At 51.0% G+C, this 70,862-nt stretch overlaps 1 protein-coding gene across 1 annotated transcript; it reads left to right on the top strand.

Annotated features, from left to right (window-relative positions):
• Positions 1 to 16,088: 16,088 nt before the first annotated feature.
• Positions 16,089 to 70,133, top strand: STUM (stum, mechanosensory transduction mediator homolog). Its single transcript, XM_058533918.1, has 3 exons — positions 16,089 to 16,421; positions 63,984 to 64,163; positions 68,809 to 70,133. Exons 1-3 carry the CDS (start codon positions 16,220 to 16,222, stop codon positions 68,841 to 68,843), a joined length of 417 nt encoding a protein of 138 aa, XP_058389901.1. The 5' UTR covers positions 16,089 to 16,219; the 3' UTR covers positions 68,844 to 70,133.
• The last annotated feature ends 729 nt before the right edge of the window (positions 70,134 to 70,862 follow it).

The following is a 70,862-nucleotide window of genomic DNA, read 5'->3' as shown; positions in this document are numbered from 1 at the left end:
CCCACTGCTTTCCTGGACCGACTCCCTTGAGGGGTATTCAGAGTCCACAAACTGCCAAACTTGATGGCTTTACCCAGTTCTCATCCTTCCCATGAAGATGGCATCTTGTTTTCATCACTTGACACTGTGTAACACAGCTTGTTGGACTCTGGGAAAACGTCCAAATGCTTTCTGGAATATTCTTGCTGCTCTCCCATCCCAAACACACCCCATTCTTTTCTGCTTGTGGTTTTCTGCAGGACGTTTCCACCGGAGGACCATACCCTAGGACACCCTGCCTGCTCCGGCCCCGGGGGACACCTCCCCCTGACCACTCAGGGCCAGAGCGAGGACGTCTTCTCCTCCGTGCACCTGTAAAAAGCTGCCGCTTTTCCCGTTTCCGTGACTTTAGGGTCATTACTGGCTAAACTCCTCCTCCTCCTCCTCTCTTTTTCTCTAACGTCTTGGGATATATTTACTCAGAACGGAGTGCTTTCTCTCTATCCTTGTCTCTTGCTTGATTTTTTTCATCTGTCAGTTTTCAAAATAATGAATTAATGTATCAGCATCCTCAACTGATAAGCAGTTAATTTCTTTTATTAAAAGTATCATTACAGACTCACGGATTTAAATATATTCGACCTGTTTCAATCTGTTGAAGTTGCTGTCCTTACGGATACCCGCTGCCACGTCTCTGGCCAGGCAGAGCCTCTTCACCCTGGCTCCCGAGTCCTGGTGACCTGACCCTACTTGCCTTTGAGTGCTTCCTCGCTATCTGGGGTGACAAGTTGCCCCAGGCTGCATTGTCATCAGGGGCCTCCTGTGTCAGTGGTGGTGGGAGACGCCTAAGTGAGTTTTTAAAAGAGCTCCTTACAACGTCCCTTTCCCAATGGCGGGGAGAAGAGATGGGAAGGTGGGAGGTAAATCTCTTTGGTGGTTCAGGCTCATTCAGGAGTTTTGAGCTGAATTCCTTTGGGTTGGGGGAGGGGCCAGGGCTGGTGCTGGGAGGGGCCAATCCAGAAAGAGATGAGGAATTTTCCCCAAGAAAGGTAAAGGGCTGGGTTTGGGTTTTCTGAGAGTGGCAGAGAGCAAGCGATGGCCCCTTGGAGCCTGGGAGCTGTCAGACCTCTGCCGGTGGGGCGCCCCTGGATGCAGGAGGCCACTTACAGTGAGCCGTGGGCCTGCGCTCCTCCAGAGGGATCCCTGTTCCCAGGCATCGCTGGGCAGAACCAGAGCTGCCCATGGACCACGCCAGCCTGGACAATGGGCATCTCAGAAACGATCCCATGACGGAAGGCTGGGGACCTCCCCTGGTTTTCAGCAAGTTCTGCTCTCTAGTCTTGCACAGCCCCCCGAGGGAGAGGCTGAATTTGACACCACCCTGGGAAAGGGCTCAGAGCTAGATTTAATTTAGTTTACGAACAGTCACAAGGCGGTTCTCACATCTGAGGGCAGGTCCCCAATTCTGAGACACACTCTTTGACGTAGGATATTTTGTTCCCTAAAACTAAGTCTCCGGGGGAACGGGAGGTTGTCCTTTCTCCAGATGTGGAGAAGAGAAAGGGGACAACCAGTTCTTTAAAACCCTTCATCAATGCCAGCAACTACGATTCCCCTCTGTGCCCCATTATCCCCCAAAACACGGCCTCACCCCTGCTTTCCTTTCCAGCCCCTGTGGCCATGCCCTCTTCCACCACACACTCTATTGAACTCCCGCCAGCTGGCACCTCTTGCAGATTGAAGAATATGCCATGTGCTCTTTCACCCCTGGGCCTTAGCACATGAAGGTGTGTCTGTTGGGATTAGTCCATAGTTGGGGATCCAGGCTCCGTTTAACTTTCTGCTCCACTGTTCTTAGCAGTTGGCTTCCACCCTCGAGTTTGCTTGGTGGTACAAAATGGCTGCTGGAATTCCAGACCTCAGGTTCACACACTAGGAAGGAAAACAAAGGAACTAGGCTGTAGCTCCTAGGCGAGACAGAACTCCTTCCAAGAAACCCTATAAACTTCCATTTATATCTCATTATTCCTTTCTAGCTACAAGGGAGTCTGGCAAATGTAGTCTTTTAGCTGCACACATTGCCCACCAGGATAAAATGATATCCTAATTGTAAGGAAAAAGAGATGGATGGATATTGGGCAAGAACTAGTCATCTTTGCCACTCAGTGTCCTCTCTCTTTTTTCAGCTTGCTCTGTTGACCCTTTAGCTCTCAGCTTAGATATAGCTTCTTTTAGGAGTCAGGCTTCTTCTGGGTGCTTCCCTAGCCCCAGACTCACCTGTTATTCCACGTGTTGGTTCACCTGTCAGACTCTTCTCTTGAGCAGTGAGCTCCAGGAAGACAGGGACTGTAGGCGCTCAAAAGTGCTTACGGAGTGAACGAATGCATGGAGGCTGGGGCAGCATTCATTCTAGAACATTTTGCACTAATTCTCCCTGTTCAGGATGCTGTTATAACCCCCAGTTGATCTTACTGCTTTTTTTTGACTTCTGAGTCATTACCACAAACATGTACCCAAACCTCTTTTTTTGAAAGAAAAAGCATCTCTTTCTAGACCACTGGGGATGGCACGTGATCTGCAACTTCACAGCTTTGGAGAACAACTGGCATATCCAGAACAGCACTCAAGACTGTCTGAATGGTGGTTTGTATGGTAATAAAATAAAAAGTAATTTATAAGTGGCAAGGAATTGGAACTGAAGCATAATTCCATTTTGTGCAGAAAGCCAAGCTGTTCTGCATAATTTGTCACCCAGCCAGGGCTCACTGACTTGCTCAAGCCAAAGGCTCCTGCCTCCTCTCCATCTCTGACTGGCTCCTTTTAGTTTAATTCTAAGTGGCAGGGCTCCCAGTAGCCCCAGTAAAGATGTTTTCTCTCTCTCAGCCGAACCAGCTGGTCTATTCTCTTTGCAAGTGGCTGAGCTGGGATAAAAAATCTTGGCCAGACTATCCCAGAAACTTGCTCCCAGAAAAAGTCTATCAGAGGTTTTCCGTTATCTATCACTCCATAAGAGCCCCCTCCAAAAGCAGTGGCTTAAATAACAATTGATTATTTCTCATGATTCTGCGAGTTGGCTGGGCTCAGCCAGGCCATTCTTCTGCTCCTTGTATATCGTCTAGGTCACTCACGTGGCCGCATTCAGCTGGGAGCCCACCTGTGGTTGAAACATCCAAAATGGCCTCTCATCCTCCACAGCCCCTCTTGATGGGGCCTTGCATCATTCAGTGGCCTAACTCAGGCTTCCTTCAGCACGCCAGTTTGCTTTCAAGGGGGAACTGTCTAAGAGAGCAAGCCTCAATTTGCAAGAGCTTATCAGGCCTCATGCTTGCTAATATCCCATTGGCCAATCTGAAAGTCCATGAGAGAGGGGAATACACAGGCCACAGATTCTGGGAGGCATGGTTCCTTGGGCCACAAATGTAGCAGTCTACACAAGTGGCCTCTGAGGAGAGTAGCACGGGGGGGAGTGGACTGGCCTGGGTGAGCTGTGTTCCTCTTAGCGTGGATTACACACGACTTATTCTTTGAGGCAGAGCCAGTGGGTGAGGGTTACAGGAAGACACGTCAGAGTTTTAACAGGAGCTGCCCAACAGGGAGACGCCTGCTTTGTGAGATAGTCATGGGACGTGTCCAAAGAGAGCCTGGACCACCTCTGAGGGGGATGTGTAGGGAATTCCTGCCTGAGTTGGGAGCTGGACTAAATAACCATAAGTTTCCTTTCAACTCTGAGTCTATTTAAAGCTCTCCTTGGCAGGCCAAGCACATTCGTCTCACAGATAGCAAGAGCACATGTCAGGCCACTCACTAGGCAGGTGGGGACGATGGATCATAGTCTTCCGGGTGGAAAATATCTCAATGACTGAATCTTAGGAACTCAGTCTCTACGGACTAGGAACATTCTTTGTGCCTTAATTGATTGACAACCATGTTGGGGATGAGAGGGCGGAACTTCCTGTCCAGAGGAAAACAAACAGGAAGTCCTGACTGGCCTCGGGCAGAAGTGTCCGAACAACCTTCAGAGAAGCACGGCCCCTCAGGGGCTGCCCTGGGAAGGGGAGGCAGAACTGGTGGGGGGCACTTACCTCCCCCCACTCAGTCAGAGCAGCCCCACTTTTCTGTCCTCGCAGACTGACTTTTCTTGTACAATTTTAGTCTGAAAAAAGGGTTCTGGGGCTGAAAGAATAAAAGCTTAAAAATCACCCAGAGAGATTCTACCCTTAAGAAACGTTAAGTCAGCTCAAGGGCCCTGCTGCGTCTGGGGACACAGAGGAAGAGGGTGGTCACACGGGTCAGGGGAGGGACAGGTCCCACAGCCTTTGCCGTTGAGGGAGGGGGCACTGAGGGGAGCAGGGCAGGCAGCTGCCCGCCCCGGGGTGGTGGGGCGGGGTCCAGGGTCAGCCCCAGCACCGAGACTCAGGTCTGCACCCTTTGGTCGGAGCGTCAGTCTTGGGGGGCTTGGCCTACTTCCCCAGGGTGGCCCCAGCTCTGCCTAAAGGGGGTGTGAGGCCTGCAGATGGTGGAGCGAGGGCCAGAGAGCGAGGATGACCACTCCCTGGCAGCCCTGAGGGAGGGAGCGGGCACCTGTCCCGGACCAGATCAGACTGGACAACCTGTAGCTTCCCCTACAGCTCCCAGCAGCCTCCTCTCTGAGGAGCCTGGGAGCCCGGGCACTTGGCTCTCCCTCAGGGTGAGGCATCTTGGCAATGTGACTCGGGGAGCCCACCCTCCTCATAGCAGCTTCAGGCAAGGGTTCTTAGGGTCACGGGTCCCGCAAACGTGGCCCCTTTCCACCTCAAGACAAAAATAGAGTGGGGCCCGCGAGGGGGGCAGGAGTGAATATTTTGGCCAGAGCCAGTGCCTCCTGGATGAGAAGCAGGCAAACGTGTTACAGTGGGACCCCGTCTCCAGGATGCTAGCCCTCTGTTATATTCATTTTCTGTTGCTGTCACAGATCACCACAAGTGTAGCCACACAAAACAACATGTGTTACTCTACCACAGAGTTTGTGTCAGGAGTCTGGGCACGGCCTCACTGGGTCATTTGCTCAGGGTCTCACCAGGCTGCAATCCAGGTGTTAGCTGGTTTCATTCTCCTCTGGAGGCTCAACTGGGGAAGAACTCACTTCCAAACTCACTCTGGTTGTTGACAGGGTTTATCTCCTTGCAGCCATATGACTGAGGGTTCCTGCTTCCTGCTGGCTTTTGACTGGCGGCCGCGCTTAGGAACTAGGCTGGCAGCCCCCTGCCACGTGGGCCTCCTCAACATGGCTGCTGACTTCATCAACTGTAAGGAGAGCTTCTCACCTCAGGGAGGGCCCAGTCCCCCTTTATGGGCTTTCACCTGATTAAGTCAGGCCCACTCAGGACAATCTCACTTTAGATGACCTCAAAATCAACTGATTTGGGACCTTAATGACATCTGCAAAATCTTTTTGCGTTTGCCATATTCCGTTGGCTAGAATCAGTCACAGGTCCCACCCAGGCTCAAAAGGAGGGGATTACACAGGGTGTGAACAGCAGGGGATGGGAATGATGGAGGGATGTGTCCACCACACTCCTCTTTTGGAGACCCCAGGCTCCAGTACCCTAACCCCTCCCCTTGCTTGCTAGGACCCGTACTCGCCTCTCCCACGACTTCCTGTGCACAACCCCTCCAGACCAGCTCTTCTCAGCTGGTAGTGGAAGACTCCGCTTCCCAGCTTCCCCCAACACAACTTTTCTCCCAGCTGTCTGACAAGGTAGAAATGATGAGATCAAAGAAACTAGTCCCCCAAAGGGGCTAAATGCATCATCTCTGTCTGGGGCCTCTGCCTTATCCCAAAGGAGTGACCAGTGGTGGACACTGTAGGGACATGACTAGTTGGTGGTAAATTGGTTCATCTGGATGCTGAGAAGGTCACTCTTCATCACTCTGCTTAGCTGACCACATACTTTGCTACTCTACAGGGTCATCTCTTACAGGGTTCTAGAGTCGCACCTCCTTCTTCCCACCACCCCAGTGGACCAGGGGCCTGATAAATCACCTATACTCTGTGTGTTTGTGTTTTGCAAATGGCAGGACTAGAGTTCCCTTGTACCAAGGGAATTGTCCCAGTCTCCTCTATAAAGTGTTAACAGTGAGAATGGTAATATGTGCACTTATTGAGCACTTACTGTGTGCCAGGCATTGTGCTAAGCACTCTCTGTGCAGTCCTCATGCCAACTTTATGAGGCGGGGACTATTATTGCCCCCCATTTTACATGTGTGGAAACTGAGAGGCTGAGTCTGTTGCCCAAGGTCACGTAATTGGTGAGGGGCAGAAGTAGGATTGGCCCTCCTGGAATGTCAGACTCCAAAGCCTGTGTGGCAGTGCCTCTCGTGGGCCGGAGCACTTCCCATCCTGCAGCCATGCGGGCTCTCTGAGGCAGCCCCCAAGGGTGGGAGGGTGAGGGGTGGGGATGGGGCGGAGGCACAGGTCTGAGGCCTCCTGGGGGGCCCTGTGCAGCACGGCGGCTCCAGCAGCCCCCCTGAAGCCGCGGAGGTACTGCCAGAAGTGCTGAGTGGTTTCGAGAGAAACGAACCAACCCACGCCTGGGGAACTAGGTGCCGAGAGACCAGCCTGTGGTGCCGCCAGAACAGCAAAGCTTCACGTCCCTGTGTGTCATCACGGGAAACACGAGGCCACACACGCAGCTGGCCCTGCCTGCTGCCCCGTGCAGGGAGGGGGCTGAGCAGCCCGGAGCCAGGCGCCGGGCTGCTGGAGAGGGGCTGCCAGGCTGGGAACTGGAGGCAGATCAGTAAGAAGACACTGGGTCTCTGCTGTGACCCCCCGTTGGTGATTTGAGGATGTCCGGGACCCACAGCCCCTGCCTGCCAGGCTGGCTGGGCTTGGTGATGCTTTTCTTTGTTTTGTTATCTGGTACGTTACTTTCTTGGTTAAATGCCAGAGTCATGAGTATCATGGCACACGACCCACCCTCGTGTCCTGGTGCAGGTTACCTTTAAGGAAAAAGGCAAGCTCGCACTCTCTCTTTCTCTTTTTCCTTCCCCTTCCCAAACCCACCTCTCCCCTTCCTGTCTCCTTTCTTCCCTCCTTCTCTCTTGATTCCTTCTGGCTCGTCCCATCCTCTGGCAAGTCATCAGTCCTAGGACTCCCACTGCTTCCGAAAAGACATCGGTGCACTGGGGGATGTCTGGGACAGCTGAGTAATAGAAATTGCGTGTGGAAATATATGAATTGATTGTTGCCCGAACGAGTAGGCGAATCCAATTCACATTGATCGATCACCAGGTTGTGGCAGCCTCTGTGCTCAGCCTGGGTGTGGGAGTGTGTTGCAGGGAAGAGGAGCTGGGGTGGGGGGAGAAGGCTGCGGAAGCCCCAGCTTGACGGTGTGGAAGCTCATAGGGGGGCGGCGGGAATGGTCCACGTCCACCCGCCTTGACCAAGTGCCTTTGCTCCACCTCCCCGTGGGTCTCTGGAGGGGGAGAGGGAGAGGGCGGTTGATTTCGGTTTCCAAGGCATCTTCCTCATCTGTCCTTCTCAGCTATCCCTCCCTCATCTTTGGTCCCCACCATCAGGCCCACTGCTGCCTTTAGTCCCCTCTGTTTCTGTCACAAACAGCTCAAGTCAAATGCAGAGTTTCCAGACTAGCTGGGGGACTGACTGATACCTCTCAGAAAGTTTTGTCCTCTCCCGCCTCTGTATCCAAGTGGAGGGGGAGAAACTCCAGGAAACTGAAGGAGGGAGAATTATTACCCGAGACCTGGAGGAGCAGGGGTTTCTGTGAGAGGGAGGATGAGAGCTCGGGAGGACTCTTGCCCACCTTGGAGACCCTTTCTCTGTGACTGTCGGGACCTCGACCCCTGGCCCAAGGTCAGAGGTCTGCTCTGGCCCCCGCACCCTCAGCCTCGGGGGCGGCGGAGGAGGGAGACAGCAGGGAGCCAGGTCATCTGTGGTCAGGGCCTGGCCAGACACACCACAGGAGAGAGGAAGTAAGGTGCTTTGAGGTGACCCCATTTTTTCTGTCATCAGTTTGATTTATTGTTGACGTCTTCAGCTATAATTACAGGAAACTCAAACCTAATCCCCACCAGGTTTAATCAGGAGAGCTGATTTATAGATTGATTACAACTTAATAGATTTATTAGGGGCTGAGTGGAACTGGTGAGTAACAGGCTGAGCGAAGCTGGCGTTTTGCATTGGAAGATGGAAACGAAGAATGAAAGCCAAAAGCTGGGGGAGAAAGGGAGGGAGGTTAGGATGTGAGGAGAGAGAGGCAGCAGAGAGAATCCAAGGAGAAGGAGAGATGGGCCTGGGACAGGTAGAAAGGAATAAGCAAGTGGAATTAAGTGAAGATGGGAGAAAGGTTCTGGGGCCAATCTAGTCCAGCTCATCATTGAACTTTTCTGAGCCACAGTCTTCATCTGTAAAATGGGTGTAATTTATACCTCCCTCACAGGGTGACTGTGAAGGTAAAATGAGATTGTGCGTTTGAGCTGGGCGTGGTGCCTGATACATAGGAGGGAGGTGCAGTGGGGAGTGGGATGAAAGGATGAGTGGGGAATAGGAAAGTAGAGGGAGAGAGAGAGGAGAGAGAGACAGGTGACAAGAAAGAGCGTCCTGGCAGACGCTGATTCCAGGGCTACAAGTAACTGCCGTGTAAGAGACTGCTACACGCCTGCACCATCCATGCTGGCCTTCTTCCATAGTAATAATTCTATCTTTGACCAGAATAAAGTTTCTCAGGCTCTCTTGTAGTTAGGCGAGGCCATGTGACGAAATTTGGGCAATGGATGTAAGTGGAAGTGATGGATGCGGGTCTAGGGGATGCCTTGAAAAGGGCAAGGTACGCTCTCTCCTTCTCCCATCCCCCAGCTGGTGCACCATCCTGGACCGTGTAGACAAGGAGGCACCCTAGGTATGGCAGAGTGTCAAGATGGAAGGAACCTGGGCTCTGGGGACACCATATGAGCCTAACCAGTCCTGATGACCTTGGGGAACTGAGCAACGTTACTGACCTGGAATTGTACGACAGAGAGAAATAAACCAGTACCTTGGTGAAGCCACTCTGATGTCGCATCTTTTTAATATGCAGCCCAAGCGTATTCTAACTCAGTGCTGTCCAATCAAACTCTCTGAGATGGTGGAAATGTTCTCTAGCTGCTCTGTCCAATATGGTAGCCACTAGCCACATGTGGCCACTGAGCACTTGAAATGTGGCTAGAGCAACTGAGGAACTGAATTTTCATTAACCGTAAGTAGGCACAGGTGGCTCACGGCTACCATATTGAGCGGCATAAAAGTGACTAGTGTCCCAGTGTGCTCCAGGCTGCCCAGTCCTCTCGGGGGACAACACTTTTGCCCTTTAAGCTACTTCCCCATGTAGGGAAGAGGCTCCTGGGGCGGGCTCCTCTTTGCCTCCCAGTGTGGTTCATAGTTTGGCCCATGTGTCAGCGTGCAGGGGACTAGGAGTCCTTGGTTCTTAAGAGAGCGCAAATCTGCCTGATTAAATCAGAAAGGCCTTTGCTGGCTCTCCTGTTCTCTCTCTTAAGAGCATTCCACATTTTTCTTGGTAACCTGGTCTGCAGCTGCAGCCTTACCAACTTTAGAAAAATGCAAAACTGTTTGCATAAGAAGTGGGACTTGCCAAGGTAAAGACAGCTCTGAGTGTCCGCTGCAGGACTCTTAAAGAAATAGTGGTCTCCTTCTCTCTGGCCCCACCACAGCACCTCTTAACACGCTTTTCTAAGAGCATTGAGACTCTAAATTCTGTGTGGTAATAATTCTTCCTTTGGTCCTTAAAGACGGTATAGGGCAAGGAGCAAGATTGTTGACCAGTAACCTGGCGCTCACTCTGGGTCCCAGGTTCTTCATCCCCCACTGGGAATGCTGTGCCCAAGCTCATCTTCCTGCAGGATGGATAGCTTCTGCGACCTGTCACTCCTCCCTGTAGGCGGGACTTCCTGTGAGCACTAAGGTTTCCAAATAACTTCTGCAAACAGCTAGTGTCCAACTCTAGGCAGCCTGATTATTGCCTCTAGGCCTGATTATTCCTCCACTGACAGGTTGTTATCATACTTACCCTTTTAGACAAAGAAAAGAAGACCCACAGAGGGGAGTGCCCCTCTGCTGGAACAGAGACCCACCCTGAGTCAGCACAGCACCCTGGCTCCAGCATGCCTCCCGAAGGGAAGATGGGAGAGTGGGGGACCCATGCCTTCACTCCTCTGTTTGATCTTGGTCTTAAAAGTTTTCCTTTTTCTTCATGTTCCTCTGTAAACATTACACACATTATGGCTTCAGGGAGGAGGGGGGAGGGCAAATCTCACTTTAGGCAGGAGGGTGAGAAGTTCTATCCACAGAGGGAGCAGGGAAATGAAATGATCCAAAGACCTGAAATAATATGACTATTCTAATTAATAATCTAAGTCCACACTCCTGGTCTTTTAGAGTGGAGGGGTGGGCATGGAAATTCTGACCAAATAAATGGGTAAATGGGGGCACAGAGAAGTGAGTTGCTCTGACCAAGATCACACAGCTGAGTAGAAGTGGAGATGTGAGTAGAAACCAGGCTGGGCTCTGTCTTTAAGATCACATTTCACATGAGAATGTATGTTGCATCCGGGAAAGGCAACCAGAAGATGTGTCACTGGTAGTCAGCACATGGAGGGAAATCAAAACACGTGGCTTATGGAGGTCAAGGTCAGCGACTTTGAAGGTTAATTACCAAGAGCCCAGTAACTGTCTTTGTAGTAGACTGGCCACTACACTTCCGTTTGTCTGGCATGCATCCCCAGATCCTAGTCCTGGGTACAGTACCACATGCTTCTTGGGGGATACTTCCACCCACTCCTTGAGGTTTGATGAGGGCTGTTAATCACAGAACCCCACTCCTGACAAGCCCGGTTGAACTTAGTACCCAACCGTAGTACCCTGGCAAGAGTGACCCATCCAAGAGGTGGGCCATTCAGAACCCCTTCCCTGTGGGAGATAAAGAAGCGTTTTTCTGCTGGGCTTGCTTGGGAAGACGTGAATCTGGGGTTTCAGGGGCCATCTTCCTCACCCCATGGGGAGAACTAGTCTGCAGAATAAAGCCATACACAGGAGGAAGCAAAGCTGATAGATGGAGAGACAGAGAGAGACAGAGACAGACAGACAGAGAGAGATAAAGAGAGAGATAGAGACAGAGAAAAATTAATTGATGACATTGACATAATTTGAGCCCATCTCTGGATCTCTCAGCCATGTGAGCCTGTGTATCAGTTAGGGTTCAACCGGAGAAGTAGATAGATAGATAGATAGATAGATAGATAGATAGATAAATAGATAGATAGATAGATAGATAGATGGATACAGATATGGATTTATTACAAGGAGTTGGCTTACACAACTGCGGGGTCTGGCTAAGCAAGTCTGAAGTCCATAGGACAGGGAGAGAAGATCAGAAGGAGGCTGGAACCCCCTGGGAAGGGCTGAAACTTGATGTTCACAGGTTGCAGTCAGGAAGGAAGATCTAGAAGCAAGGGAGAGCAATTGTTGACCCAGCAGCTACTTGGAGTCTCTACCTCAGAGAAGGCCTAAGCCTGCTTTTAAAGCACTTCTAACTGATTAAGTGAGGCCCACCCAGGATAATCTCCTATTGATTAACACAAAGTCAACTGATGACGGACTTAATCACATCTGCAGAATTCCTTCACCACAGCACCTAGACCGGTATTTGATTAAATATCTCGAAGAAGGTGCACGTATGCTACAAGATGGCTTCCGCCTCCCTTCCATCCTCCAACTCTTGAGAGAGTTTGTCACCTGTAGCCCCCTCTAAATGGAAACTAATTAGAAGGGGAATTCGGGGGACTGTAACTCAGCCTTGCCAAGTTGATACATCAAAAAGCTATCACATCCGTAAATTCATTTTTTTCCCCCACAAGCTAAATTTGGATTGGGTTTCCACCACTTGGGGTGAAAAGGCTCATGATTCGGTTGCCATTTATTGAGTGCCTTACACATATTATCTCACTTAATCCTTCCACATACCCAAACGAGATAGGTATAATTTACAACTTTGGCAACTGAGGCTCAGAGAGGTTAAGAAATTGTTCAAAGACACAGAGCTCCCAACAAAGTCTGTCTTTCTACTGCCAAGGCTACATGCCACTTGTTGCCTAAAGGAGCCATCCTGGTTGGTATCTGAATTCCTTGTACAGTTTGGAAGCTGACTTCAGCAAAATCATTTTTTTCAGCTAAAAAGAGGTCCAAAGCTGGGTACTTTATTCAACTGATGACAGAATAAGGTCAAGAAACAGATTTTATCTTCACGACCCAAGGCCTGGCCTAGATGTGTTATTCAGCTGATGTAATCAACTATTTGATCTGTTTCCCCCATTCATTTGTGTCCGATTTTGGGGGGGGATTATTTTTTAAGGTTTTAACTTTTCTTTGGAGGCCTCTTCCTACCTGAAATAGCACAGATCTTAAACTTTCCTTCAAACATCGGCCAGCGTCACAATGTCAGACAGACGTGGTATAAACCCACTCGAGAGTGATCAAGAATAAGGAGAGAACCCAAATGAACAACATCAGGTCTGAAAGAGGAGGCATCATTACAGATTTTACAGACATTCAAAAGATAGTGGGAGGACATTAGGAATAATTTTACACCAACAAGTTCAACAACTTAGAAGAAATGGACACATTCCTTGAAAATGGACACAGTGAGAAAGACGTTGAGTTGGATCTCCAGTGAGCTGAACCTCCTAAATGCCAGATCCAGTGGGCACGTTCAAGGTCTTACCTGACCCCTCTGGGGCATTTGACACTGCTGACCACTCCACCTTAAAATCTTCCTCTTTTGGCTTCCATGAAACACTCTTAGTGCTTCTTCTTTTTTACCTCCCTCTCCCTCCTCCTTCCTTTCTGCTTAATTACAGGACCCTCTAGTGACTCTCCTGGGTCTTCTCCACTCATTCCATATTTGCATACAGGGCTTTCACTACCATTTGTATGCTGACATCTCCCAAATCTGAGCCCAAATTGCTTTTCTGAGCTTCAAATTGACTAACAATCCAACTTGTGTCTAGACAATTGTCTATGCTGGTCATTTAATCAACAAGCGCCCCCACCCCTTGGATGTCCTCAGATCTCTCAAACTCCACTTTTCCTCTTTGTCTGCTAATGATATCCAGTTTTCATTGGAAACTATCCCTCTGCCATTCCCAATCCGTGTGGTCAGGAAGAGCCCCTCTCTCACGAGACCCCATTTACCCCCTCCAATCCACTCTCCATGCTGTTGACTGAGTGCTCTTCCCCCAAAACATATCTCATTAGGGTGGTTTTAAAGCTGGGGCCCAAGTCCTTTGACATTGCTCCATTGAGAGGTAGGGTGTTCTCCATTTGAATCTAAGCAGGTTTGTGACTGCTTCTACCAATAGAGCCCACAGAAGTGACACTGTGAGACTTTCAAGGTTAGGGCAGAAGGTCCATGCAGCTTCCAATGGTCCTGCAATGCTCATTGCCTAGAGGTCCCCTCTCGGGAAATTCCCTCTCAGAACCCAGCCACCATATTGTGAAAAGTCCAAGTCACGTGGAGAGGCCACGTGTAGACGCTCAGTCCCAGTTGAACCAGATTTCAGGTTATCCCGGTCCAGGTACCAGAACTCAGAATCATTTTGCAAGTGGGTCCTCCAGCCACAGCTGTTCCAGCTGCCACCATTTGAGTCTTCCCAGCTGAGGCTTCAGACGTACTGGAGCAAAGAAGAGCAGTCTCAGCTGTGCTTTGTCCAATTTCCTGACCTGCAGAATTTATGATCATAACAAAATGGTTGAGTCAAGTCACTAAATTTGGGGGTAGTTCATTACATAGTAATAGTAACTGCAACACTCATGCCACACCTGTGCTTGAAATGTTCCAGTGATTCCTCATTGCCACCAGGATAAAATCCAAATTCTTTTGCCCTTCATTACCAGGTTCCTGCACACCCCCAGAGCCATCTCCTGTCCCTGTCACATGAGCTCTACTCCCAGCCATACTGCAGTTCCCAGAATGTTGCCTACTTTTCTAGGCTTCCACGCCTTTGTACACGCTATTGCTCTGCCTGGATGTCTTTCTGACATCCAGATATTAAGTAAATCATCTGGAAAACTGGGGAATATAAATCCACTTCCTTCCCTGAAATACTTTCTTCCAGGAATAATAGTGTTTGAGTGGCCCTAAAATAGTTCAGGTGCTCTGTGAAACAATATTCAAAGAATGTGTGTTAGGTCTCTGAATAAAATAACAGTTATACATATGGATTCTGGAGCCAGATTGCCTGTGTTCAAATCCCAGCTCTGTTTTACTAGTGGGGGACTTGGTGCAAGTTATTTAACCTCTCTGTGCTCCCATTCCCCATCTGTAGAGTAATAAATAATACTTACTTTACAGAGCTATGGTTAAGATTAAAAGAGTTAAAATGTGTAAAGTGCTTAGTGCCTGGCAGACTGTGCTTGGATAAATAAGCGTTTAATGTAAAATAAATCTCCTGCAAGTAGTTGACCTGAATCGTTGCTCAAGTCTCATTCCCAAGCGGCTTTTTCGGGGGGCCTCCCCTGATGCCTCCCCGACTCTAGCCGGCTTCACAGATAGATCCATGTTTTCTCAGCACCTTCAGTTTATCGCAGCTACAGCATTTATCACCGTCTGCAATTCTGTCATTGCCATTGTTAGTAACCCTCAGTTCATCTATCAGATCCTTGAAGGCAGGGGCTGGCTTTTCTCCTTTCTCTCTCCCCAGAATGTGAGTCATATTAGGACTTCAATAAACGTGTATTAAATTGAATTTTGCTCTGATTTTATACTCACAGTAACTCAAGCCCAGAAAGGCTAAATGAATTCTTCTAAGTCATAGAGGTAATCAGTGGCTGAATAGAGACTAAAACTTTCAGTCCTGTTCACTTCTGACTGCCAGGCCTCAGCTAGTTAGCATGTGTGTGTGTGTGTGTGAGTGAGTGTGTGTTCACCAGTATCACCACTAAGCCCTGCTGACTGCCTGCTTTTTAAATTATTTTATTCAGATACCCATAAAATAATGCATGGTCTTTTAGCATCCTTCCTCTGAGCCCCTGGGCTGTTTTAGGGTCTTTTAATCACTATTGTTCCTGGTGCAAGAGGGTTGCTGGGAAGGAAGTGGATTTGTATCTTTCCAATTATTCAGACGATTTGCTGGATAATTCCGAAGCCTTGAACTCCTCCCTAAGGTATGAGGCGGTTGCTTTTATCCGTTCACTTTTTCCAGCTGTAGAGGTGAGGGCGACATTATTCAGAAAATCTAATTCACTTTGGGGCCTCCTGCTGCCGGCTTGGACGCAGATGGCCGAATCCACTTGTTTCTACCAAACTGCCACATTATCAACACCAGACGGCGCTGTGTCCTCGCTGGCTTTCTAACCACCACGTCGAGCACACGCACAAAGCCCAGGTTTTCCTCCGGGACAGTTCAGGGGATGATTCCTAACATCTCCCCTTCGCGGTGGCAGGAGCATTTCGCGGCAGTGTGTGTGTGTATAAGGGGGGTCCCATTTTAACCAGTCTTGCGGAGACCTGTTTGTAAGCTGTCTCCAGCTTTCAGCTCTATTATCTAAGACCTCTTTTTCTCCGTGACTTGAAACAAATCCATTTAAATCAGAACGAATTGAAGGCCTACTAGGCACCAGGCGCTGTGCGTTGCTGGCTCCCATCTCCCTCACGTTAAATGCATCCTCCAGATTAAAGGGCTCGACCTGAATCTTTCCCGACCTTGCCAGAGGAGCACACAGGCGCAACTCGCGGTGTCCTCGGCCGAGGTTCCCGCTCGGTTCATCCGTCTGGGGAGAGTGAGATGTGTCCATCTCCCCCAGTGTCTGGACAACGAGCCCCCTCTGCCCTCCTCTTCTACTTTCTTCCCTTCGCCCCGATTTGTAAGTGGTATTTTTGGGGGGTGGGGGAGGGCGGAGAGAAGGGCGGGGAAGGGGCCAGCGGGGAGGGGCGTCGGAGCGCTGTCACCGGGTGTCACGCCGCCCTCCCCGCCCCTCCGCCCGGGGTGTGGGAGCGCGGCGGAGCGCGCGGCAGAGGCGGGCGCGTGGGGACGCGGGAGTGCGGGGTCTCAGCGAGCCGCGCGGCACCCGGAGCGCGCTGGCCGCCTGAGCTGGGCGCGGAGCCCGGAGCCCGGAGCCGGCGCCACCCGCCCCCTGTGCGCCGGGCAGCAACCCCGGCCGCGGCAGCCCGGCTCCCGGGGAGCGCGCCCCGCCATGGAGCCTTCGCACAAAGACGCTGAGACGGCGGCGGCGGCGGCGGCGGTGGCGGCGGCAGACCCCCGGGGGGCGTCCTCGTCCAGCGGGGTGGTGGTGCAGGTCCGCGAGAAGAAGGGTCCTCTGCGCGCCGCCATCCCCTACATGCCCTTCCCAGTGGCGGTCATCTGCCTCTTCCTCAACACTTTCGTGCCGGGACTGGGTAAGTGGCGGCGGCCACGACCCCTGCGCCCTGGGCCCCGCCGTGGGAGGGCGGGCAGGGGAGGGGCCGGGGAGGGACCCTCGGGCGGCGCCCACGGGCGGCAAGTGCTGCGCCCGCGCGCCGGCCCGCGCTCCCAGCGCCCCCTGGCAGGAGGCAGGAGCGCGTGGAGCGGGCGTCCGGGAGGGAGGCGCCGCGCGGGGCTCTGGGACCCGCATGTCACCTTCTCCCACCCGTGGGCGAGGCTGTGCGGCCCGGAAGAGCCGGAAACTTTGCCGGGAATGTTGGAGCCCGCGGGCGGCTGCCCGGACGGCTCCCCTGGCCCCGGCGAGGCTCCCCTCCAGGCGCCCCGAAATCCTGCCCTTCTCTTCGCCGCGCCCCTTTCTCCTAGGGGCGCGGGGCTCCAGCAGGAGGAGCAGTGGGGCCGCCGGGCGTTGGACAAGCGGGCCGAGCGAGGGGAAGGGGGGACCAGCCGAGCTTAGGAGACACCCCTCAGCCCCGCCTGCGTGCGCAGGGTGCGGACCGTGTGGGGGCGAGCGCTCTTTAGCCAGTCTCCTCCACCTCCTTCCGGAGTGCCTGCGATTCCGCCATCACCCCCGCGGGGCGCCAAGGGGATGGGGGATGATTTTATTAGTTTGGATGCCTGTGGGTTTGAGCCGACTTGGCCAGAGGTGACCCCATAACTCCCTCCCATTCCTTCCGTTCCTGAGAAAGTGGAGAGTGCGCCGATGTAATTCTGTGTCGGTCGGGCTGCCTGGAGGGGCCCTGATGGCATCAGTATCCCACATTTTAAAACAGAGACCTATCACAGAGATAAGGGTGCCGGGGGGTGCGAAGAGGAAGGGAACGAGAAGTTTTCCTGACCCCCCTTCTCCTATCCCCACCCCCAAATCTCTCTCTGCACGCTCTCCCCCCACTCCCAGCTTGCTGGCTTGGCACCGGCCCGTCTTTCGTGCAGGGACTGGAGAGGCAGGCACCTCTGTGTCCCCTCCAGGAGAAAGCCTGCCCCAGTTGCCAGCGTATGGCTCCCAGTTCCCAAGCGGTCAGCTGGAAGTGGTTTTCTGTTTTCCTTTGGCTTTTCTCACGGCCCCACTCTCGGCCAGCTTAGCAGGGTCCTCTGCAGCGGTGATAGCGAAGGTCACACCCACTCCCGCAGGACGTGCTCACTTTCCCCTGGTGCTCTTTCTGCCCCAGGGTGGGGGGCTGCTGTGGCCAGAGCAGCCTATCTGTCTGAGCAGGAGGTTAGGTGGGCTTCAGTGTGCTTGCCCCTTCCAGGATGCCTCCAGCAGCCGACTTCCCTAGACGGAGTCGTGAGGCCGGCCCTCTTTGCACATTCAGACAGTGTGAGGAGGCCAGCCGATGTTAATTTTATTGTCTCAGAAATTCCCACCTGCTGGAGTACAAACACACTGCCTGCCCATCTCTCTGGGGATGTGAAAATCATGTGCAAGGATTCTACTTTTTTAAAAGTGGCGAAGTAAATGCCATCCTATGGGCTTCTGAGGAAACAAACACATTGGTGCCAGGTGGGAGGGGCTGCACCAAGTTGCAGCCAGGTGAGGGAACCACCCCTGTGGGCCAGCACCCCCCCCCCAGGCAGTAGCTGCCCATCTGTGCACCTGTGCATGCCCCCCTGGCGCTCACCTCACCAGGCACCTTTCCCCCCCTTAGCCCTGCTGCCACTCCCCCTGGTCCCCTGCCCTCCGCCCCCTGCCCTGGGGAATCCAGCTTTTCCCTCCTCACGCTTGCCTTTGTTAGATCAGAATCCTAAAGGGATTTGGGTAAGAAACTTTTCTAAGAAGCCAGGAGAAAATAAGCAAGCTCCCAAAGTAGTAAAACAGAAGAGCCATGCATGTACAGACTTCTGAATTTTCAATGACCGAATGCAGGCATTTTCCCGTTTTGTTTTGGTTGTCATTGTACATTGTCCTGGGTGCACAGGCCCCTGCCCCTCTCCACTGAAGGGGGTTCCAGATCCTTGGGCGTGTTTCTCATCTGTGAGTCAGGGATGCCTGTGTCTCTGGTTGCCAGGAGGATGGAGTGAAATTGCTGAAGCCCAGGGTCTGGCACGTAGGAAGTGCTCCGGAGATCGGGGGGGTCCCTCTTGTGCTGCTCTTCTGCAGAGCTGAGCACTGGCCCCATCTCTGGGTGTGTGTGGACGTGACCTTCGGGACCTTTTCTTCTGAGTGCTTGTTGATCTCTCTGCTCCCCTCAACCTGCAGTGGAGTCCTGGACAGCAAAGCTAACCAGGCAAAACTCACAGGCATTTTTTTGCCCCCAGCAGTGGTATGAATGGCCCCAGCTCTTAGAAATCCTCCCCTGAGGCCACATCCACGTCTCCAGGTCCTCCTGGCTTGTCTGAAGCTCCTGCTAAAACTGAATGTTGACCTCTGACTCTGCCCTTTGATGAAATGCAGCTTCTTTCAATCCATTCACTCATTCATTCAACAAACACAGTGCAGTCACCACGCACTGGGGATGTAGGGATGAATAAATCAGTCAAGATGTCATAGAGCGTTGAGGAAAATTGATGCAAATTTTGTTTAAATTTGATCCGTGCTATGTTTTAGCAGGAATTACTTCTTCCTGGGTGGGGTGGAGGTTCTGAGAAAGGCTCCCAGAGGGAGTAGCATTAGGTGAGTCCTGCTGAGAATATCCATTACATGACTGGAGCACTCACCATCCTCACTTCACCCCCACTCTCTGGAAAAAGGTCAGACCACTGGACCAAAAATCTTTTCTTTTTTCTGGAAGCTTTCTTCCCTGCAAGTCTTCTCCTCATTTGCAAATTGGACCAGAGTGCTAGCATTGGGCTGCATGAAGGCTCGTTTTTTTCTCTGATGTAGGTCCCTCCAGTCTGTAGGTGCCTTCTCAATGGAAGCAACAGTGTCGTCAGGATAACCCTCATACTCTAAGTAGAATGTTTCCTCTGCTGGAGAGTGAATGGGAAGGAGAAGTGATTTACGATCACTTTGACTCCTCACTGGAATAAACAACGCAAATTTAAAAGACAGATGATGGTAAAGAGAGTTGCTCCCAGTCCTATTCAGCGAAATTCTATTAATAAAGACCACTGCCAGTACCTTCCTTCATAGTCCAACAAGCAGGGCGTTTATAAGTATATACACAATTATTCATAAATGTCATGAAAATTCATTGTTATGACCCAAAATGGCCAGAGAGCATGTCTGTTGGTCAGGGGCAAAGTTATACTTTCATATTTAAAAATTATATGTAACTTGATTGACTTAGTGGATAAGTTGATAACTCAGATAGTGACAAGGAGAGTGGGAAGGAGGAGAACTTCCATTGATGATTAACCATTCCCTCATGACCAGACGAATGTTGGCCATTAATCTACTATTAAATGTTCATAAATATTTAATCTATTCCTAATACACTGCCTACTCTCTGACGCTCAACTGGAGTCTTGCTTCCCCAGTAAAGGCACCACAGCCTGGCTCACCTTCTCTTTCCTCTAGGCCTGAGGCTGGAATTGATGATTAATCATGCCCTACCTTGTGGCACCTTTTATATTTTTGAGTTTTTGTTACTGTTTCAAGAGTTTATTCTTTGTCTATCTAAATAGATTATAAGTTCCTTAAGAGCAGGAACCATTTAAAATTTCTCCATGATATAGTATGTTATTTATAATACATATTGACTAGCATTATGCTCCTGGAATAGGCATTAGAGATCATCTGGTCCAACGCCTTTATTTTATGTATAAGTGAGGCAGGCATGAGGGTGCAAGGACCAAGGAAGTTTACATCCTACTCAACCTTTTTAAGGAAGTTATTTGAGGATGTATTTTAGCAAAACAAGAGAGTAAACGAAGGAAGAAGATATAAGACCCAGGAAATAATGGATCCAGTTCAGGGCAGCCATGAAAAGCAACCCCTGGATAAAATTTTTCAGCAGGCCTGGAGAGCAGTCAGTCTTCATTATAGTGGGAAGATGGAAGGCTCCAGGAAAGAGGTCTCTGAGGATGGTGTGAGAAGGGGACATTCCACAGAGTAGAGACTATTATTGGGATGTTGCAAGAAATTAAAGTTGTGACAAAAAACAGAAAGCAAGCAAGAAAATCAGAATGCAGTCAATAACTTCAGTAAAGACAAAAAGCTATGCAAGCATTAAGATCCAAAAATGAAGCAACATACCCCATTAGATCAGGAGGTCAGCAGATTTCAAAAAGAAGAGTAGAAAGATTCCAAACAATAAATGGAATGAGACAGACTTTAAGGATATTAGGGATATGGTGTAGAAGGCGCATATTTCTTCAACAAGAAAAAAGAGAGGTAATCAGCAACTTAAGGAAAAACAAAAGTTTTTTCATGAAAGGCATAGCTCAAATATGAAGCAAATAAAAACGTGGCCTGATTTTGAGCAAGTGGCAGAATGTAAGAAAGGCTCGTAAGTGCATAGATCTGTATCGTTGGAACAGTGGTACACGATATGGGCTCTTAGCTTCTCTTTGACTCTGCAGTGAAGAATATTTGCTTAGTCATAATAATATAAATGCTGCTCAGTGGTTTTCAATTTCAACCAACCACAGACAAGGTACTAAAGACTACTTAATTAATAATGGCTATAAAGGAGGACGTAAAGGTTTTCCACCTTGACAATATAAAATGAAGTTGTCAGGTAGAAGACAAGAGAAGCAGAATTGTGATAGATTAAATTGTTGTTCCCAGTTATTCACTGTCCTCCCTGAAAGAGGATCCCACATCCTCACCTGATGCCTTGTGGCTTGCCACACTTCCTGTGGGAGGGGAATACTTCCTTCCCTGCCCACTGATTCAGGCTTGGTCATGTGACTTGCTTTGCCGACTGAACATGAGTAGAAGCCAATGACGTAAGCCATGCCTGAGCAGACGCTTTAAGAGGCACTGTGAAGTTCTGCCATTGTTCTTTTCCCTCTCTTGTGAGAATGGCAGGTCTCAGATGTGGGCTGCTCTTGTAACCTGGTCCCAGAATAATGTGGACATCGGAAGCAGGGCATGACATGGCGTGTGAATGAGAAATAAGCCTGAGTTGCTGAGATTTTGTTGTTATTAGCATTGTTTTTGTCCCAGCACAACCCACCAAACCTGACTGACATGTAGAGGGTAGGGTAGAGGCATGAACACCCTCCTCATGTAAAGTGGGACCAAGAGATACTGTCTATAGTCGATAGACTAAGAAATAAAGGTTACCAAGGCAACCAGTAGATGAACTGAAGTAATATGTTGGGACAAAGGGACAATAGTGATATGCTGGGATAATGTTGGAACAAGAGTAGAAGGGAGATGAGGGGTGACATAAGTAAGGTAACTCATGTAAAATAGCAGAATGTCAATAAATGATGTCTACAGTAGATACAGCATGAAAAAGCAATACCAGCCTACTCTGGAGATTGGAAAACATCAGAATTCCCACTTTTTCTGGCATCATCAATTCTTTTTTGTGTTGTGACTCTTTCCTAGCATACATACATGCTGAAATTGTCCCCCGTCTTTTTAAAGTAGCCTCGCTTGATCCTACATCCCACTCTGGCCATTGCCCATTTCTCTGCTCCCCTTTACAGCACAGTTCCCTGAAAGAGTTGTCTGAATTTGTTGTCACCAATCCCTCTTCTCTCATTTTTTTCCTGAACCCATTCTAATCACGTGTTTGCCTCCATCCCTCACCTAAATTGTACTCATCAGTATCAGCAGTCACCTCCAGGTTGCTGACTTTGCCAGTGGTCAGTTCTCTGTCTTCATCTTCCTGGACCTCTCAGTACCGTTGGACACGGTTGCTCACTCCCTCCTCCTCGAAATGCTATCTTCTCTTGGCTTCCGGAACACCAGCCTGTCCCAATTTTCTTTCTACCTCATGGCTCCTCCTCTGTTTCCTTTGCTTATCTTGGCAACTTCTAAACTTGGTAGTTGTCCAGGGCGTTTGATCTTCTTGATCTTGATCTTCCCTTTGATCTTGATCTCTTTTCCGCCTACACTCACACCCTTGATGATCACGCTTAGTCTCCTGGTTTTAAATTGCATCCTTATGATGATGACTCCCATGTCCAGATCTCTAGCTCAGAGCTCTCCCCTGAGCTCCAGAGTCTTAGATCCAACTGACTTCTCAGCATTTCCCCTTGGAAACCGAAAGACATCCCAACTTAACTTATGCCGAGCGAAACTCCTGATCTTCCTCCCCAGACCGCTTCTCCCTCATCTTTCCCCATCGCAGTAAATGTCATCCTTTCAGTAGCTCGGGCCCAAAACTGGCACTCATCCTCGACTCTTTTATTTCTCACACCCCACGCCCAATCTGTCAGGAAGTACTCTTGGCTCTGCTTTCAAAATCTATTCAGTATCTGACCACTTCTTACCACCTCATCTCCACCTCGCTGGTGCAAGTCTTCATCTTCTCCTGAATGATTTCAGTGATCTCTTAAAGGGTCTGCTCACCTTTACTGATGTCCCTTACAGTCTGTCCACAACATGGCAACCAGAGAGATCCTTTGAAAACACAAGTGAGTCGGATCATGTCACTTTTGACCTGGAAACCCTCCAATGGCTCCCATGTCACTCAGAGTAAAAGCTTAAGTCTTATTATGACCCACAAGGCCCTAGACCAGAACTTTCCAAAAGAAATATAACATGAACCACAGATGTAATCTGAAATTTTCTAGTATCTATTTTATAAAACGTAAAAAGGAACAGGTGACATTAACTTTAATAATAGTGTATTGTACTTAACCCCGTGTGTACAAAATATTATCATTCAGTGCATATCAATATAAAAATTATTAATGAGCTATTTTATATTCCTTTTTTTTGCATACTGAGTTTTCAAAATCTCATGTGAGTTTTATACCTACAGCACATCTCAGGTTGGACCAGCCCCATTCAAGTGCACACCAGCCACAGTGGCTGCCATATCGGACAGCACAGCTCTGTTGCGTCTGCTTCCCACTCTCTCTCTGATTTCATCTTCCGCTACTCTCCCTTTCGCTCACTCTGCTGTAGCCCACTGGCCTCTTCACTGTTTCTTAAATATGTCAGAGGCACCTTCATGCTTCAAGGCTTTTACATTTGCTGTTTTTTCTGCCTGGAGTACTTGTCCTCCAGATACCTATGTGGCTCACTAGTTCGCATCCTTAGGTCTTTGCTCAAATGTCACCAACTCAGTAAGGCCTTCTGTATTAGTTTGCTAGGGCTGCCATACCAAATACGACAGACTGCGTGGCTTAAACAAGAGAATTTATTTTCTCAAAGTTCTGAGGCTGGAAGTCCAAGATCAAGGTGTTGGCGGGGTTGGTTTCTTCTGAGGCCTCTCTCCTTGGCTTGTAGATGGTCGTCTTCACGTGGTCTTCTCTCTGCGTGTGTCTATGTCCTAATCTCCTCTTCGTATAAGGATGCCAGTCGCGAATGTATGCTCCGTGAGGGCAGGTTTGTTCTTTTTTCCATCTGTTTTGTTCGTTTGTATATCCCTGCAGCATAGAACAGTGCCTGGTTCATAAAAGATGCTCAGTAAATATAAATTGAATGGATGAATGAATGAATTTGCTAAAACCAGAAATAGAAGTGATTGCCTTTGGGAAGCTGGACTCAGCACAAGGAGACTGGGATAGGGGTCTATTGCTTTTCATTAAAAGCCCTTTTTTCCCTATTTGATTTTTCAAAATCTGTGTACATGTATTACTTTTTTTTTTTTTTTAAAGCTAAGAATCAATGCTATGGAAGGAAAGGGTACTTTCATATACTGCTGATAGGAATGTAAATTGGGACAACTTTTCTGGAAAACAGTTTAGCACTTATGTATCAAGGGTCTTAAAATGTTCATACCTTTTTTTTGTTTGTTTGTTTATTGCAGTAACATTGGTTTATAACATTGTAAAAATTTCAGGTGTACATCATTGTACTTCTATTACTGCATGGACTACCTTTTAATTCAATAGTTCCACTTGCAGGAATTCATCCTAAGGAAACAATCAGAAACATTTATGCATAATGTTTTATTTATTTATGCATAAAGATGTGTCATGAAGCATTATTTATAATATTGAAAATTGTAAACAACCCCAAATGACAACAAGAATGGTTAAATAAGTGATAGCTATCCTCATGGTAGAATATTATACACCCATTAAAATGGTGTTTACATAGAGTTTCTGATGATGTGGAAATTTTTAGGGTATAAGGGAGAAAAGTAGGTTGAAAATTGTGCTGTCAATATGATCACAAATATTTTTGTTTGCTTGATTCTGAGGCACCTCCTTTCCCCACATTTTGAAAGTTTCTTAATTTGAGATATGATCATTGATATTGAGAGAAATAATTTCTTTTTTCTTTCTTTCATTTTTTTTCCTAAAACGTTGTTGCTAAATTAATGGTGTGTTTTATGATCAATGACATCCTAAAATCAAGAAAATATAAAGTAAATGATAAACAGATAGATAAGACTGGAAGGAAATGCATAGCGACATTTCATTCAACAACAGACGGCGTACACGATGGTGGTCCCATAAGATTAGTGCAATGTACCCTGGGTATGTAGTAGGCTCTACCATCTAGGTTTGTGTAAGTACACCCTATGATGTTTGCATAACGACAAAATCGCCTAGCAATGCATTTCTCAGAACGTATCCCTGTTGTTAAGCAACACACGACTGTACATTAAAATGTTAACAGGTGGTGGGAGTATGGGTGATTATTTTCTTCTTTATATTTTTCCATATTTTCAAAATTTTCTAAAATGAGCATAAAATGTATTACTTTTATAATTAGAAAAACTAAATAAGCATTGTTTTGAAAAAACATCCTCCTCACAGGGTTATGATGCTCTAGTGCAAATGTGGCAGTGTTTTGACAACGGTGAAACGCTGTAAAATATCAGGGTCTGCCATGTCTGCACTCCACTGTATTTACACTCCCTGTCTACCTATCCATTGCAGGACCACTTATAATCCAATGTAGAAATGTCACTATGCTGTCTTGGGGTCAGAGGCTCCCCTGTCACTCTTAGAAGTCAAGTGACACCTACTCCGTGGGTCCCCTATGGGACATATCCCATGATGGGTTGGGTCACAGCCTGGGCAGTGACACTTTGAGGGGTGACTGGGTCAGGTTCAATGACGTACACAGCATCCACATTTCTTTTGAGACGTTGCAAGGACCCTGGCTGCTGTAGGGAGTGGACGTGGTCAGTCAGCGGATGACATTGAGGAAGCTTGTGTTTCAATCAAGTGTGGACCGGGAGCTGAGCAGAGGCGAGCTGACTTCTGAGGGCCGTCTACAGCATGTCACCCACCAGACACGCACTGTGCTCCTGCTGTGCGCCAGGCCCGTGCTCGAGCTGAGATACGACGTCCAAGAAGACATGGTCCCCGTGCCCCAGGAGCTGGCCGTCTGCTGGGAGGGTGGACTGGACTGAATGCAGGCGGGGGATGTGTGCTTCAGTGGAGGAAGGGAGGGATGGCTGCTGGGGCCCGTCTCATCCGGTCCCCAGCGGGGAGGGAATGCTCTCCGGCAAAGCTGGCAACTGGGGAAAATGAGCAACAGGCTGAACAGAGTGACCCGAGGGCACTGAACTGAGCAACATTTCCAGTTCTGCATCAGATTCATGAAGCCACAAAGCGTCATGGAAATGGGGGTGAACTAGAAGTTAGGAAGCCTCAGGGCTAGTTCTGGTTCTTCAGGAGCATGGAACCTTGAACAAGTCGCTTAACCTCTCTGAGCCTCAGTTTCCCCATCTGTGAAATGGAAATAATAATCCCTGCTCTCCCACCTCGCAAGGTCGTTGTGTTCTGTTAACCATAAAGCACTCCATGGTCAGAAAGGGGGTTAGCACTCCCAATTAACACTGGCAAAGTGTCCTTTGTTCCCAAGATCATTCCTGGGGTTTTTCTCAGAGCGGCACCCGGGGTGGGTGGGAGACCAGTAAGCACTTCTGCCTTTTTCAGCATCCTGGTCCCACACGGCTCTCAGAGCTGAGACCTGGGACTTCCTACAGGGCACCCACCAAACCTCAGTCACCTGCGCTGGGGGCGAGGGGGAGATGCAAGTTCTCTCGGGCTTGGCTTACCATGCAGCAGAAGGTTTTGCTGTTATAGTCCCCAAACCCTGGGCTGTGCGAGGGACGTGTGTCTGAGGTTGACTTAACAGTTTGGTGAGAGGCTGTGGGAGCATCGAACTGGTGAATGAGTGTGTGTTTGTGTGTGCGCACACATGGGCGCACACACACAAATGCCCTCACGGGCTTTACCTGTAGTTATTTTACTATAAAAACTAGAGGCAGTTCCTAGGTGTGTGTTGGAACATCCCAGCCTCACAAGTCCAGGGAGGCCACTGGCAGCTCGTTTGTCACCCTTGAGGCACATAGTGGTGGTTTATATGTGGTCTTGGGAGGATATATGTTGGCGGCCGGTGTGTCTTCAGCGTGGGAACTTCCCAGTGAGAACGGGGTGCTGGGTCTCCATGGCCCAGGCGGAGGACATTTTCCCCTCATGTTCATTAGGAGTGATGTTTCTAGGGAAAGGCGAGGCAGTGGTGAGGGGACAGTATTTTCTTATTCAAAAGAAAAAACACAAGGGTTAATTATGCATTCATTTTATGAAAGGTCTTAAATTCATTGAAGAAGCCATTTTTCTGAAAGGAATAAAATGACATGAGGCCAAGGCTGCCCTGGAACCTGAAATGTGTGGGGACCATGGCCAGGTCCCCTGGGGGAGCCGAGCACTCCGTGGACTTTGGTCTTGGTGGACTGAGAAATCTGACCCCGAGGCCAAGAATAATCTGGTGTCTGTGGAGGAGAGCCTGTCCTGAAACCTCCGCAAAGAGAATGGTCCCACTTTCTTAGGGCCAGGCAGCTTCGGGGCCCCTCCAACCCCTTCATTTTGCAGAGAGGAGGCCTCTCCACTTACCCACAATCTCACCCACAATCTCACTCTCACTTACCCCAGCCCGAGGCCTTCCTCGCTTGTCCAGGAGGGTTAATTACTATTTGTCTAATTAAATGAGTGTTATAAAGATCTGGTTGAGAGCTCAGAGGATGACACACGACCTGTCGGTGACAGCATCAGATCCCACCCCTGGATCTCCTCCTCACTGCCCCAGCCTTTCTTCCCTCATAACAGCTTTATTGAGATATATTTACATACCGCACACTCCTTCAAAGTGTACAGTCAGTGGTTTTTAGCAAATTCACAGCTTTTTGCTCCTTCCCCTGCCCCGTCTTCCAATCTTGCTATATGACCACTTTCTTTCAGAACCTCGGAAGCATAATGTGACAAGAACACCTTAAGGCAGGGGCGTTAGAGGAAGAGTGATCGTTTGGGAACCTTTTTGTGGTTGTTGTCTCAGAGTCCTGCTGGTGCAGGAATCCACATCTCAGAAGGCGAGGCCCACACTGGTGCCACAGATGGGCCAGACGCAAGCAGCCTGGAAGCTTCTGGAACGAACATTGTTTGGGAGGTTGTCATATTTTATTTTCTGTTTTGTTTTAAAAAGAAGCGTCTCACCAAGAAGGAAAACTTTCTCAATGAAAACATAATAGCATGGCACCAGTGGCTTAAGTTGAAATGTGGGGCATTTCTGAGCTGGAGTAATCCCCTTCCTCTGGGGACAGATGGCTCCGGCCCTGGTTGTGGGTGTTGCATTCATCTGAGACATGTCACCCTCAAGCCAAGCAGCAGAAGGGAGCCCTGACAGCCGTTCAGATGGACATGGGTCTTGTGGTCACACTGCCGGGTCATAGCTCAGTGTGGCTATGGTATTACCTTACTGTTTTATTAGAATTTCTATGTTAGCAGATTAAGCACATCTCCGCTCGTGTCTCAGCTCTGATCATTTCGTTCGGCTCTGAAATCTTGGTTGGTTCCCCATCATCCATGGACCAAGTGCATGCTCCACATTGGACCCACAAGGGTTCAATGAACTTCACCTTCTCTTTCCCTCCCTTTATTTAGTCGAACTGGGCAACTTGCTTTTTACAAGGTGCTGCCTGTGCGTTTTTGCTCCTGCTGTACCCCTGCCTGGAACACCCCCACACCATCATGTCTAAATCCTCCCCAGCCCTCAAGGCCATCTCCAACACCCCTCCTCTCCAAGCGTTTCTCCATGACTCCTCCTTCCTGGAACAGTGGGGCCACTTAGGACCCTTGCTCTCCTTAGATTCTGGTTCTGTTGTTGTCTTAGTCCTCTCATTGGATCATCGCCTTGTGGGTAGGGGCTATGCTTTACTCACCTTCTACCTCCACAGCACCTAGCGCCGTTCCAATAGGTAGCTGTCAAGTAGAGAGATGTGTGCATGCTGATTTCTGGTTGTGAAGCTGGAGCCAAGAGCAAGCCCTGTCCCTTTAACCGGTGAGCCCCTACTGAAGGGACACAGGCTGTATGTCACTTCTCAGCCTTCCTGGCTCAGAAGGAAGTAAGGGACAGCGTTCTCAGGACTGCGGGCTGGATTGGAGGAGTGTTACACCACAGCATTGTGTCTCTGAGGAGTCCTTGGGGTACTCAGGGGAGGGACACGGGGCAGAGGAGGGATGTTGGCTGCCCCCTGTTGCTGGAACAGAGGGCCTGCTCTGTGGGGGATTCACTGGGGACACTCACGATGTGACTGAGAAGACCTGGGCAGCCATCCATCCTTTCAAGTTGTATGGCTAACAACTGATAAGTAGGGGGTGGAGGGGGAGCGGTGGAGGGGATCCATCTCAGTAAACCATTTTAATAAAGATTGGTTTGGGCAATAGCCCTCAAATTAAATCTAGGGGGAAGTTGTTTTTTTTTTTTTTTTTTTTACATTTTTATTGATATTTTAATGGTTTCTAACATTGTGAGATTTTGGGTTGTACATTTTTGTTTGTCCTTCACTAGGGGGAAGTTTTGATGAGGAGCAGGATATGTGCATGATCTTAAAGGGCTCTCTGCAGGATGCTTATAACTTACAAGGGGAAAAATAACAGTGGAGAAACCAGACAGCATCTTGACTGGATGAACACAATAACATGACCTGGGCCTTGAAAGCATTATGCTAAGTGAAAGAAACCAGTCACAAAAGACCACATATTGTATGCTGCCATTTATATGAAATGTCCAGAATGGGCAAATCTGAAGAGTCAGAAAGTAGTTGTGGGGGGAGGAGTGGTGTGGTTGGGAAGACAAGGGGAATGATCGCTGGTGGGTATGGGATTTCTTTTTGGGGTGATAAAAATGTTCTGAAATTGATTGTAGGGATGGTTGCACAATTCTGAATATACTAAAAGCCACTGAATTATTAAATGAGTGAATGTTCTTGTATGTGAACTATATTTCAATAAAGCTGTTAAAAAATTAGCATCACCAAGGAAGACCAGACAGGCAACGCATGCCTCCTGGTGTGCTATCCGAGGGGGACACACATCACTTTTGTAGTATTCCAGCCAGGGGTGCATAAGCTGAATCTATTCATGAGGAAATATTAGAAAAGCCCAAATTGAGGGGCATTCTACAAAATCCCTGGCCCTCATTCTTCAAAAATATCATTGTCATGAAAGACTAAAGGAGACTAAAAAATATGACAACCAAATGCAAAGCATAATCTTGGGTTGGATCCTGTACTGAAGGGAAAAAGAATACCCAGAAGGACGTTATTGAGACAACTGACAAAATTGGAATATTGGGACCGTAGATTGAGAAAATATTGAATCCATATTCTGTTTCCTAAAATTGATAACTGCTGTGAATATGTAAGAGAATACCTTTGTCTTTGGAAATACACTAAAGTATTAAGGGGTAGAGATGCGGTGATCGCGGCTTATTTAAAAATGGTTCAGGGGGCCGGGCCCGTGGCTTAGCGGTTGAGTGCGCACGCTCCGCTACTGGCGACCCGGGTTCAGATCCCGGGCACGCACTGACGCACCGCTTCTCCGGCCATGCTGAGACCACGTCCCACATACAGCAACTAGAAGGATGTGCAACTATGACATACAACTGTCTACTGGGGCTTTGGGGAGAAAAAGGGGGAAAAAAACGGAGGAGGATTGGCAATAGATGTTAGCTCAGGGCCGGTCTTCCTCAGCAAAAAGAGGAGGATTGGCATGGATGTTAGCTCAGAGCTGATCGTCCTCACCAAAAAAAAAAATTGCCTTTAAAAATGGTTCAGAAAACATAAATAATAATACGAAGACTGAAAGAGAGAGAATGACAGAACAAATGTAGTAAAGTGTTAAAAATTGGTAATCTGGGTAAAGGCTAGACAGGAGTTCTCTGTATTATTCTTGAAACTTTTCTGTAAGTTTGAAAGTGTTTTAAAATGAAAAGCTAAAAAATTATATGGTTAAAAGCTGAACATATACATACAGTTCAGAAGTAGCAATGCTGCCTAAATCCAAACTACTGTACCCTAAGTAAGTTCTTTCTTATCACTTAAGGGTGTACCAGCTCTAACTGACTCAGGGGCCATCTGGGGCCACAGGAAGAAAGTCATGGTCAAGATGTCATTGGCTTGCAGGGCCCTGACCCCCAAAAGAGATTTTCCCAGGGACCCCTACCATTAAAATCCCAAGGTCACACAAAAGTTTACCGCAGCCATTGGGAGTGGGAGCTGTTCCTCCGCTCCATCAACACCAGCTTAATTATAACCAAAGTGAGTTTGCCAGGAGGCTGGGACCAGTGCACACAACCAGATCCCCTTGCAGTGGGTGGGTGGGACTAAACGGACTTCCTTTGGGGCCCATCGGGAATCTGAATGCTTCAGCCAGAGCTGGAGCAGATCACAGTGCTGAACAGCTATTTTGGAGAAGTCTTTCTTTTCTTGGTTATTCCTCTTTTTGACATCTCAGGGTGGAGTCCAAGAGTTATTGATGGACCTCAAAGAAACCAACCTCAAACCAACAACCAATGGCTGCATCATGATGGGAGGGCACGGGAGAGCTGCCCCTTAGTGTTGGCTGCTCTGAGGGGTCATGGGGCTTGTACATACAAGTGGAATGTTTCCAGGTATCACCCTGTGGCCTGACTCAGAAAGGAAAAAAATAAACATCACCATTTTAGGCCCAAATAGCTGGGATTCTGAGGCTCAAGGTAGAAAGGGAGGTCGTGGTTGATGCAGCAAAGCTCGCAGGTCGGGTTTGGTTGGTCTTGGGCCTCGGTGCCCACGGCTGGAAACTGAGTCTGATACATCCAGAGATGGGGGGCCTCGGTGCTTGGGAACTGATTGGGCTAAAGGAAAGCAGAGGAAAGCCATGGCTTTGGCAAGATACCCGATTGCTTGGGCCCAGTCTTGGGTGGAACTGCTGTGTGTTTTATTTTCCCTGCTAGTTTCTCATCTGGGCCCAAGGCAGCTCATGCCACAGGATGTTATAGATCTCCCTGTGTGGGTTCCCTTGGGGACTTGAGAGCTGGGTCCACGCTGTGTCAGGATACAGGTACTTGGGACATGCTTGCGGATGGACCAAAGCCCTCCTTACAGGGAGACCCAGGGGAGGGCGTGGGTGAGCAGTTGCGTCTCCCCAGTGCTGTTTGCATCCTATCACTTCATATTCTGCATGGGGCTCCCCACCCACCACCCCCAGACATCAGGGGATCAGCACTACCACCAATCATGAGGGGAAATGCACATGATTCTTAACGTAAGTCTGAAGACAACACCGACCGGGGATCAGGGGTAGGGGGGTGTTAAAATCCAGCATTTACTCTTTGAGGTTCTCTAGTCTACCTGCCACTCTAATTTTGGGTTTCTAATTTATCGTGTGGGTTAGTCTTGTCTGTTCCACTACACCTTTTTTTGTGTCTTCCCCTAGTGTGTGGTCCAGTGCAGAGCATGCAGCAGGATCCCAGCCACTCTTGCTGGCTGATAATGAGCTGGGAAGAAGAGCATGGCTTCTGCCTGCTGAGTCTGGAATCTCGGCTTCTCATTCCAGCTCTGTCATAATTGCATCCTTGGTCTGACGGTGCTCACCGTCCCTGTCTAGGCCCCGCGTTGTACCCATCCGAAGCCAGGGTGGTTGTTAGTCTTGCCTCCTTGTTTGTGCTGAGATAGATAGAGATGTAAGATCAAGGTCACATGCACCATGTACTTTTAAGTCAGGAAATGGATGGAGGCTGTGCTGGGGCAGCTGGTCCTGCTGATCCCAGCCACACAGCCTGGCTGACCTCAGGCTCTCATGTTCTGAAGGAGGGAGGCTTGCCCTTGCAGAGGTGGGCGGGAGAGGAGGCTTCCACGCCCCACCCCCATCCATTCTCAGCCCTTCCCTGGCCTGCTCTGGGTGGGGTTTGCTGAGCTCTACGGTCTGCCTCACCTGCTCCAGGTGTGTTGGCCAAGGGGAGGCCCTGGCAGGGGATGGAGGAAAGGAAGGAGGAGAGAGGTTGGATGTTGGCTCCTCTGGCTCCCTTCAGCTTCCTGTCTATGACCACGGCTTCCCTCCTGCAGCCCCGTTCCTCCTCCCCAGACCTCTCCAGGCTCAGACAAGGGCCCCCTTCCCGCTCCCTGCCCCTTTGCGCCCTGGGGAGGGAATGGCCCCCGCTGTGGCTAATCATCAGCGGTTCACGCTTGTTGCTTACCTCTGTCACTAGTCCCTTTATTAAGACTCTGCCCCCGGCCCTGCCCCCTTTTCCTAATGAAGTTGGTTTCTAACACAGCCTTCCTCCTGGAAGCTCTGGAACAGCCAGTACACGAGCCAGAGCTTCCTGCCCTCTGAAGAGCGTGGGCGTCCAGCTTCCAAATGGCTCTCGGGGCTCGTGAGATGCCACATTCCCCAGTGGGCCGGGGGAGGGGGCGGGGGGGGAGAGGCAGGTGGGGGGAGGGGCAGGGCCGGGCGGGGCTTGACACGTGCTGAGCGGGACGCTCCTGGGGCTCCAAACCCGCAATCTTCTTCCTGTGTTTTCTTTTATGGTTTTGCATGTTCTTGCTTAACGGCAGGCACCAGCCCCGGCTCCCACCACGGGCAGTTCTGGCCCCTAGCGCTTGGCTCAGAGATCTCTGGGTGGCCCTCCTGCCCAGCGCCTCCCGGGTGGCAAAAGCCCCCTGTCCTCTCGGGGGACCCAGATCACAGGAAGCTTTGGAATACCACGGCCTTCCTCCCCCAGGAGCCCTCCTCTTCTCCTCCTCCTCCTCTTCTTCCTCCCCTTCGTCCCCCACGTGAGTCCGCAGACCATCCACCCCTCAAGAACTAGCTCGCCATTCCCAAGCGACTTGCGGGTCCTTCTCCATTTTTATCATCATTTTGGAAGATGCAACACGTGCCCAACCTGTTTGTGCTTCTGACAGCCGTTCCTCCATTCCCTTCCTGCCATGAACGGAATATATTGAAAGCAAATCGCCACGCAGTCCAGTGCACTTTCCACTCCCAGGGACCCATCATTTGGCTTTCTGCCCCCCATTTCCTTCCGCTCCCCCCCCCCACTTTGGAGACTGAGACTGGCTGAAGAATGCAATCATCAGTTGCGTGGTTTGATTCTCTCTCCTCCACTGGTGGAAAGAACCTCCACTGTTTTGAGTTGTGAAAACCCCCAATGAGTCCTCGTTATGAGAAGAGTCATCAAAATACGCCTATACGTTTTAAGTCTTTACAAAAGACATCAAAAATTAGTGCATGATCTCCTTAACAGGATCCCCTTTGATAGCAGTACCAATGACATTTTTTAAAAGCAAAAAGGTGCTAGTTGGGTACTTCTGAATCTGGTTTTTTTCCCCCTCTTGTGTAATTTGTGTGCAGACTTCTGAGAAGCAGGCTTTATAATAGGGATTCAGCCAGGCTAAATCGCAGCGGCAGAAGCTTATGCAACTGCTGAAAACCTATGAGTTAAAAATGGAAGAGTCTTGCAGAGTGGGGAAGGTAATAATATCAGTGATGTGAAAATAGAAAGCAAGAAATCAGTATTTCAGCAATTCAGGTCTCTTACCCACATTTTTCTGCACCGGAGAAGATCTTGGTGTCATTTTCCAGAATAAATGCAAAGTACAACCTCTTATTAGAAAAAATGAAACTTGGTGTTCACAAATTCAACCCTCTGTCCCCAGTTTCTCCAGGGCCAGGGGCCCCTTTTTACTGACTTTTGCCATCATGTCACAAAACACATTTTGTGTTTGTTGGAATCTGTGTTCATGAATGCCCATAAAGGAACAGATGTTTGGTTTTTATAAGTGGGTTTTGTTAATTTGCTATTTTAAAAATACTTGTGAGACCTTTACAGTTGCCATGGTGATGTAATTTCCATAAACATGATTTTTGTGGGAATTTTTGCACATTGAAGGCTGAGGTTGATATGCGGTGTTGGGGGGGAAGGTAGGTGGTGAATTTGGCAGCCACTCCCTTGCTGCTCCCCTCAAATGATGCAGATCTGATTCCAAGAGTCCGTGTTATGGCAGAGACCTGGATCTCTGGACAACACAGTCGACACGAGAGGCTTCTGGGCAGTGGACCTGGTCAGGGGAGAAGGAGGCCAGCCTGGAATGAGCCAATGGGGTGGTGGGTCATGGGCGCCTGCTCTGCTGGTCACCTGTCCTGTCCAGGTCAGAGTGACCTGCAGTCTCCTGGAGCTGCCCAAGGAGTGGTAAAGAGCCGGAGGGCTCTTTTTTCCTTTTAAACAGATTCGTCAAAAAAAAAAAAAGTTCCATTTAATGCACAATACTGCTAAAATGTGGGGGTCCAGTGGTTACTATTCGGCGCTCTCAGGGCTTCGGCCCAAGTTCGTTTCCCAGTCAGGGAACCACACCACCCATCTGTCAGTTGTCATACTGTGGCCGCTGCGTGTTGCTGCGATGCTGAGAGCTGTGCCACCGGGATTTCAAATACCAGCAGGGTCACCTGTGGTTTCAGTAGAGCTTCCAGACTAAGATAGACTAAGAAGGACTTGGCCACCCACTTCCGAAAAAATTGGCCATGAAAACCCTGTGAACAGCAGTGGAGCATTGTCTGATAGAGCGCTGGAAGGGGAGAGGTTGGAGCGAAAAGACCGGGCAGGGTTCTGTTCTGCTGTCCACAGGGTCTTTAGGATGGCACGAACAACAAACTGCTAAAATGCTGAACATTTCAATGGAAACTAATAGGAAGTAAAAACATAACAATATTAGCTGTTAAACAAAACAAGAAAACATTGATTAAGAAATAGTTTTATAGTCATCTTGAATGCCAGTAGTTGAGGAAGAGCAGATTTAATTAGAAGAAGAGAGAGATGGTCCCAGTGGCACCAAACTTTTTCTCAATGATGCTAGACATTGTTTTGGCTCACGAACAGAGGAACTTCGCTGTTAAACTTTATTTCCCAGAGAACAGAATATACAAAGAGATTGAGGGAGAAGCAGAACAAATAAGAGAGAGAATTTTCTAATAACTAAAAATGTTTTGGAAAAGAAATGATCAGTAAAAGGAGTTAAAGGTGGAAGTGTGTCAACATAAGACAATGCCAACAAGGGCCCTCTTGTGAGCAGGCCACGCATTCTGTGCCAGGAGCTGCCTAATTGAGCACCTGGGCATAGCTGAGGGGTTGAATCACACAGAATTATGAATCATAAGGAATTATGAATTACTAGAAAGCCATTGTGTTGACTGTTATTATTTATGTAGTACCGGAAATTCGAACAGGGCCACCCAGAGAACGATGTGCCAGACTCCCTGTCTGGCGGAGTGCTGATCTCCGTCCCTTAAAAGCCAAACTGCGATGCCGTGGAGAGGTTGTGTGTACACATCCGATGTGTGCACGTGTGAGCTTGCCCGCCTGATGTGTGCGTGTTTGAGCACTGCACGCCGGTGCCCCGAATGTGCACAGTGGGAAAAGGCCAGTGCCCTGTCCAGTCTACAGACTCTGTGGCGACCGCAGCCGTTGCTGACTTCTTATTTGTTGAGTGTGTTTGTGGAAAAAGAAATAGAGTGATGAATGAGAGGTGCGAGACGGCATTTTGTGCTTCTGGGGCAGTGAGGCTTGGGGCAAGGTTCATCCCATGGGTGACCCGGGCTGAGTCCCACTGGGTGGAGAGCCGGCGCCTCCGCTGCTGGGGCTTCCTGCTGGGACGTGGGGATGTGCCTGGCCTTCCACCCTGCTCGGGGCGGCTCGCGGAGGACCAGGTGGCCGCCGGCAGTGATGCCTTCCAGAGCTGCTCAGAGGGCTTCCCAGACGTTTTCGCTCGCCCAGAAATAGCCCAGAGGAATTTGCCTGGGAAGCTGCCAGAAAGTGGCTCACTACCCGGTCCAGAGTGGGAATCAGAACCAGAACGGGGCCTGGGGCGCTGCTCCAGCCTCTTCCCTTAACACACGTTTAACTTAAAGTTTTTCTGTTTTTAAGTGACACATCAGTATCGGGCAGCTTGGCTGGGGCTGGTGGGCGGCCGGGAGGAGAGGGAAGGAGCCTGCTGAGCCAAGAATGCAGCAGCCCCAGGACTGGTGTTTTTCTGCCTGTTGCCCCCTCTGGCGGTCACTGCCCCTGATGCGTGGCGTGTCCCTTGACTTAGGGCTCTGGGCTGAGGCCCAGGCATGCGGTGCAGGGGGGACATTGCCTTCTGAGATGCTCCTCCGTGCCCCAGACTACAGGAATGCCAGGCCTGGCCCTTGCCCCCCTTGCCAGGAATGGGAAGCTTTCATTCTCCGGGGGGGATCAATAAGTAGAAGCAGAACCGTCTGCCACACTGCCCAGAGCCAGGGGTGTGGGAGGGAGAGGTCCCCTGTGGGTTCCTGAGCAGAAAAGGCATTTAATGATGGGGAGTCAGGGATCCAGAATTTTTTTTGGTGGGGGGCTTCCCTAGTGACCCTTTCCTGGGTCTAACTTCTTTATTTTGCTGAGGGCCTAGATTCCACTGTACCATGTGATACCTGTGTGACCTTGGAGAAGTTTACTTAACCTCTCTGTGCCTCAGTTTCTTCCTCTGCAAAATGGGGGTAATGATAGTACCCATGTCATAGGACTCTTTTGAAGCATAAATGAGCTGTTACACACAATGTGCTTTGAATAGTGCTTGGTGCAGTGAGGATTACATTTTTTTCCCAGGCTCTACAAGAATTTATTTTTTTATCTCCCATTTTTCCCCATGCTGCAGCCTCTGGTAACCACCATTCTACTCTCTGTCACTAGGAGTTCGGCTTTTTTTTTTTAGATTCCACATGTAAGTGAGATCATGCAATACTTGTCTTTCTGTGTCTGGCTTACTTCACTTAGCATAATACCCTCAAGTTTTATCCATGTTGTTGCAAATGGCAGAATTGCCTTCTTTGTTTAAGGCTGAATAATATTCCACTGTGTCTGTGTGTATATATCACATTTTCTTTATCCATTCATCCGTTGATGGACATGTATGTTGTTTCCATATCTTGATTATAATACTGCAACAAACATGGGACTGCAGATATCTCTTCGAGATAGTGATTTTATTTCCTTTAGATATCCCAGAAGTGGGATTGTTGAATCGTATGGTAGTTCTATTTTTAATTTTTTGAGGAATCTCCATACTGTTTTCCATAGTGGCTGCGCCAATTTACATTCCCACCAACAGTGCAGAGGGTTTCCTTTTCTCCACATCCTCGCCAACACTTGTTCTCTCTTGTCTTTTTGATAACAGCAATTGTAACAGGTGTGAGGTGATATCTCATTGTGGTTTTAGTTTGCACTTCCCTGATGATTAGTGATGTTGAACACCTTTTCATGTACCTGTTGGCCGTCTGTATGTCTTCTTTGGAGAAATGTCTATTCAAGTCCTTTGCCTATTTTTTAATTAACTATTATTATTATCATCCTTGGAGTGTGTACTCAGGTGAAGCCAGCCCTCACATTCCAGCTCTGAGAGGACCAGTGCTGTGTGGAGCAGCAGGGCCACTAGACTGAGGGCCCATCGAGCACAGGACCAGCCCTCCCTCAGCTCTGCCCCTCCGAGGCTGGTACCGTGCCTGGCTCATAGCGGGTGCTCAGTAATTTGGGAGCAGCATAATCGGCTAGGGACGTGGCTGTCTGTGGTCCTACACCGTGGTGCTCCATCCTCAGAATGCATCAGAGTCCCCGGGGAAGCTTGTTAATGTCAGATCCCAGCTCTCACCCTCGGAGAGTCTGATCTAGTATTAGTAGGAGTAGGGGCTGGGGAACTTGCCCTTTTCAAAAAGAACCCCATTTGAGAAACACTGACTCCTGGGGAGCCTCAGTGTGTGGTTCTGCGGTGCCACCGAGGCGGGGCTTGGGGGAGAGGAAGGAAACCAGGAGTGACCGCCACCGGTGGCGGCCTGCCTGTATGCCCTCTGCCTTCGAGGCTGGGAGGGAGGGTGGCTCTGCACTGTCTGTAGAAACACCGGGGGGGGGGCAATGCGGGGACTGGAGCCTTCCAGGGAGAGAAGCTGTGGTTGGATGTGGTGGAAAGCATGTTTAACCTGGAACCAGAACCACTCTGCAGGGAATGGTGAGGCCAGTGGTTCCTAGAAATCCTAAAGGGAGCCCCCAGGACAGGGGTGCAGCTCACTGGTCCTCGAGGTGTCTCTGCACATCAGGACCCGTCTCGTGCCCTCACCCTGAGCTGGTCCCTCCTAGGAGGCCCTCCTTCACGAGCCCCCTGCTGGGAGTTTGCATGAAGTCATGGCCGGAATGGTGCCCTCCTTTCTGCCCAAGACCATCCCCCCGGGCTCTGAAAGTGGCTCCTCTGTGTGGGTCATTGGAGCGGTTCATTGGATTTTCCTTGAGTTTCAAAATGAGGCCTTTGGAAAACAGCTGTTAGTTTAACCTCAGCGGCCCAGGAAAAGACACGATGGCGTTGAGTGAGGAGGAATGTGCTTTTATGGAGCTATGTGTTTAAAGATGCATCTGGGATTTGTTTCTTAGCAACAGGGCTCATCCAAAGCATGCTGGCTGTGTCAGAACATTCAGCCATGCGCGCCAGCACTGTGTGAAATACAATCAAAGTCTGGAGAGTTGGAGAGAAGAGTCTGAGCATAGCACCTCCAACAGGTAGAGAAACTTGGAGCCTGACAGTGCAGTAGCCATTGGTTTGGACTAGAGAGCTGCAGAAGAAGAAAAGTTCCTGCCCCACTCACGCCAAGCCTCCTCCTTCCACTTGGCTTCCTTCTGGAAGTTGAGAGCATCACTCGGAGGATCCCTCTGTCCACATGCCTCCCTCTTACCCTGGCACCTGGATGCCCAGCGCCTAATCAAACGGCCTCCGATGGTTCGTATTTGAAGAGTGGCAGGTTTGAGCCCCGGAGGACATATTAGAGACCCAGATTGAGAGGTTCTGACTCTTGTTTGGTGCCGTTGGACCTTCAGCCATCTGGTAAAACCTTGGATCCCTTCTCAGAATAATGTGTGTTTTTTAATGCATTTAGTACATAGACTTACAAAGAAAACCAATGATACTAAAAAACAGTGACCAAAATATTAAAAACAAATTTGTATATAGAAACACCGTGCTTCGGTATCAATGCACCAAATAAGAAGATCCAGCAGTGGGTCTAATTAGGACCATAACTTGGAAATAGTGATGAGTGTCAATGATACTTGGAGAAATCTGCTTCTCAGCTTCAGCGCGATACAGAGATAGCTGTGTTTCTGTGGGTGATGAAGACCGGGGTCTGCTAATATTGTGGCTGCTGCCTACGTTCATAATGACAGGGAATGCTAAAGTTGAGTAAGAAGTTAGGGAAAATAAAGAAGTAATTTTTCTCAGTCCCAGTTCATGGATCTCCAGGGGGTTTGTGGACCCCGGGTTTACCCCTTAGAACTTCTTCTCTTCTTTATCCTCCTACTTCATATTTCTGTGCACCTGAGGCCTGTTAACTAAAGTTGCTTAAAAATCTACCTTGTCAGAGCTGCTGTATGGGCATGGATGGACAGACAGACAGCAGAGATAGGCAGCAAGACACAGTCAATATATAAGTATTAAAGGGCGTGGGGGTCTTCTGGGCTGCTGCGAGAACCTTCGATCTGTGTCATCAAAGAGGCCTGTGCCATCACCTTCCTCCACAGAGGGGCGTTCACAACACAGCTCAAGGTCATTGACCTGTAATTTGACCTTGGAAAGATGAGAGCCCTTGACTATGAGATTCTCGGGAGACAGGCAGGAGGCCTTTTTCAGTCTGTTTTTCTGATAGCTACTACATTCATTTAACAACTTTTAACAAGTACATATGAAGTGCCTAAAATGTAGGAGGCGCTCGACTACACCCTGGGTCTGCAGTGCTGCTGTCATGAAGCTGGGCTTCAGTGGAGACTGGGAAAACCGAGGTGGGGAGGTTAACGGTCCTGTGCAGCCAGGTGCCTTGGGGAAAGGAAAGCAGAGCTGGTCAGGTAGCATGGGGAGCAGACCCCGCCTCACTGCAGAGCATCCGAGGCATCCGGTCAGAGGGGGAGCACACTCTTTGCTCTTCGAGAGCCGGCTCCAGAGGGCAGGCCAGAGGTGGGTTAGATGGGCAAGGGAAAACCGCCCTGCATTCCGTAATGCAGCCACTGAGCAGGATTCGTGGGACCCAGCGCTCTCGCTGCCCGCCCAGGGAAAGCCCACAGGCAGGTTGCTCCACCAGCCTCAGAGCAAATGCTCAGATGCCCCCGGGGGGTTCCCGCCCCATCCTTGAGCAGGAAAGTTGTGGGCCCCGTGGGGCTGGTCCTGCCGGAATGGCTTTCTTCTGTTTCACAGGACCAGGGTTGCAAAAGTTTCCAGCTGGAAGGATTCTTGGGGAACACGCCGTCCAAGTGTCTCATTTTACAGGCATGGACACTGAGGCTCAGAGGCGAGGTGGACTCTCCCGGGTCACAGGGCAGGGGCAGAGCCAGGGCGAGACCCGGGTCTCCTGACCCCGAGCCCTGAGCAGTGTGACGTGACTGCACCTTCCTTCTCTCGTCCCCAGGGGAGGCGGGATGGGGGCATGCCTGAGTCCTGGACCTGTGCACATTATGGAGTTTGGCTTCCTGTTGTTGTAAGTAAGCTGTCAGCACCTGCAACAGTGTTCCCTGGGCGGTTCTGGTACTGGTGTTCTGATCCTTGCATAGGTTGGGTACTGCACACGGCACGTTTCCCAAAGTGGGGCGTCAGCCCTGCCATCCCTGGCTCTACCCCTTCTAACCTTGGGCAGCTCAGGTAAGCTGTTTGTGCCTCGGCTCAAACAACCTGATGTTAATAGTACCTATTTCACAGGCTTGTTGTCATACATGAGTTAATACACATAGAGCTCTTGGAACGGATGGTGGTGGGTCACCATGTTTCCGTTAGAAGCATCAGAAAATCAACTCAACTCAACTGGCTTAAGCAGAAGAGGGAATGTATTGCTTCACCAAACTGTGAAGTCTGGTGGCATAGTGGATTTCAGGCTTTGCTGGATCCAGGTGCTCAAAGATGTCCTCAGGACTCAGTTTCTCTTCCCAACTCTTGGCCCTAATGTCATTCCTCTATATTGTTTGATTTTTAGGTGGGCTTTCTCTACACAGTGGCTCCCAGGAGCTTTATGGTGACAATGTCTTTTAAACGAGCAATTCCAGTGGAAAGAGGGCTTTTTCTCCCAATTGGCCCAGTAAAACGCGTGGAACTGAATCTCACTGGGCTGGCTTGAGTCATGTGCCCATCTCTGAGCCCAGGGAGTGGGATGCCTGGATTGGCCGGGCCTTGGGAATTGGGGGCAAGGTCAGTCGCACCAGAACTTCATGGCCTGAGCATGGGGGAGAGGAAGGCCCCAAAGGAAGCCATGGGCACTGTTTCCAGAAGAATAGAAACTGATAGGAAGCAGGCAAAAATAACAGGTGACCGGACAGGAGGAGGGGTGTGGTGACCTCACGTAACATGTACGCCTTGAGGGGCCAGGGTGGGGATGTTACCATTGCCAGCTCTCAGGATGGAGAGGGCTGAGCAGAGACGGGGGCCGTGGCGGCTGCAGGTGGCCTGCAGACCAAGCAAATGAACGAGGTATTAGAGAAATTGTCCCTGATACAAGCCCGAGGCAGGATTGAGGAGTTTCCTTGGGGAGTTACTCACAAGGTTAATAGATTTTGGCCCATGAGTCTGGTCCCTCTCACTAGTCTTTGTCAAGTGTGAACAGCAAGCGCCTTTTGGAGGGAGATGGGGGGCTTCAGAAATCTGTTAAGGAGTCCCGGAGTCTAAACGTCTCCAGGCTGCATCTGAGCTGGGGCTGTGACAGGACTCCTGAAGCCCAGGGCGGGTGGGAGTCAGGCTTTGGCAGTGAGGGAACCAGAGAGATGGAACGGGGTACCGGGCTGGGGGTCAGAGGTCCCAGGGCTGCGGGCCTTACAACTCCCCAGGGAGAGGCCTGCCCTGCACCCCTGGGGGACCAGCAAACAAAGCAGGTAGACTGTCACCCCATCCCATCGTTGGGAGCAGGGCGGAGGTGTCCCCAGCATCGGGGTGAAGACACAGTTCTGCGTCACACAATGAACTCTCCGCTGCGGTGTGACCGTGTGCCTGGCTCCACTGCAGGAGCTCTGTGTGTATTATTAACTCACTTATTCACCACACCAGGCATGTTGCTGTGGACTGAATTGCATCCCCCGCAAATTCATGTGCTGAAGCCCTAACCTTCCACGTGTCGGCATTTGGAGATGGAGCTTTTAGGAGGCCATTCAGGTTAAAAGAGGTCATAGTGGGGGGGCCTTCTTGATGGGATCAGTGTCCTTATTAGAGAGACACCAGAGGTTTGCTCTCTCTCTCCGCCATATGAGGGCACAGTGGGGCGAGGCTGTCTGCAAGCTGGAAGGGAGCTCTTACCAGAAACCGAATCACTTGGCACCTTGATCTCAGACTTCCAGCCTCCAGAACTGGGAGAGACAAATTCTGTCGTTTAAGCCCCCTAGTCTGGGCTACTTTGGTGTGGCAGCCCGAGTGGACAAACACTCCAGGGAAGCAGGTACTGTTAAGATCACCCACGTTGGGGAGAAGGAGACCTGGCCAAGGTTAGAAGGGGGCCGAGCCAGTTGACACAGCCGCAGTCCACTTGACCGCTGCCCCACGGCCTCCCTTGCAGAGAGCACCTGCGTCGGGGGGGTTTGTGAGGACTAGAGGTGGCGTTGCAGGCGAGCACCTGGACAGGCCCAGCACAGAGCAAGCTCTCAGTGGAGGCGGGGGTTGTCACTGCCCCATCACACGCACAGGATGGGGGAGATGCAGAAAGTTAGGAACCACCCCTAGCTGGGAACCGAAGGTTCCAGAGACGTGGATTGGCCTGGCCTGGTTCTGCCACAGGCCACTCTCTGGCCCCCACGCCAGCAGAGTACCCAGGGTGGGTCATGTGGTTGAGGCAGGACGGAGGTGCAGTGAGGCCCGGCTGGTCCCTGGCTGGTGGAGAGCTGAGTGGGGGGTGGCCAGGTGGCAACAGGGAAGTGTGGGGCAGGGGGTGAGAGGGTAGGTGCATGAGCAGCCTCTGTCCCTGCAGAGGAGAACGTGGGGGTACCCCTGGGAGTCTCAGACGACAAGATTTCCCACAGTGCCACTTCTGAAAGGAAAAGAATCTCCGATCGTTTCTACAGAATTGCAGGCCTTGCTCAGACACCTATTTTCCAGCCCTTCCAGGTGACTGGAGCCTGTAGCGGCTGGTTTGAACTACCAAAGTACCAAAGGGAACCACACTCTGAAGGCAGAGTCCGCCTTTCAAGTCTGCAGAGCCTTCTTGCCCTAATAGGAAATGTCTGGTGGTGAGCTTCTCCTGGAGCCAGCCTTGTCATCTGGCCTGGGGCCAGTCCCGCCCTCCCATCTCCGGGCCTGCCACCTCGTCATTTTCCTGCTTGTTTAGACCGCTGGAGAGGGAATGTGCTGTCCTGGGTTGAAAGCCCCAGATAAGTCTCCCTCCACCTGCTGGGTTCTGCTTTGAGAAATCCATCAGCTGCTGCAGCGGCTCTGTCTGACCGTGTCCTGGTCTCGTGGCTCAGCGATCAGTGAGGGCCACAGGAAGGAGCACAGGCCTCTCCCAGCCGCTGCCTGGCAGGTGGATTGATGGTCTGTCCTTCCTCCAGGTCTCAGAAGCACCTCATTAACGGATGACACATGGTCTCCTGGAGCTGCTGGCCGGGGGGGCTGCAGGAGCAGAGTTGGAGGGACAGAGCTGGTCCTGGGGGTGGGCTGGGCAAGCTAGGTGTTCTGGGGTCCCCAGCTGTGACTGCCTCTAGGGGGCCAGTAGCCCTCATGTTGGGGCTCACACACTACCTTCCTAGGAGATGGACTTCTTTAATCAGCTCGGCAAGTCAGAGAAGAAAAAGGGATTCTTCCCATATGCTAAAAGCCGTGATGAAATTAAATTCAGTCGTGGGGAGATTGTACACGATGGAGGCTCCCAAGGGGCTGCTGTGTGGAGTGTGTGTCCCAGGTAAAGACTTTCCTCTCATCAAGGTTGCCAATGACATAAAATTTACTATATTAACTATTTTTAAGTGGACAACTCTGTGACGTTAAGTACGTTCACAATGTTGTGCAACCATTGCCGCCATCCGTCTCCAGAACTTTCTTATCATCCCAAACTGACACTCTGTACAATGACTCCTCATTCCCTGCCACCCCCCAGCCCCTGGTAACCTCTAGTCTACATTCTGTCTATGGGAAATCATACAATATTTGTCCTTTTGTGACTGGCTTATTCAATGTAGCATAATGTCTTCAAGGTTCATCCATGTAGCATGTGTCAGAATTTCCTTATTTTTTAAGGCTGAATAATATTCCATTGTATGTACGCACCACATTTTGTTGATCCATTCTACTGTTGATGGACACTTGGGGAGGGCATATTTTAGATGCAGTGATTGTTCTAAGGGGCCATAGATGGCTAGCTGTGACATCACACTGCCGTGGTCTCTGGTCAAGGCGGTGTGTGGTGGGCAGTGAGGTTGACTCCCAGCATCCTTTCCACCAAGATGACTGGTCCAAACCAGTCTTGTAACTCCATCCCTCTTGTGGGTGACTGGTCCAGAAATGGACAGGTGATCCAATTCTCATCAATCAGGGAAATGTTTCCTATGCCTAAAAGAGGGCCACAGGACGAGGCTATCTTGATTCTTCCAGACACTGTCACATCTAGATTACGATTCCTGGAACTTCTACAGACATCTGGGTCCCAGCCTGAGGCTGAAGCCAACTCTGAGCGGCAGTGCGGAGAGGTGGGGAAAGCCCAGGCCCTTGTGGCACAACTGAACTCCTAATTAACCAACCTCTGGACTACCTTTGGACTTACTGTCACTGGAGATAGTAAATGCTTCCCATCACGTAAGCTAGTTTGAGTTGGCTTTATGTCACTTCCAGTCCAGAGCATCCTAAGAGATGTCATCTATGAGTAACTGTGTCCCTCTACTGGACCCTCCCAATGGTTATCTTGGGAAACAAAGCATAAAAACAGGGGCAATTTACCAGTCTCAATAATAACATAAGCCTGACATTAATTGTAAATATAGATATGGTGTAACAAATTACAGATTGTGGTTGGCACATCAGCCAGTTACACTATATATACACCCTGATGGCCCCAGGACCTTGGTTGGTGTGCCTGGCATCGCATCAGAGTGTTGCGTAAATGCCGATGCCTCTCTCCATGTGCACCTGCCTCTCGGAGCCTGTGGAGGTGGCCAGGGCACTCCAGCAGGTGATGTGCTGAGTCTAGAAGTGCAGAGGAGGCCTGACTCCCCGCTGATCTCACCTTTAGGGAGGAGGTTGGTGATGCTGAAGGTGGCAGCTCTCTCCAGCATCCAAACCTCCGGGGCCTACGCCCACTGATGAAGCACAAGGAAGGGAACAGGACCGCGTTCTTGACCGTCACCTGTGTGCTCTGCCTCTGAGCACCTTTGAGCACTGACTGGGAAATGAAGTAAGTCCACACCTGCGGGACACACATTTATGCAGGACCCTCTTGGCCTGAGTGTCCTCGGTCCTGGCAGGGCTGCCGTTGCTCAGGACAAGCTGAGCACCCCCCAGGGATCTGCTCTCAGGGGCAGCACGTTTGTTTGAAAATTCTAAATCGTTCCAAAAAAACGCCCCAAGGAGGGTGAAATGCATGTCTGGGAATAGCCAGTTTGCAGCCAAATAGGGTGAATACAGTGGGGGATGGAGAGGGTATTCTGACTTCTGTCAAGAGTGAACTCTGACCAAACCCACGAGTCTGAATCCTGCTGTGGCTCCCAGGGGGCTGCTCCCACGGGGTTCACCTTCTGACGGTGTGTGCCCAACAGGCACAGCCTTTCAGGGAACGAGCACACGTACCTCGAGGCTACTGCCTGTGTGAAAGGATTGTTCACGTCTTGAAATGGTTCTGACATTTCCCTGGGGGGAGGGGGTTGTGGTCTGGCCCCCAGAATCCTTTGCAGAGCCTCTCCCTGATCTGTGCTCGGGTCTGTTTGTGTCCACTTTGGGGGCGTGGGACAGTCTGGGACATAAAAGCCTTATTGCTGCTCATGCAGCTCCTTCCTGACAGGGCTTGGGTTTCTTGTCGTCAGGATGTCTCCTGAGGGCTTCTGTCCCTTTCCTGTCCCCTTCCCAGACCCTGCCAGGCCTGCAGGAGGGGTGGGAAGCGACTTCCTGGGCTGCGTAGCCCCCAAGAAGCGGATGGTTTTCCTTTTCAGAAGGCAAAGTGGTGCCTAGCCCAAGCATCCTGGGGACTGAATTCTGCTGGGTGCCGAAAACAAAAATATCAATAATAACAACCGTCCCAGGAGGCGGGGGGATGCTCAGACAGGGGGAGTGATGGCCGAGGTGCTGGTGGTAAGTGCCTGAGGAGGGCTGGAAGCCAGGATGCGACCCCACTTTCCCTTACCATGTGGCCTGTCCTAAGCAGCCCAGGAGTTTGGAGGGGGTGCGGGAAGCCTGTTGTCTTCGCAGGACCTCAGCCGTCCCTCATCCGCAGGGACCAGGAAGGGTAGCTCAGTCTCCTCGGCTTGGTAACCGTCAGCCTCTCAGCTGCGTTAATGAAGTCAGCTGCGGCCAGTCCGGCTGCGTGTGGCCTGCAGGAGTGGGTGGGTGGAGGGATGGGGGGATGATGGACTTACAAAGTAAGCCGACCACCTGGGCTTGCCCTCAAGGAGCACCTGGTCCACTCGGGGTCCACCATGTGACACCAGGGCAGCAGAAGCAGCAGAAACCCACAAACACAGCTGTCCACTTCTGTAGACACAGATCTTTGGCTGAGCTTAGCTGATGCCTCTGCGGAGATCTGTTCCTTTAATAAACCCTTCCTGAGGGCCTGCCACGTCCCGGGCTTTGCACTGGTGCCTGGACTATAAAGGGGAGTGAAATGCAACCCCTATTTCTAGTGTAATAATAGCTAAAGCACACCCTTCCATGGCACTTCCTGGGTGCCCTGTACTGTTCTGAGCATCTACACCTCCTGCAATGTTCCAGACACCACAGAGAGGTGGAGATTACTGCTCTCACTCTCAGATGAGGAAACTGAGGCCCAGAGAGGTTAAGTGACTTGTCCAAGGTCACACACGTGGTAAGTGGCAGGGCCAGGGCTCAAACCCAAGCAGGCTGGGTTCAGAGTCGGCGTTCTTACCTCTCAGCTGCACTGCCTCAAAGGGCTTATAGTTTGTGCGGGGGGCAGAGTGTGACTTCTTGGGACCGCCCTCCACCCAGGAGCTGTCCTCATTATGGTCACACGAAGTGAGTCTAGTAAATTCTGATTCATTAGATACTGAGTACCTTCTATGTGCCAATTATTCTTCTAGGCAATGTAGCGCCTCAAAGATGAACCCGACAAGGCGGGGCCCTCGAAGGCCTGGCACTGGGGTGAGAGAGCAGCTCTACACGCAGATAATACGAAGGGGTGGTCCGAGGCCCGGGGGGCCCAGTGCTGAGCGTAGGCTGCTTCTGGAACCGCCTGGGCTCCGAGCTGGAGCGCTCGGGTGGGTTGTAGAGTGGGAGGGAGTGTGAGCAGAGATGATGGGGGAGGACGGACAGCCAGGGAGTAGGCCGGAAAAGAGAAGGAAACCAGCAAAATCGGCTGAGAAGAGGGGGCTGGTGGGGAGGAAGCTGGGCACTCCAGGAGTGGGCTAGTGCTGAGGGGCTCGCGCCCCGTCTCGAGTTCCTTCCTGAGCCCTGCCTGGCCCCCTTGGGACACGGAGAGGCTGTGGTGGCTCAAGCAGAGCCGTCACCTGGACTTACTGTGGCCGGTCTCCTGAGCAGTCTTGTTTAAGTTCCTCCGCAGCTGCCGAGCTTTCTCTGGGATTCCACTGAAATCTGCGTTTCTTCTGTTTCTAACAGCATCCCACCCAGCCCCTGTCCTCCTCTCCCTCCCCACTCACTCGTCTGTCCCCCCATCCCCCTCCCCGTGGGCCCCTCCCTTAGTCACCCTGCAGTCATAGTGGCACCATGTTCCCAGCCTCCTCTTGGAGGCTCTGGTCCTAGGGGCCCTGCCCACAGCTCCCCCAGTGCAGAGTCAGGTGCTGGGATGGCTGTACTGGCCCCTGCTCTGGTCGAGGAGGTCAAGTCCAAGCCTCCTGGACCTGGGAGGGAGGGCCTCCATCACCACAGCTGGTTTCAATTCTCCGTCCTTTCCTGAAATACGTTTCCTGTTAAAAAGCAGGCGTATCACATCCCTCTGCCCTTTGCCCCTTTAAGAAATCAGCAAGTGTGTCCTGAAGCGCCGCCCAGAGTTGGCTCCTTCTGAAGGACAATCTGTGGGAAGTGGATCACTTCTGTTTGGCTCTTATTTTCTGGAAAGGCATTCTCCCTTCCCAGGGTAGCTGTCTGGTGGAAGCCCACCCCTCCCCTCTTGTTGACTGATGGAGTTGAGGGGCCCCAGTCCTCAGGCCTCTCCTTGCCCTTTCCTGGTGGCAACCAGGTTTGTGAAAACAGGCGCAGTGGGTGTCTCAGTCAGCTTTTGCTGTGTAACAAACCTCCCCAAAACTTAGTGCCTGAAAACAACAGCCATTTCTTTAGTCCACGTTCCGTGGGTCGCTATTTGGAATGGGCTCAGGAGGGCTGGGCTTAGTTGTTCTCAGCCAGGGTGGCTGGATGGCTGGAGTCTCTCCCCGTGCGGCCTCATCCTCCAACAGGCTAGCTGGGCTTGTTCACATGGTGGCCAGAGAGAGCTCTAGGAGAACGAGGGAAGGCATGCATGGCCCTTGTGGCCTCGGCTCGGAACTGGCACAGTGCCACTTCTACCACATTCTATAGTAGCCTGGATTCAAAGGATGGGGAAACAGACTCTACCTTTAAATGGGAGGAGTTGCAAAGTCACAGTTTCAAAGAACATGGGCACAGGGAGTGGAGAATCGGGGCCATTTCTGCCGTCTACGACAGTTGGTTGGTGCACCTTCATTCTATGTCTTGTCTGTTAAATGAGGATAAAGACACGGATTGTGGTGGGAATTGGGTGAGGTGATGTTTTAATGGTAATGAATTGAGATTCATAATCATAATGGTAATAATGGTTAGACCTGGACCGTTGGAAGGTTGGGAAGGTACTTTCTGTAGACGACCAAGCGCACCTGTCCAGCCCAAAGGACAGGATAAAGCAGTGCTATTTTTCCTCCTTAGTGGCTTATTAATCCATCCCTGTCCACCTAGAAGGGTCCTCAGGGAGCCCGCCCTCCTCTCTTTCCCCATAGCCTCGTGGTTCACCATAGTCCTCCTTTCTGCGTCTGGCTCAGCCTGTCATCCTTCAGTGGAATGGGGGGTTGGAGGGGGGGCAAGAGGCATCCAGTTCTGAGCCCAGGAGGCACAGAAGTCAGAGTGGCCCAGCCACAGGGCCAATGAACCTCTCTTGTCGCAGTTGTGTGGTCAAAGGTCACATCGTACGTGGCCCGGCGGCCCTGAGTTTTGAGCATATTGAGTACTTGCAGTAGCGTTGCTCCAGTGTGGCGTCAGCCTAACAGAATCCCTGACTTGCGTCGGATGTCCTAGCTGGGTGTGGGCAGGGCTCTGTTAGGGGGATGGGAGTAAGCGCCCAGTGCCCAGGAGCCAAGCATGACAGGCCCTCTAGGATTCTAGAAAGATGCCAAATGATTGTTGTAAAGACCAAACAGCTTGGCCCACTGCTGGCTACCCCTTCTTGCCCACCACGGACATGTAGCCCCAAGATACTCCTGTTCCAGTGAAAATTTGGTGGCTGGGGTCATCTGGAGGATCTTCACTCACATGGCTGGTGGCTGATACTGGCCCTCAGCCAGGACGTCACCTGGGCTGTTGGCTGGAGCACCCCCACCAGCCCTCTCCATGTGGTTTCTCAAGTGGGCTAGTTTGGGTTTCCTTACAACATGGCGGCTGGGTTTAAGAGTGAGCCGGCAAAGATGCAGAAAGTGAAGCCACCGGTTTGGTAAGGCCTGACCCAGGAAACTGGCACAGTGCTCCTTCTGTTGTATTCTGTTGATCAGTCCCAGAGCGCAGTTTAAGAGGAAGGACTATGGACCGCACCTCTTGGTGCAAGAGTGTCAGAGAATTTGGGGTCATCTTTTAAAATGACCACACTTCCATTTGGAAGAAGGTGGTCCAATTTATCATTTCTCTGCAGGATTTTGTAACGTATTTCTCCTCCCTTAGTGAATATCACTGACCACTTACCAGCCTCATCTTACCCTCTTCTCACTTCCCCCCAAAACTAAGATTTTCACTCAGGAATCCACACGTCCTTCATGCAGCCTGGGCATTGTAGGGAAAGCTGACCCCACTTCTAGCTCCAGGGGTGGGCCCAATTGCTTAAGCCAATAAGTACCTTCCATTTCCTTTGCCAAATCATTGGCTCAAGGGTGGGCATGTGACCTAAGTAGTCTTCTCTGGGTAAATCTCAGGACTCCTGCTTGGAATACTGGGACAGAGGTGTTCTGTCTCCTCTGGACAAGTGGTATGTGGATGTGAAACCTGGAACTGCTGCAATCATTTTGTCACACGAGGGAAGTTGGTCTTATGATAAAGCTAACACCACAGAAGACAGAGCAGAGATGGAAGATGTTGGTTCCCTATTGAATCATTGAGCCATGGAATCAAACCAATCCTTTATTCGTATTAATAATCAAAACAGTGAACAGTGATTAAGCACTTAATATGTTTCAGGCACTTTAAATGCATAATCTCTATTAAGCCTTACACAGAGCCCTGGATATGAGTGTTATTATAACCCCTATCTTATAGATAAAGAAATAGGTCTAAAATTTTTTGATGAGGAGGCAGGCCTCCAGAAGCAGAGTAATTTGCCTAAGTTCACACAACCAGTAAATGATAGTCAGGAATCACAGTCATCAGTCTGACCCGAGAGCCCACACTCCTAACCACTGCCCCATACTGCCTTTCTGGACTTTTCCAGTTACGTGAACCAATAAATCCCTTCGTCATTTAGGCTTATTTGAGTTGGTTACTTCTAAAATAAAGACCACAATGGATAACCTGTCTCTGCAAGTGTGGCATGTCCCCAGGGCATGAGCAGCAACATCAGCCCCACTCAGAGAAAGCCATCCTGAGCCCAGTCCCCTGAGCCCCGGCAGGAAGTTGGCACAGGAGCACACACATGGGCCCCCCTGCAGGGCACGGCTCCAGGAAGGAGCAGGTGTGTCTGCCAGGCCTGAGGGGAGTCCCCAGTCAGACGGGGAGCACCTGAGCACAAGCCCTGCACAGGCCTCCTTCCGCCATCCCTCCTTCCTCACTGGTCCTCTGGGAGGCTGGGGCGCAGCTCAGCTGAGCCACCTCCTCCTTTTCCACTGTTGCTGTCGTGTGGCCACCCAAATGAATCTGCAATGGCTCCTCAAGGTCTCTTTGGACTGGCGTCCTTTCCTGGCTTCCAAACAAGATCCCTGAGTATCCTCCCTCCCATCCCACCTCCAGCAGGTGAGCCCAAGTCTCCCATTTAGCGAGCTCTCTGCTTTGCCTGGTTACCTGGGAATGACGCCCTAGGATTGGGGGCTGCATTCCAGAGGCATCCTGGGAAGCCAGAGGTTTTGTCGCAGCCCCGGGAGAGTCACACGACATCATTTATTTTCTGTGTCAGGTGTCAGTTTGCTTGACTGCTACCCGGCCTTCTCTGCGGCCACTAAGATGCTCTTTGGTGGACAGCCTTGCAGAGTTGGGTCTCGACAGGTGCCTGAAACTTTTTTTAACTGAAAAGAGAATTTGTTTTAGGAGAAAGAGAAAAAGCTCACTATAATTCTGCCATGGCAAAACATTTCTCATTTTGCTTAATACACTCATATCCTTGTCCACATACGTAAATATTTTTAAATAGTTCCCGGCACAGTCTGCATACTATTTTTATAATTTCACTTAAAGCACTTGCTTGACTTGCTGCAGAGTCATCATAATTATAATTTTTACTGGCTGCAAAATAGTGTGGCATATGGATGCCTCTGGCGTCATGAGGCTGACACAGTGAACTTAGCAATTATAATACATTTTTTTAAAAGGTGAAGCGGAGAGTAGTGCCATTGGCTACCAGCCACTGTGAGAGCAGGATTCATTGAGATCTTCAAGTTCACTCATATTCATAGTGAATAACTCCTTCCTCAGGGTTCTTTCCAGCACTGCCTCCGGGGGAAGACTTTCCTCATCACCCGCCTCCCCAGTCTGGGTTGGGGCCCTCCTCATGCTCCCAGATATCCCTTACTGAGTGCGTACCGTGTTCTAAATACTTTCCATGCACTAATTCGGTCCTCACATCCCCCGCTGTGAGGCAGGCCACTATCATGATCTTAATTTCATAGATGGGAACACTGAAGTCTAGAGGAGGCATGTCATTGTCAGGGTCTTGCAGGACAGACCACACAGCGTTGTGCTCCATGGCTTGTATGTCTCTCTCACTACCCTGTGAGATTCTTGAGGGCCGGGACACCCCTTTTTGTTTGGGTACACATGGATTGAGGCCAGTTCCTGGCTTTAGAAATGCTACCTGAAGACGTGGAAAATTGAACGGATGAAATGAATTGGGTGTGATTTTAAGGAAGAGGCAACGTGGTGCCCAGGAAGGCAAGCCTCCAGCCCTAGGTGGCGTGATTGGAAATGTCCCACCAGCAGCTGTGATGCACGTGGCAGAGCCCCTCCAGGCCCCCCTGCTGAGGGCTCAGGGCGGGATCCTGGGCGGCGCTGTCCTCCACATGTCCATTGTAGGTGCCACAGCCTGGGGCACCAGGGGACCGCTCCCCCAGCGCTCCCAGCGATGAGCTCCTCATGGTGCCTGGCACACTTAGCCTCACACACACTTGGGTGCTGGAGGCCCAGGGCAGCCTGTCCCCACGCTTAAACCAATAGGGAGAGTGCCTCAACATAAGAGGCTCAGTGCTGAGCACATGGCAGCCGCTTCATGAGTGTTATTTGTTATTTGGGTGATTGGACAAGGGTCAACCCAGATGCCTTAGCCTGGCCCCTGTCGATGCAGGACTGGATGTCCACTCTCCAGCGCTCAGCTAGTCCCCAGAAGAGGGCCTTTGGACTTTGTCGTGCCGCAGGCTCTCATTGCTGTGATCTCAGAAAGGCTCCCCGGCAGCCGTCACCTTGGGCAGAGGCCCTCTCTGTTTTTAATCTCGGTGTCTACCCATCCATGGAAATTTCATCTTGTCAGCCTGCAAATTCTAAGGAGAAGGAAGCTGTGCTGTCTCCTCCAGCAAATGTCACCGAGGCTGCCCTTGCCCGTCTCTCCACCTGACTGACCACCCTTGACGCAGGTCCTGCTGGAGGGTGGGAGGGACGAAGCCCGGTCCTTGGGGCCTCAGCGCTGGCCGGGCTCCCCTGCCCTGCTCATTGCACAACCGCCCTCCCCGTCCCACCCCCACTTCCTCAGTCCACCCTCTGGCATTTAAGCCCCGAATCTGTCCTGACAAGGCTCAGAACTGGGGAACTGAGAAATTCCATGTGCTTAAATTTCTGCTCAGGCTCCACATGCTGGGGAGATCCAGGGCCCCCCGAGAGAGACCTAAGGTGTCCAGTTCTGTTCTGCAGCTCCCCAGCCCCTCCCAGTCCTGCAGGGCTGGGAGCACGTCTTGGAGCTTGTCAGGGATCTGGCAGGGGAGGTCGAGGGCAGAGGAGATTTGCTAACAAGCACAGGAAGCTGGTGCAACGCCCAGCACCATTAAAATTAATTATTGGCTCCAGTCAACCTGGCCTCCAGCGGGACGATCAGCCTGATGTCAAGGTGGAGGCAGTAAGAGAGACAGAGGAGGGAGCTGGTCTCGTGTTCTCTGTCCTCAGAAGGAAGGACAACAGCTTTATTTGTGGCAGCTGGAAGGGGGGCTCCCTGTCCTCCTTCCTTTATGCCACGGAGCCTTTTCAGTTGGAAAATCCAAGCCCTACCCCATGGCTGTGGTAGCGACCAAGTACTGGTACCTCCAGAGGTCTCCTGTGTAAGCCCCCCATCCATCTGAAGACGTCTACCCTGCCGCCTTTCCCCGAGCTCCTCAATCCTCGGATCCTCAGCCTTTGCCTGAGGCCCGGGGAGGAACACAGAGTGCGTGCCCTGAGCTGGTACTTTCTGATCAAGGAGAGGAGAGAGGAGACGGGGCCCGGGGCCTGGAGAAGCAGCTGGGACTCAGGGCAAAAAGGTTCACTCCTTCTCTTTACTGGGGGGACAGAAAGCCCGCCTGTCCACCCTTCATTATTTTCCTTCCGTGAAACCCAGGCTTGGAAAGATTTAAGTCCTAACAAATTCACTTCCCCATCTCTAAGTGATCACAGGTGGATAGAACGGCCACGAGGAGCTGCTGACAGCAGGAGAGAACGCCCCTTTCTGCGCTGAGATGATGTGCTTGCAGCTGAGTGCTTATAAGCTGGCCTTCCGAGGGGCCGGTGCACCCTCACTGGGTGTCTGTGTGCTGTGCGGAGTGGTGAAAACAGTTCACGGACCCCTTTTACCACTGGTATGGGAGATATGGGTCGAAGGCACTGGCAAATGCTCTTTGAAGAACTGTGAGGGGGTCAGGATGATGCAAATTCTAGCACTGTCCATCTTTTGCCTTGCACTGTTCTTTCTCGGATTTATAGTCTGTCTCCTCTTTGCAAATTCCTTGCTGGCCGGGACGTGAAGAGTGCAGATGAGTGCTGGGTCCACAAAGCACTTTCTGGGTGAGGACACAGCCGTCCTCACAGACCTCCGCAGCCGTGAACCCTGGGCTGCGCGTCCCCTGCCTCACAGCTATTCCCTTCAGCCTCTAAGACACACGTGGTCCCGCTCGTGGTGGTCTGAGTGCGCCTTCCTTGCCAGCCTATCACAGCCTTCTCCTCATAGTCTGTTCCGGAGTGTTTGAGCTGAAAAAATAGACAGTGCCTTCCCACAGCACATGTGGACACACAGTGTCCAAAATCCTCTCCCCTTCTGCCCCATTTCTGAAGAAATCAGAAGGAAAGCAATAGGCGTGACAGGAGGAGCATGCCGAGCCCCGTCGAGGACCTAGGCCTTATGTTCTGCAGACCTACCCTGGCTTACATAGGCCGTGGGCATGTAGACCCTGGGTACCTTCAAACTATCCTGACTCTGTCTTCCTAGGACTTTTGTCCAGAATTGTCTGTGAACTTATAGTCACTTCTCTTTCCTTTCCTTTTCCATTTCCAGTTGAAATAATTACACGATGATGCCAGACCTGCTGAATTAGAATCTTGGGTGGTGGGGCCCAGGAAGGTGTATTTTTAGCACTATCTCCATTGCTTCTCATGCCCCTCAGGGTCTGAGAATTGAAGCTTCGTAGGGCTGAGTTTGATCAGCCCTACGTGATCTCCCCTTCATCTCTTTCTGGCTCTGAACTAGGCAGCAGCAGGATCTGTTTTGTAGGGTGTGGCTTGTGCTGTGAAGTCTGGGCCAAGCCACCCTTTACATTTCCTTCTCGTCCCCTGAAGCTTGCATTCAACCAGCCCTCCCTGGGGGAGTGGCAGAGAGCGTCCAGGGGTAAGTCACGGCCGTTGCCGAGCAGCACATCCTAGTGACTGCAGAGCCAGCTGCAGGTAACATCTGGCATCTGACTTGACTTACTGGGCTCGGTCCCAGGGGAGCACATTTTGTCAAGAGCAACTGCTTCGGAGGACAGCTCTGCCCTTCTCCCTCTGAGTTCCAAGTTGCCTTGAGATCCCTTCTGCATTCCAGCACCTTCCATAGCTCCCATGTGAGTCATGCGAAAAGCTGAACCTGATGGGACTCATGAAGGACGTTTCCAGCCCCCAGGTTCTGTCTCGTAGGAGCAGAGCCACCCCCGCCCCTCACAGGCGACTGTGCCAGCCCACCTGGGGGCTGCTCCTCTTCCAGCGCCTGACAGAAGCAGCGTGGGGGGCAGGAGCCAGGCTGGAGGAGCTCCCCCAGGAGCCCTTTGGGACTTCCAGGATGGAAGTGGACAGACACTTTCCCCTCCCCACGGCCTGCCTCTGGGGCTTGAGCCCTGAGCTCCTCGGGGAAGCCAGTGACCTCAGCAGAGTGACGGTGGCCGGAGGGGGCTAAGTTTGCAAAGCCCGCCAGTGTCTTTGCTGTAAGTGTCCATGGTGGGGGGCCCTCCTCGGGATCATTTAGGACACTCAGAGCACATGGCCGTGCCTTAGTTCCAGGTGTCGAGCACAGTTTGTTACCATCAGTTTCCTCTGTGCCACTTGGGGTTGGCAGGGCCTTGGCACCCCAGGAACGTTATGCCCCGTCCCCCTGCCTCTGCCGCAGAGGATGATCTCCCTGACTCAGCGCTGAGTCATCTGGGGGACGCTGCTGGACGGAGCGAAAGGCCAGAATCGTGGACTGATCTCCTGCAAGGCCCTGTGGTTTTCTGGCTCTGTATCTGCGAGGCCAATCTCTCCACCCCTCGGAGAAGGATTCTCAAACCTGACTGTACGTTAGAATCAGCTGGCGGAATGTTTATTTTGTTTTTTTAAACACACAATCCCTGGACCCATCCCTGTGCCTTTGGGGTCTGGAGGTGGGGCCCTACAGTGGCATTTTTATAAAACTCAGGTTGAGAATTCTGCTGCACAAACCCGGTTGGAAAACTGCTGTAGATCCTCTGCCCTTCACCTTCTCATCTTATCAAGAACCTGGACGTCCGCGTAGCCCTAAGTGGTTACATCCTCATCCTCTCTCCTCCTGGCAGCCTCTCCTCAGCAGATGCACAAGCTTGAGACCTCCCATGTACTTTTTGAAAGGGGGGTCCTCACCTGTGTCCTGGGATCCACACTTCATTGTCTCCTCCAACCTCTGACCTCCTGCTCCCGCCTGGTCATCCTCCCAGACTCCCTGCTGAGGCCGCTCGTGGCCTAATCAGACCCCTGATTCCCCCTGGTCCCCTCACCGTCTCTGCAGCAGGGTCCCTGTCCACCACCTTCTCTTCCCTGGGACGCTCCTCTCCTGTTTCTGGAGGGAACACCCTCCCCCGCCTCTCTGATGGGTCCCCCTCCGTCTTCCTGTGGTCTTCTCTTTCCTTGCTCACCCTAAGGTTTGGTGCCCAACCCCCGGGTCTTTGTTGATCTTCTTTCCTTGAATTCCATGCCTTATTCACTTCGGTGACTTCCGCCACTGCCCGTAGTCCGCCCTTCCCTGGTCCCTGTCACCCGCTCGGGTCTGTTCAGCCGATGGGCTCGGCCCTCTCCGAGTTTCCCACCTGGTTCTTGGCTCCACCCTCCCCACATAGTGTGGAAAACCAGAAACCCAGAGCCGTTCCATGCCCCCTTTGCTCCCTTCCCTGACATGCGGCCGGTCACCTAATCCCGGGGGTCGCTACCTCCTCTTCCTCCTGGGGGTCCTTGCCACCTTCTCCGCACTGCCACGCCTCACTTCCCACCTCGTCACCTCTTACGGGGATTTTTGCCACGTCTCTCCTCCCAGCCTTCTGCCTCACCCCTTCTGCCCCATCCTCCCCTTGAGGTCACGGCGTTTGTTCTAGAACTCAACCCTGATCGTGTCATTCCCCGTTGAAACCCTTCCCGTGGCCGCCCGCGGCCTGGAAGAAGAAGCCGGATTCCGCAGCAGAGCCCTCAGGCCCTCTCCGGTCTGACGCTGCCCACCTCCAGCCTCATTCTTTTAATCCGTGAAGTTTTTAACCAAACTATGAACCAGCCTCGCTCGTCATCACTGCGCTGCCCGCGCCCTGCGCCCAGCTGCCCTGTGCCACTCCGAGGCCCTGCCACCCTCTGAGCTTCCGACGAGCTCGTGGGTCGTCTCTGCGTGCTCGTCCCTCCTCCTCCCATGACGACCTTCCCAGCAGCTTTCCAGACCCCTCGCCCAGTCACCTGCTCGTCTGTGGAGTCTCCCCGGATACAACCCAACAGAATTTGCCACTGTTCCCTTTGTGACCCGCTCCCGGGGTGGGGGTGGGCCAAGCCCCCACCACTGGCCAGTCTGGACTCTGTATTCCCAGGACCCGGCATTGGCACATGGAATAAATCAGAACTAACACGTTGCCGTTGGGGAGGGCTCTTTCTTTAGTAAGACTCATTTAAAATAATTAACACCTCTTCATGTGAAGATGTGCTAAAATCGTTTTTTAAATTTCCTGCTGAGTAGATTAAAATGATGTTTTTGTATTATAAATCCATTTGCTTAATCCTTCTAGGGAATATGTTACTTTATATGGCAAAAGAGACCTATTACCATTGTTTCCTGATTAATGAAATTATTTATCCAAGCTAATAATAATTAAATTAATTAATAATGATTAATTTATCCAAATTAGTGCAACTGTGGGTAATACATATAATATCATATTGTACAAGTCACTATGTGTACAAGGTGCTTATATTTTTATACACGTCTTAGAGATATCACGTATTTGTCAGTGTGGGTAAAAGAGAATAGTCACCAAAAGTTCCTTCTACACCACACACGTGCTAAGGTTGTCTCTCTTTTAAGTAAACTGTGGGTCAGCCCGTCTTTTCCCAGCAGATAAGCCCGCGTCTTTGCTAATGTCGCTCATTTTGCATAGCCTGTGTGTCCACAGAGCTGTGGGTTCGCTAGGCCTTCCTGTCTCCATGACAAGCAGGCAGATGCATGAAGAGATCCAGCGGCCTCTAATCAGTTTGGCAATTCTGGTGAGATTCCATCTTTTGATAACAGATGTGCTAGATGACCTTCTAACTCTAAGAATCTCTGAGTTCAGGGACAGAGTTTCCTTTTGCTGAAAGTCTTCACATACGTATTGGGCTGAGCCATGTGAAATGGCTGTTATTCAACTATTCTGGACCTACAAAAGTAGCAATTCCATATGGTTTAGCCTAATAAAAACATGTTCCTGTTTCCTAGGCAGGAAGACTGAGGCGAGGCCACAGCCACAAAGAGACAGAGGGTCACGGGATCTCAGCCAGATGCCACCGAGTCAGGACACTGCAGGCCCCAGGTCAAGGCACCATCTGCTGTGAGGCACACTGGCTGGGGCAGGGGTAGGATGGAGAGGTTCAGGATATTTTGAAAATCATTAAGGATGAAGTTTCTTTCCTTCTTTTTTTAAAATTATTATTATTATTTTTGCTGAGGAAGACTGTCCTTGAGCTAATATCTGTGCCCATCTTCCTCCATTTTTTATGTGGGACGCTGCCCCAACATGGCTTGATGAGCGGTGTGTTGGTCCGAGCCCGGGATTCGAACATGCAAACTCAACCACTATGCCACCGGGTCGGCCCCTTTTCAGTTCTTTTTATTGTGGTAAAATACACATGATCTGAAATTTACCATCTTTACCATTCTTAATGTGCAGTTAAGTGGTATTAAGTACATTCACATTGCTGGGCAACCATCACCACCATCCATCTCCAGAACTCTTTTCGTCTTCCCAAACTGAAACTCTGTCCCCATTAAACAATCACTCCCCATTACCCCCTCCCCCAGCCCCTGGCAACCACCCTTCTTCTTTCTGTCTCTATGAATTTGACTACTCTAGGTTCCTCACATAATTGGAATCATACAGTATTTGTCTTTTTGTGACAGGTTTATTTCACCTAGCATAATGTCTTCAGGTTTCATCTGTGTTATAGTACCTGTCAAATTTTCCTTCCTTTTCAAGGATAAATAATATTCCATTGTATGGATATACCGCATTTTGCTTATCCGTTCATCCATGTATAGACACTTGGGTTGCCTCTGCGTTTTAGCTATTGTGAACAATGCTGCTATGAACATGGGTATATAGGTATCTCTTTGAGACTCTACTTTTGATTCTTTTGGGTATGTACCCAGAAGTGGAATTGCTGGATTATATGGTAATTCTATTTTTAATTTTTTGAGGATCCACCATACTGTTTTCTACAGCCGCTATACCAACCTTCCTTATTTTTTAATGCAAGGATGCAACATCCTGGGCTGAAAAGAGCTCAGGCTTCCAAACTAGACAGATCTGGGTTGTAATCTGGGCTCTGCTGTGTGGACAAGTCATTTAGCCTCTCTGAGCTTTGATTTCCCCATCTGTAAAATGGGGATAATAATAACCACCCCCAACGGTTGTAAGAATTAGAGGTAATGTAGGTAGAACGAGGGTAGCCTGGTGCAGCACACTGTATGTGTGTGGTAAATGGAATCTGTTATTAATTATTTTATTTAATTAATAATTATTAAATTAAAATTAAATAATTAAAATTATTTTAATTAATTAAAATTAATATTTTCACCATTTGCTCATGTTCCTCTTCTACTATCTTTATATTTTGGTAGTATTCTCTTTTTTAATGGTGTTCCTCTTATATCCCACATACATGATACGCTAGCAGAGGCAAAGGATGGTGGCACCCACTTCCTAATGGTCCCTAAGTCCCCTGTTTCCTCCTGTATCCACTACCAAGCCCTGTGTCCTGGTCCCCATTACTCCTCAGCTGCTGCCTTCTTTGAGTTTGTCTTTCTCATCTCAGTCCCTTTCAATCCACCCGTCACCCTGCTGACAAATTCATTTTCTGAAATCACTGCTTCCCTCATATCACTCTCGCGCTCAAAACTCTTTGTCAGAGCTCTTGTTTCCTACAGATTGGGGAAAACTCCTTATGCAGGCATTCAGAGCCCTCTAGGAATGCCCGGAGCAGCCTTCCTCCTCATCCCCATCCCCTCCTCCATGTCACCACTCCTGGCCCCGCAGAACCCTCGCCCTCCTCCTCCCCAGTGGGAAGAGGCTGGGGTTCAAGTGCCAGCTCCATCACCTGGATGTCCGCAGACTTGGGCAAGCTCTTAGCCCCCTTCCTCCTCTGTCAGGTGGCGATAATGAGCGTCCTCACTACTCAGGACGCCCCCGGAGGGCAGGAGCTGAGGCGGGTTTCTGAATGCCTTCCCCTCCCCGAGTCTCTGGTAGGGCCACCCTGGGCTCTGTGCCAGGAACACGGAGGGGCCCGTTAGTCAGTTGATTGATCTTGAATCCATGGCTCTCACACTTTAGTGACCATTATCATTATTTGAGTGGAGGGAGAAACTTGCTTAGAAATTCAGATTCCTGGGCCATGCCTCAGACATTCAGATCTCAGGGGGACCCAGGCATCTGCATTTTTAACAAATTCCACAGGGGTTGACGCAGGAGGTCTGAGGATGCGCTTAACACTGGTTGCATTTCTTTGGATCCTCACAGACCACCTACTGTAGACAAGGCCCTGTGCTGGGGGCTGGGGGCAGAAAGGTGAGTGGGATGCCCCCGGGACCTCAGAAGTGCTGTCAGCCACTCAGGGGGCAGAAACACACACACGTCAGTGGCAGTTGTTAAGATGAGGAGGAGGATGGGGCAGGGTCAGGATCAGATATAGGCAGACTCAGGGGTCAGCCTTGGATCTGAGGCGCAAGGGTGTGGACAGAAGGAAAGGCCACGTCAGGAAGCCAGTGGGAGCCACGAAGATTGGGCAGGGAAGGGCCAGGGACCGCAGTGCAGAGAGGGAGGAAAATCGATGCCTGGGAAGCTTCCTCCAGAGCAGGAGCTGCGAGAAACGTGAGAATGGTCCCTGGTCTGTTGGCCGATTTCCCAAATGGCCTGCTGTCTTGTCTGCACCTGGAGGATCAGGTCATCTCCACCTGTGAGGCCACGCCGGGGCAGGAGCATGGCCACCGGCGTCGGACAGCGGTGGAGTCGATGCCCCCCTGTGATTGTGACCTTGGACAAGACGCCTAATTTTTCAGTCTCTGTGTGTATGTGTGCTTCAAAATGTAGGTTTTATTATTATTTAGGTATGGTAAGGCCAACAGATCAGGAAATGACGGCCATCGAAAAGATAGCTTGTTACTCACGGTTCCTAGGAGGAAGCAGCATGCCACACCATGGCAGGGCACATGACGAAGCACCGGGGACAGTCAGGAGGCAGAGGGAGCGAGGGGGAAACGTGGGCAGGAGCCTTTATTGTGGTTTCCATGGGAAGGAACGGCAAGGCGGGGTAAGCAGTTTTAGGATAGGCTCTGGGGCTTAGGGGCTGTCCCTAATTGTCTGGAACCTGGCCCTGGGTGACTCAGGTAGGTGGGTGGCCAGGAGTGTGAGGGCCCATAAAGGAGGTGGCTGGAGTGTGGGCTCTGGATCGGCTGGTTTGCATAAGCAAGTCCTTTACCATCTCTAGGAGTCAGCTAGCCCTGGGAGGGGTGGTCTCCCCAGGTCAGCTAGGCCCCAGATGTCAGAGCATCAGAAACACAAGATAAATACAGCATGGAAGACAGTCTGGTAGGCAGAATAATGCCTTGCCCCCACATGTCCACACCCTGATCCCCAGAACCTGTGAATGTGCTACCTTTCATGGCAAAAAGGACTTTGCAGATGTGACTAAGTTAAGGATCTTAAAATGGGGGGATTACCTTGGATTATCTGTTGGGCCCAGTGTAACCACAAGGGTCCTTGTAGGAGGGAGACATGAGGGTCAGAGTCAGAGAGAGAAGATGTGAGGATGGAAACAGGTCAGAGAGGAGAGAAGACGCAACACTGCTGGCTTTGATGATGGAGGAAGGGGCCGCGAGCCAAGGAATGCAGGCAGCCTCTGGAAGCTGGAAAAGGCATGGAAGCCAGTTGTCCCCTAGAGCCTACAGAAAGGACCCAACCCTGAGGACCCATTTCAGACTAATGACCTCCAAAATTGTAAGAGAATATATGTGTGTTGCTTTATGCCACTGAGTCTGCGGTAACTTATACAGCAGCCATGGGAAGCTAATACAGATAGGGAGAAAGCCAGCGGCCCTGCAGGGTTGTTGTGAGGCTCAGGGCCCCTGTGGGAAAGAGCCTGGCTTGAGGAAAATGTCAGTAATGTGGTGATATTTCCCGTAGGCTCTGGAAAGGCTTCAAGGAGGTAGGGGACGTGGACACACACCCCAACGTTGCTCCGTGCCTTGCGGCTGCTCAATAAATCTCAGGCTCCCTGTCACTCCCCTTGCAGATCTGGGGTGTCTGCGGGAACCCCATCAGGGAAGGGTTCCAGGAGATCTGCCCTGGCCTGTGCGCTCTCCACTCTGCGGGCGCCTGGAGTCCCAGCCCCTGTCCCGTAGCAACAGCATGTGTGCTGGGGGTCATTTCCTGAATTTACCTCTGTGGGTGACATGTGTGGCCCTTAGAATCTTTGCCACATAAGGGTGGTGCCCTTTCCAGCTGCCATCTATTGTCCTTGCAAGCGGCTGCACTGTTGCTCCTTAATGGCAGGAGCCATTTGTCACATGACGTCTGTGTTCCCCCAAAGGCCCCATGCCATGCCTCCTCCAGGTGTACATTGACCTCTCTAGGACGGGGATGAGAGATGGTCTGAGTGGGAAGGTGCCAGACCCTGGCTGCCCCTCGCCAAGCTCCTGGAGGAAGCACAGCTGGGCCCCAGGCTGGCGATGAGCACGCATGCCGCTGTGTCTCCGCACACCCTCAGAAGGCTGTCCTCTCCGGCCTCTCACAGGGACGTTCGTCTCGGCCTTCACCGTGCTGTGCGGTGCCCGCACTGACCTCCCGGACAGGCACGTGTGCTGCGTCTTCTGGCTGAACATTGCGGCTGCCCTCATCCAGATCCTCACGGCCATCGTCATGGTGGGCTGGATCATGAGCATCTTCTGGGGCATGGACATGGTCATCCTCGCCAGTGAGTAGCCGCCAGTGCCATGCCTCTTTGTGGGGCTGGGGCTGGGCTGGGATGCGGGGAGCAGGGCTGGAGGAGGGATGGGGCCAGATGGTCTGGGCATTTGTGATCCCGCAGGGCGTGGGCACTTCACGGGGAGATCTGCGGGGCTGGGCCTGCCCCTCCCCTGAGGGCTCACCTGTGTCCTCCTCATTAGTGCCTACTGCCGACTGGCATATGGGACCCTCCCCACATGCCAGCACTGACGCCCGCAGGGAATCATGGGTGCAGACAGGCAGAGACCTGAGCCAGAGAGCGTGAACAAGGGAGGGAGGGAGCCCCTATCGGCTCAGACACATCAGGCATCACATTTGTCAAGGAAACAGGCCAGCTGACAACACTGTGTGGCCCACATGAGCTCGGGTCCCTTATGCCTCCAACGTGCAGTTTCCAGAAAGAAGAAAAAGGCCACTTCTTATTTGCCCACAGGAAACCCCATAACTGTGTTTTTACAGCCAGAACAGCATAATTTCTCCTTCTTTTAAGCTAAGCTCTTTGTTCATTATTCTTCCTCTCTGGTGTTGAGTGGACCTTCACCAATCATTTAACACCAACTCGATCCCGTTTTGTGAAAGGGCTTACCACTACAAAAACAAGTTTACCAAAGGCAACCTGATTAACATTTTTAAAATAACCTAGTGAAGTCTTAAAGCAGACACCTATTTGAAGTAGCCATGCACATCACCCTGGGCCCCCACGCGTGCTCCCTGTATTTTCACACGTTCCGTCCACCTCATCAGGCCGAGGTTCCTCACTATGAGGGACCACATCTCCTCAGGCTCTTTGTCCTTCTCTTCACACCCCACGCTCCTCATTGTGCCCCACCCAACAAAACCATTCATAGCTGGGATTGTGCCAGAAGTAAGCTGTGCCAGGTAAGGGCAGCAGAGGCAGAGGAGAAGCCCCGGGTTCAGGGAGCCCTAGAATGATCTAGCATGATCTCTAGCCAACTCAGCCTGAGTTCAGGATCCTGTGAGGTTCCAAGACCCAGGGCACACACAGTTGTCAGGGCCAGGCAAGGCCTCAGGTCTGTGACCAAGCAAGCCACTGGACCAGAGTAAGTACAGGGACCAGAGCTTGAGTGAGATCAGCAGAGCCGGTAGATTGGTCAGACAGGCTGCCTGGAAGCAGCTCCTTCAGCAGCAGAGGTCAGGGGAGGAAGTGAGTCAGCTGGACTGCCAGGGCATGCCAAAGTCAGAGCAACCCAGGCCGACGCTGGGAGATGGGCAACCAGAGAAGGGGGAGTCCCCAGTGCTGCCAGCCATCCTGCGAGTCCTGAGAAGCAGAGTCTGACAGTTTCCCGGAGGGGATTTGGCACTTCCCTCAGGGCCTGTGGGGTGGCCTGCGGGCTCCCGACGCTGTTCCCAGTTGGAACCTGGAAGGTGCATCTGCTCTCAGAAGCTTCCTTAGCTGCAGTCAGAGGGTAGGAAGCCTGCCCCATGTCCGCCCAGTATGAGCCTCGACCCCTCCTCCTGCTTCTTCTCCTCATCATGCCGAGTATCTGACCAGGCACTGGGCACTGTAGTGAGCAACCTTTCCATTATAGTGGAACACGCTTATGTCACAGGGTGGGTCTCAATAAATGCGTGCTGATGCCTCATCTGATCCCTAGAGCTTTCTGGTATGCTGGTCTGTGGTCGTCCTTGGTACCCATGAGCCACGGGGTCTGGATCTTAGAGGTAACTTGAAGAACTCCCCTTATCATGTCCTCGATGAGGAAACGGAGACCCCAAGAAGCGCAGATGGGGACCCAGTCTCTTCCACACTTTCCATCACCCTAGGCTGTGGACTTGGCCAGAAACCCCTCTTCTGTGGCTGATGTGGGGGCCATAACTGGGCTGCAGGACAATCAGGTGAGAGAAGCCCATCCTCACCCTTCCTGCCCACCCCCAAGCCTTCACTGTGGGCCAGAGTCAGCTTCCTGGGTGTCTGTACACCGGTTCTGGGATGCTGTCTTTGCATCAGACTTTTTAGAACACTGTTTGGGGGATGGACTTGAGGGCTGCACCAGAAAACCGGTCCCTCCTCACTGCCGCCCACTTACCCCCCTTGGCCCCCAGACTCAATCACCCATCTCAGCAAGGGGTGCCTGTGCACCTCTTCCAAAAAGTAAACCCAACCTCAAAGGATGAGTAATTGCTACTCTTGAGATGGTGCTGTGGGCTGGGATTGCTCTGAGCCACAATGGAGAGTGTGTGTCCCAGCGTGACGAGTTTGCAGGGAATAACCACCATGGACTTGTCTGTCCTAGTGGAGAGTTGGATAAGGGGCTGTTCCTTCTGGTGTCATGCCAGCCCCTTCCTGTAAAATGAAGGCAACTTTTCAGTTGTAACAATACAGAATGATTTTTCACACGGCATCATCTAGGGTGTCATCAACAATCTGAGCACCCAGAAAAACTCCTAGGAGGGAAATCAGAGAAATATAAATCAAAGTAGAAGTTAAAATCAGGAACTTAGAAGCATGCTGCTCCATTTATATTAATAATAACAAATAACAGTCTCTAACAACCTGTCTTGGTCATGGGTCAATAAATACCTGGTAGGTCTACAGTAGCCTCTTTCCACTGCCGTATCCATGGCAGACATTGCTAATCAATCCTGACACTTTCTGCTGGACAATCTTACATGTTCTCAACACTGGGCTTCAGGCAGTCACTACCAATGGATCCAAGATGTCAGCAAGATAAAACCTGTTTGGCATCCTCAGCCTGGGTCTATCCTAAAGCATTAGGTTTTATATATTTGGCTCCTGTCCATATAAAGGGTGAACCACATGGCTCAGACAGAGCTGGGCTGGGGCGGGGATGGGTCACTTCAGCATCTTTAGGTTGTCACAGTCAAACCTGTCCTGCAGCTGTCCCTCTCAGGTCCATCCAGAATTCATCTCAGGGCCAACATGGGTCGGGGGTGAGAAAAGAGTGAGGGGCAGGAGGTGAGCAGAAGAGCGGGCTTGGCTGAAATATGAAGGGAAGGGGAGGCACTGGCCAGAGCTGCTTGGCAGTGTCTCGCCGGGTGTGACCCCCGGGAGGGGAGGGCCCTGGCTGTGCGCTCCCGCAGGCAAACCCACACACATGATGGGGCTCACCGCTGCGCAGCGGCTGGTCCCTGTGAACACTGAGCCCTGCCCCGTTTCGTCTCCCAGGCGCCACCACGCGTCCTCCCTCTTTTTACGTTTCAGCCAGTCCCTCTGGCCTCTGTTTTCAGACTGTTTTCTCTTTTTCTTTTTCTTCTCTTCCTCATGCTGCCTCACATCCTTGTGTTGCTCTGAAGTTTCCCAAGGTGAGTCTGTTGGTGGATGCACGGGCCTCATGCCCGGCTGCCCAGGGCCTTCCCCTCCACTGCCCCTCACCCCCTGCACACAAACACCCCTTCCGCCAGTTGGTCAACAGGCTTTTATTTTTAGCTTTTTATTTTGGAAAATGTTTAAACATAAAAGTAGCGAGCCTAGTGTAATGTGTCCCTGAATACCCACAGCAGTTTCAACAATTATCAACTCATGGCCACTCTCTTTTCATCTGTTACTCTCTGCATCTTCCCCCATCCTCAGCACTGGATTATTAGCACCTAAAATTGATGAATAATCTGGTAAGTAAAGAGAGAAAACCAATTAAGCCCCCTGAAGCTTCTGTGCAGGCTAAGTTAACAGCTCATAGGTGGTAACCACTCAGCAAATTCCAGACTCATAATTTCATCCTTAAATATTTCAGTAGGTATCTTTTTTGAAAAAAAAGATAACTACAGGGGCAGGCCCGGTGGTGTAGTTGTTGGGTTTGTGTGCTCCGCTTCAGTGGCCCGGGGTTCGTGGGTTCTGATCCTGGGCGCAGACCTGTGCACCGCTTATCAAGCCGTGCTGCAGCGGCATGCCATATATAAAGTAGAGGAAGATGGGCGCAGATGTTAGCTTAGTAACAATCTTCCTCAGCAAAAAGAGAAGGATTGGCAACAGAGGTTAGCTCAGGGCCAATCTTCTTCACCAAAAAAACCCCACAAAACATAACCACAATACCCTTTCACCCCCAAATAAATTAGCAGCAATTCCTTAATATCAACAGTGGTTAATTTTTCCCAATGGCCTTGCCATTATGACAATGTTTTAAAGGCTCGAAGCCCCCAGGGACCTTTGCCTGTGTCACAGATATCCAGCTGATTGAACGCACACGCACGGTCACTCCCTTCTGTCTGCTGTCTTCCTCCTTCCTTCCTCCTCTCCATCCACACATACCAGATGCCCGTCACTTGGTGGAACCTGCCTGGCCCCTTCGCCCAGGGCTCTGCATTGGAAAATCATGCCAGGCCAGTTTGGGGCAGCTTTTGTGCAGTGGCTTCAGGGGTGTGGATCCAGAAGCCTGTTGATAACCTTCCAAACCCCACAGCAGATATCCTCCTCTCATATATCCCCATTAAACCCAAACTTACACAGTTCTCCATCCTTTTTTTTCCCATTGAAAAGCCAACATCCTTGGGAGAACTTGGACCCTGACTGTAGAGTCATTTATGCCTCTGTATGAACAAGGTCTCATGAGCATGTTCTAATCTGGGGGCACGTCCTGGAGAAATCCTGAAGGAAGTGGGTGTCTAACCATCTCTCCTTTGCTTCTTCCTTGCAGGCTACAAGGAGCAGGGCATCCCACAGCAGCTGTGAGCCCTCGGGAGCCCCTGAGAAGTCCAGGGTACCCGCGTGAGGGCCGCACCAGGCAGCGGCGGGCACAAGGACCTTCACATGTTCTCTTCTGCTGTTTCCTGGGTTTGGAGTGGAAAGTGGGGATTTTGAAAATATTATTTATTTTGAAAATGCATCTGCTTTTCTCGGCAGGCTCTGAGGGCTGCCAGCCCCTCCCCCTGCTCCAGAAAGCGCTGTCGGCGCAGGCACCCAGAACATCTCGAGCGGGGGTGGGGAGTGGGATGGAGACGGGGACACGGAAACGCTCCGACTTGCCCCCACCTTGTGTCACCCACTGCCCACTGCAAGGGCACACCGGAGCTGCCCAGGGGGCCCCGTCCGGGTGAGCAGGGCCTCACCGAGGGGCAGGACTGTGGTGGACACTTCCTCTGAGTCCCCAGCCCCTGCCAGAGTGGTCTGGGGCAGCACTAGGGCGGGAGTGAGGATGGACAGACTCCAGCCCGGCGTGGAAAGGCCTGCTGTGGCCTCCACCATGGCGGGGACAGATCCTCACGGGTGTCTCCTGGCCCTGCCCCCCCAATGCAGCCCCCACCTCCTCGCCACTGAAATCTCCGGGCCTGGGTGTGTTTTGACATTTATTTTCCTGGGAAGGAGGGCGGTGGCTCCATCCCTGGGGCAAAACCCCTGGCATGGCCAGATGTTCATAAATTACCCACCCAGGTCTGAGCAGGCACGGGCTGGCAGCCTTCCACATTGTACTTAACACCATTTCTGGCCCACAGTCCTTTTTCTGAAATCCTTGGGGCTGGATGGGCCTCTGAATTCAGAAATTTTGGATCTGAGAAAGAGAATAGGAGCCATTTATCCTCCATTTTCTAACCCCCCGACAGTGTGGAACAGCGCTCTGCCATCAAGCACATGACCATTTCTGCAGAGAAACATGAATAGTCAGACTAACTGGGATCAATAAAAGCTGTAAATAGCCTCACTTCAGTTCAGGTCAGATTTTGCCACTAAATAAGTTATGGAAGAAAACTTACCATTTGAGAGCTTTGGGATTTTAGAATTGCAGAGAAAAAAACTGTATGGGGTTGTGGACCTCTATCTGAAAATCCTTCTTGCAAACAGATGTGTTGGGGTGACGTTGTTGGCGTTACACGGGGGTTCCTCCCATTGCAAAGGGACCGGGGGCCCTTTAAGATGCCCCTGTGAGTGACTGTTCTAGAGTCAGAACCCAGCGGAGGGAGAAACCAACAAGTTGTCCAGGCTCCCGCGGGTCAAGTATCAACCTGAAATTAAGAGAAAAGAGATCCAAAATGGTGGCATTTAGATGTCTGTTTTCTTATCATTTTCATTCTAACACAGGAATCGCTAAAATGTGGGACTGGCCCAAAGCCAGGTTTCCGACCCCACTGGACTTTGTGCCACCGTGTGTGTCCCTCTCTGAGGGGCTTTTCCTGTCTGTCAGGGGCAGAGTCAGAATTTGGCCAGGGCCGGAGAAGTGACCTGTCTGGCCCTTTCCTCCCTGCTGGATGGGCATGCCTGGGGAGCCCGCAGCTGGACCGTGAGCCCCTTTGCTTGCATAATCTCTGTTTGTAAACCCCCCACCCGGGCCAGCAGCCCACCTACTCCATCCACTGGGCTTTCTCATCACAGTCCTGCCCGGATGCAGGCCTTGGGCTCCCTGGGGTCTGGACAGCTCCCTGGCATCCTCGGAGAAACAGAATCCCCTCCAGACACTCACCCACCTCTGGGCCCCACTCGGAGGCGAGTTCTCTGCTCCTGGCCTGATCCTACCCCGCCGTCCACCCCTTGGTTTTGGTGACCGTCTCGTCCCTCTTCCATCGCTGCCCGGGGCTGGTTGCACTTTTGAACACCTGGCAATGTCTCGATCTCCTCCCTCCTTCTTTCTTTCTGACCCAACCCAGGCCTTTGCTGCTTCTTTGATGTTTGGAAGCCTCTGTGTTTTCAAGGCGTGGGATCAGATCTGGCTTTCTCTGGAAGGCCAGAACCTCTCACTGTGTGAAGGCAGCATCCTCT

Source organism: Diceros bicornis, chromosome 38, assembly GCF_020826845.1.
Source record: "Diceros bicornis minor isolate mBicDic1 chromosome 38, mDicBic1.mat.cur, whole genome shotgun sequence".
Lineage (NCBI taxonomy): Eukaryota > Metazoa > Chordata > Mammalia > Perissodactyla > Rhinocerotidae > Diceros > Diceros bicornis.
This window is presented reverse-complemented; position numbering and strand designations above follow the sequence as displayed.

Coding starts and splice junctions, on each gene's coding strand:
- STUM (XM_058533918.1), top strand. CDS start 16,220: ATGGAGCCTTCGCACAAAGACGCTGAGACGGCGGCGGCGGCGGCGGCG. Junction 16,422..63,983: donor CACTTTCGTGCCGGGACTGG/GTAAGTGGCGGC, acceptor GGCCTCTCACAG/GGACGTTCGTCTCGGCCTTC. Junction 64,164..68,808: donor GGACATGGTCATCCTCGCCA/GTGAGTAGCCGC, acceptor TCTTCCTTGCAG/GCTACAAGGAGCAGGGCATC.